The sequence below is a fragment of the Mirounga leonina genome, unplaced genomic scaffold (genome assembly GCF_011800145.1).
Source record: "Mirounga leonina isolate KUSES-001 unplaced genomic scaffold, KU_Mleo_1.0 Mir_115, whole genome shotgun sequence".
Lineage (NCBI taxonomy): Eukaryota > Metazoa > Chordata > Mammalia > Carnivora > Phocidae > Mirounga > Mirounga leonina.
This window is the reverse complement of record NW_023270268.1, coordinates 52,098,413-52,170,501: the sequence shown is the minus strand read 5'-3', so window position 1 is coordinate 52,170,501 and position 72,089 is coordinate 52,098,413. Positions and strand designations below refer to the sequence as shown.

At 39.2% G+C, this 72,089-nt stretch overlaps 1 protein-coding gene across 5 annotated transcripts; it reads right to left on the bottom strand.

The window, feature by feature from the left end:
- Positions 1 to 15,544: 15,544 nt before the first annotated feature.
- MFSD1 (major facilitator superfamily domain containing 1) lies at positions 15,545 to 43,091 on the bottom strand. Of its 5 annotated transcripts, XR_004677873.1 has the most exons (17): positions 42,828 to 43,091; positions 39,115 to 39,167; positions 38,076 to 38,188; positions 35,883 to 35,925; positions 35,502 to 35,569; positions 33,658 to 33,766; positions 28,732 to 28,834; positions 26,640 to 26,738; positions 26,220 to 26,331; positions 25,057 to 25,113; positions 24,549 to 24,705; positions 22,979 to 23,076; positions 21,747 to 21,859; positions 19,778 to 19,825; positions 18,835 to 18,892; positions 17,476 to 17,559; positions 15,545 to 17,376 (listed from the first exon to the last, which is right to left on the bottom strand). XR_004677873.1 is itself a non-coding variant. In XM_034997964.1 (16 exons), exons 1-16 carry the CDS (start codon positions 42,997 to 42,999, stop codon positions 17,373 to 17,375), a joined length of 1,407 nt encoding a protein of 468 aa, XP_034853855.1. In that variant the 5' UTR covers positions 43,000 to 43,091; the 3' UTR covers positions 15,545 to 17,372. The 5 variants fall into 5 exon arrangements, 4 of the variants coding, with proteins under 4 accessions (XP_034853855.1, XP_034853862.1, XP_034853880.1 ...); XM_034997964.1 differs by lacking the exon at positions 17,476 to 17,559; XM_034997971.1 differs by lacking the exons at positions 15,545 to 17,376; positions 17,476 to 17,559 and having other exon boundaries at positions 18,831 to 18,892.
- Positions 43,092 to 72,089: the final 28,998 nt, after the last annotated feature.

The window sequence follows — 72,089 nt, the reverse complement described above, 5'->3', positions numbered from 1 at the left end:
GCAGTAGGGAGGGGCAGAGGGAGAGGAAGAGGGAGAAGCAGACTCCCCACTGAGCAGGGAGCCCAATGTGGGGCTCAATCCCAGGACCCTGGGATCATGACCTGAGCTGAAGGCAGACGCTTAACCACCTGAGCCACCTAGTCGCCCCAAGAAAGACTTTTAAACCAGATAAAAAAAAGCACAAGCCATAAAAGAAAAATTGATCAACTATGTTAAAATTGAGAACTTCTATTCTTTAAAAAATACATATAATATATACATACATACATATATACACACATATATACATGTCATTAAGCCAGCAAAGCCACAGAGTAAAAAAAAAAAAATTTATAACATGAATAACTGAAAAGACTTCTCCAAAATATATAAATAACTCCTAAAAATCAGTAACAACAAAAACAAGACAACTCAATAGAGAAAAATGAGCAAGAAAAAACGAAGAATGACTTGACACAAACAGGGGATCAGATACAGCAAGAGACCCTCATCTCCCATGCAAAAGCAACCCTGAAGTGCATGTAAAGGAAGAGGGTAACACCTTATAGGGCAAAAGAAAAATGGGGTTTGGTGCCAAAATGCCTTTTTTTCAGTGTGTTTCCTCTTTCTGATGTTCTTCTCTACTCACAGGACATGCCTGGTCAGTGGGAGAGAAAAACTGGTGGACAAATGCCTCCTTTCTTCTGGCCCTGGGAGAACCTTCCTGGGATGCAGCTGATTCAAGAGGACAGTCTCTTGGGATTGAACACCAAGTTGCTTTTTGTGAGGGCCAACTCAATAACCCACCTTTGAGTCCTCCTATTAGTTCTCCCTCATTCACCAGGTTATTCCCCTTTGTCCCTCCCTTCTGCTCCCTGGGACTGTACTCCCTAATAAAATGGTTGCACACTAAACCTCAGCTCTGCTTTCTGGGAAACTCAAGCTAAGACAACAGCAATCTCCCACCTCCCCCATGTGCTGAGTGTCCAGAGCCCCCCACCTTAGCAACACCCTAGCAACGGGAAAGGCTCCAGTGATGGACAGCCTGTCAGCATGTTACTGATTTAAGCAGCATTTTAGGGGCAGGCTGTGAGGGGAACTTGCTGCCTGAGGGTAAGAGTGGATGGAAGGAGGGGTCCTGGGACACAAGCCCTCCACTCTGCAGATGCCTTGGGCAACTTTACCACCAGTCCTAGAGCCCCAGGCTCTGCTACCGATCTCCACTCTTGCCCCAAACCAAACCAGGTTTCTACATTTCTTGACACAGAACACAGGTGGATTAAAGTAAGTGGTGGTCCATTTAAAGATCTTTGATGCCAAATGAAAGGAAGAGGAAAAAGTTTCATAAAGATCCCCTTTCAAGCTTGTGAGCCCAAAGGCAACAATGAACTTCTACAACCATAGGACAATATAGCTACAGTGATTTTTCCTGCATCATTAATGTTAAAAATTCCAATTTCAAAGTCAGTTTGAGGGGATCACACAATTGTACAGATGGAGTAAAAAAAAATTATTTTTTTAGTAGTGATTATTTTTCTAGACAAAGTAACTTGGCTTTCAGAGCAACCACCTAGTCTGTTACGACAGTACAATGTCAGAACAGTGTTTCCCGATCACTCCCCATGTTTACACTAATTTGAAGCTGCCAATTATGTCAGATCCTTGTCAACAGAAAACAACAATGTGCAAGCTGCTATATGAATTAATTGCTGAAATTAAGTACTCACTGTCTCTAGACAGTCCTCTAAATTATTTAAAGGATCCAATTTGCTTTCCTTGAGGGGGGAAAAAAAAAGCCCTTGGACTCCAATATTTTGGGACAATTGAAATATGTAAGAGGAATCCAGGAACATAGCAGGGGTAAGCTTACAGTGTAAAAATATAGTATAAAATCCTTAAAAAGCTAATGTCAGTGCCTTTTATCTTAAGACTCAGGTACAGTTTAAAACTGGACAGAGAGTTGCTATGTAGGTCTCATTCTTGATAGGTTTTTTTAAAAAATTCTATTTATTCTGTTCTCTCTTTACCATTCTTTCCAGATCATGCTTTTTAAACTAGGGGTCTGTCATCTATAACAAAGGCACTACATAAAGTTACTTCAGGGATGAACCGTTCTTTTATTTCTGTGTCCTCTTTCTTTATTGTATGATGGGGGGGGATGGGGGGAGTAGTAAGAAAACATTTCCTGGAAATGTGGGAATGAGCTGAGTCTCTACTTTGTAAAAGAAGTCCAGACTTTGCCCAAATCATCACAGATATGACTTCCACTGAACCTCTCTGAACCTCGGTTCACTCATCTATAAAATGGGGGAAATAACGTCTGCCACAGTGCCTGTCTCATAAGACCTTTTTTAAAAATCAATCACAATAACAGGCTGCTTTTGGCTGACTGTATCTCCATTTCATTGTGTGAACCGAGCACAGTAACTGTAGACATTAAGACAAATGAGAGGTAGTTTGATTGGTGGGGTTTCCTGTATGTCCTCAGTGAATTATACCTCATCCACAGCTGCTATTCCTGGACCTGAGCCCGACCCCAGTTCCTACTTCCTCCGGGGAGGGGGGTGGGGGGGGGTGCATTGTAACCCGTTGGTCTTCATCGCCACCCACTGGTCTGCTGGCCAAATAACACCAAGTTATCTAGTGAATTTGAAACACAGGAAAAGTAATTCAAAGTAAACCACCACCTACTTTAATCCACCACCTCATTAAATGTACCTGGGGGCCTCATTTTTTTAAAGATTTTATTTATTTATTTCACAGAGAGAGATACAGCGAGAGAGGGAACACAAGCAGGGGGAGCAGGGAGACCTGAGCCGAAGGCAGTCGCTTAACCAGTTGAGCCACCCAGGCGCCCCTGGGGCCTCATTTTTAAAAAACTTGTTGAAAAATCAAATAATTACATTGTGGTATGAATAATAAATCCCTAATTCATCTTTGGAAATTAAGAAATACACATATTAATCAACAGTTTTGCAGAATAACTTGTAAAAATGAACTTTTACTGTCTGAAGGTATTCATGAGACTCCATTAAATAGCTTCATCTGTTTAAGCAAGAGAAGTCCTCAGATATATTAAATATTAAATATTAAAATCAATTCATAGACTAAACATGTATAATACAATAGTGGCATTTTAAAATGAAAATGAGCAATGCCCAGTCTTTTGGCCCAGAATCTTTTTTAAAGATTTTCTCATTCAACAACCTTTCCTCCACAATTGAAAGGTAGTAACATTTTGTTGTTACTCAAATTTATTCAAAACTTTTCCCTTTTCTGAACTCTTGAAATATGTATCTTATAAACACTTGTTAAAGGAGAGAAAACAGTTCTTTCATCTTAGGTGTGTCTTTTCCCTGGGTGGTGATAACTATTTTAGACCATTAAGATGAAAAAGACTTCCCCATCCCCTTTGGAAGATGTCCAGTGTGGTACCCAGAGATCACTACTGCTCCTGGGAGGGCTTGCTGAGGCCTCTGTTCACAGGGGGCCGGAAACAGACCCAGGCTCTTGGAGACTCACAGTGGGAAGAACCCTGGGCTCAAGGTCAGAAGCTGTCATACCCATTTAACTACACATTGGGGACACCGGCTTCATTTTTTCCCTGAGGCTCATCTTCCCACTGAGCCCATTTAAAAGAAACTAATTCCATCCCTAAATTGTGTCAGTCTTTTTGAAAGCTCTTGGGGAAATGATGACAAAGAGGGGGAACTGCATTATGCAGTACACAATTTCTAGAAGTGTGGGCTTCTCCTTAGAATCCCATTCATCATGGCAGATGCTTTCTAAGTTCTCATCAATTGTAAAACCCCAGACTGCCTCTCTTCCACTCTTTTCCTTTATTCTATGAATAGCTACATGGCCCTTCAGTTCTGCATCCCAGTGAATGGGCAGAGTTAGGAGTTCTAGGGAGGCAGGAGAAAAGCCAAAGGGTGACAGAAGCCAGAGAAGAGAGACTTCAAGGAGGAAGGGGTGGTCAACACTGCCAGGGCTCTGGAAACTGGGAAGTGTAAGATCGAGAACTGCAGGGTTTGGTTCCTGATGAGAGCGCTCTTCCTGGCCTGTAGGCCACCGTCTCACTATGTCCTCACATAAAGCCAGCTCTCTGCTGTCCTTCATTACAAAGACACTAATCCTACAGAATTAAGGTCCCACTCTTATGACTTCATCTAACCTTAATTACTTCTTCACTCCTACTGCAGTCACATTAGGGGTTAAGGGTTCAACACATGAATCTGTAGGGGACACAATTCAGACCATAGCAGAAGGTAAGAGCCATGAAGAAAAGGGACTTTCTCCAGTTATGGCGTATGAAAGGCACTCTTGCCCTCGCATCCTCCCACACAAACAAAAGAGCTCAACGGTCTCTAGGAAAAGAGGGAGGAAGGCGTGGGAAGAGAACTAAAATGTGTTGAGTCTCTCCCCTGGGGCAGGCCGGTGGGGCCTGTGTGCTTTTCTTCTAGCTAATTCTCACAGCAACCTCACCAGAGAGACTGTCCCATTTTATAGCTGAGGAGAGCATGGCTCCGAGAGACAAGGTGGTTTAGTTCAAACTGTGCTAGTGGTCCCTGGCAGCTAGATCTGAGCACTTTCCACCACACCACAAGGTGCTCTGAGGGAGCAGAAACCCACCATCCACATCAGAAACAAGCATACTAGATTAGAGGGCCTAGTGAGCCCCATATGGGTGTCTTCTCTCTCAATTTCCTCAGCAGTAAACAGGAGCTAATGAAGTTTCCTCCATAAGGTTGTTCTGAGGATTAAATAAGATCACAGTGTGAACTGGCTGGCCGAGCCTGCACTAAGCCCGGCTGGTTCCCCTCTTTGGCTTCCCTCTGAGAGCCCACACCAAGCAGAAGGGAAGGCAGCTTTGCTGGAAATAACTAAGCATTTGCCAACCCCCCACATGAAAGATTACAGGGAACAAAATGAGAGAAAACTATGTTCTTTTGACTCACCCAGCCAAAAAGCTTTGCTCTCCTTAGTCAAGTAGATTTTAAAGCCAGTTAACAAGGTGGCGAGCCCTTTGGCAAGCTGCAGCACAGAGACATCGTCCCCCAACCTCAGAACATCAGGCCCAACCTTCAAGCTTCAGGTTTCGGCTCAGGCACTGGCCTCACCACCTCCTCATCCTGTCTCAGGGACACTCCTCCTCTGGTGCATGCCCCATGTCCACTCAGTCCTGTCATTCCTGCCTCAGCAGCATTTCCGGGGACAGGTCCCTCCCCTCCATCCACCCTGCACAGCCTCACTTGGGGAACTGAGCGTCCCTACCTGCATGCACCACTACAGCTCCCTTACAGTCTGACCACTCCAGGCCCAGTGCTGGGCTGCTACTGGGTATCTTCCTCAAACACAACCTATCCCATCACCATCCTGCTGAAGAACAGCCATTCTCCTCTGGTGGCAGCCCCCATGCCGGCTCCCCTGCCATCCCAGGACATGCCAGCCCTTAAGCTCCATTCCCTTTTGTGGGCTGCCTCCCCCACCCCCACGGGAAGGCCCCTCACCCTTCTTTGCCTACCAAGCTCCTCTGTTCTTTTCCCAAGCAGCTCAAATAGCACCTCATTAAAGAGCCTTCATTCGACTTCCTTAGCAGAGAACTGCTGTATCCTGCTGGTCTTCCCAGCATTTTGTTGACCATTCTTCACATTGTTCCAATTAGCTATATTGGTTTCTGTCTTCCCCACCATACTGAAATCCTGGAGGACAAGAGCTGTATTTTATTCATGTTTGTATCCCTAGTGCCAGACCCAATAGATGCTCAATAAATGTTTGTTGACTGACAGAGTGAATGAGGTCTCTGTTCCTTTTGTTGTGAATAAACTCTGTGTTATAGCTTATAGTCAACAATTTATCCCAGTTTACCTATCTTAAACCTTTCTCTCTTGCCCTGTATTAGCTTGTCTTTCTGAATGTCAAACCCTAGAAATCAATTTCTTTTCATTCCTGTAGGCTCCATGGTGATTGGCTGACCAACCCACTGACCTCCCAGTGTGACAGAAATGTGCAGGCTCCACACACAGTTTCCTCAGCTCCACGGATCTGCCTACTGGATCTGCTTCCAAAAGGCAGAGATGGAAATATGGAAGAAGTTGCACCTGGCTTCATGGCTCAGATTTGTTTTTTGGATGGTGGCTCAGTCATTAAGCGTCTGCCTTCAGCTCAGGTCGTGATTCCAGGTCCTGGGATCGAGCCCCGCATTGGGCTTCCTGCTCGGCGGGAAGCCTGCTTCTCCCTCTCCTACTCCCCCTGCTGTATTCCCTCTCTCGCTGCGTCTCTCTCTGTCAAATAAATAAATAAAATCTTAAAAAAAAAAAAAAATCAGAGCTGACATTTATCTATCACTCAGGCCTCAGCTTGAACGTCACCTCCTCAGAAGCTCCTACCCACCCTAGTTAACATTGACCTCTCTCCCCATAACCCAGTCACTATTTCCCTATTATCTTTTTAGTACTAATTAGTATCTGACCTTGTTAATTTGTTTACTCACATAGTCTGTCTCTTCCCCCTAGAATTTAGGTTCCAATAGGACAGGGACCTCATTCTCTGACTGCTATCCCCTAAGGCCAGCCTCCGCAGCAGGGCCCAGCACACAGTGAGTGTACAATGGACAAGAGTGGAATGAATAAGTAATGAACGGATGCATGGATAAGTGAATAAAGGCCTTACTATGCAAGAGCCCTTTACATGGAATAACTCATTTAATCTTCACAACAGCCCTTGGAGGTGGGAACTACCGTTAGCCCCATTTACAGATGAGGAAATGGAAACACAGAACTTTAAGTAACTTGTCCAAGGTCACCCAGCCGGAGAATGCCCAGATCATCGTGCTGGATGGAAGCACTTTGAAACCAAGCACTGGGGTGCCTGGGTGGCTCAGTTGGTTAAGCGACTGCCTTCAGCTCAGGTCATGATCCCAGGGTCCTGGGATCAAGCCCCGCATCGGGCTCCCTGCTCTGCGGGGAGCCTGCTTCTCCCTCTCCCACTCCCCCTGCTTGTGTTCCCTCTCTCGCTGTGTCTCTCTCTGTCAAATAAATAAATAAAATCTTAAAAAAAAAAAAAAAGAAACCAAGCACTGGCCGCTGAAGCACACACTCCTAAGATGGAAGCATATGGCCCAACCCAAACATTGGTCAAGTGCCAGCCAAGTTCTCCTCGACAGCACCAGCTCATCATTTTAGGTCAGCTCACCTATATAGTTGCGCTCATGCGCACTGGGTATACAGTATGTGTTCTTTTACTATACTTCTTAACCAAGGTTCTGATTAAGCTTAGAAAAAAGCTCTGCGGGAAAAAGTGACTGCATGAATGACGATTCACCTTATTATTATTTGAACATATTGTCAGTTTATGACAGAAAAGTTTTACCACTGTCTTTAATCATAGTATGATGTTCATTCTTAAAAAAATAATAATAAGATCCACTGTAATCCAAAAAGATAACCTTAAAAACCTCTCATATTTGAACAATAATGATCTCCAAGGAGTTCTCAGATCTAAACATACATTTTTTAATAATTCATTACAATCGCCCTATGAAGAAATGGATAAGCCTTTTTAATAAAAACCAAAGTGTAACCCCTCATTACTACCCCACTCTAATTACAGGAAGTGTCTGAGTAAGCCATGTATATGTCTAAATTATAAAATTTTATTCTAAAAGTGCAGTTTATTGCTTTCAAGGGCACAAAATAATTAGAACTAGACAAAGTATTGCCTAGCAGAATTCCTTAGGATAATTAATTTAATGAACAGGCAAAGATGTTTTCTAATTAGCAGGTCAGCTGTTTCCACATTAAGTGCCTCTATAGCAGCTAAGAGAATTTAAAACTGTTTGCTCTTTTCAATATTCTCTCAGCTCTCTTGCTTATTCATTTTTGTCCCTTTCTTTGCATAGCAAACAGGGAAGAGTCAGATATCCAAAAGTCCCAATTATCACCCCTTACAAATTAATATGGTTTACATTACTGGAAAAATGGTGCACTAGGTTCCTCAATAAAAACATAATGCCATCCCATATGTCCCCTTAGCCCTTACCTCGAATGCACACCAGACTGCCAACCCTGGAGGAGGGAAGAAAACTAATCTAGAATCCTCAGGATACATCACCTTTACCTAAAAAGCAAGTGCTTTAACACCCCTGATCAAAGTTTTCCAGCCTTTAGGCTTTGTTAACTTAAGTGCTTGCAATTATTTCTCTGATCTATATAATGTTAATTTTGCTTCTGCAGAGTTTTCTGACCTACTTAACAGCATCCATTTTATAAGCATCCATTTTTAACTTAGTTCTGTATAGTTGAGATCAAAAAAGTTTAACTTAGTTGACATCACATCCTTGTTTTCAGGGACAATTATCTCAAGACAAGAATCAAACTAGACTACTCCCTTTGAAAAAAAGACCCACTTGTAAGGGTTGCTGGGACCCCCTGCCCAACATAAGTCAAGGGGATGTTCCTGACTCCTCTGTGGTCACTGAAAACTCACCCATAGAAGGGGCAAGAAGACTAGAAGAAACAAAAGTTCTTTCTGGATCTAGTCATCCAATGCCCACCACCTTGATAAAAGCTGGGATCCTCAAATATGTTATCGCCCTGGGCCCCAAGAAGCTTGCAAAATCTGCCTGGCTGTTTGGAACAGGCTAAAACAAAACTTCCGTTAGCAAATATTACCATGTTCAAAACAGCATGACTGGGGCAATAGCAGATGCCAATATCATGGCTGTAGCCACCTACAAAAATGTTAAGCACGATGCCAGCCCTTAAGGACATTACAGACTATTGGAGAAACAAAACAGAAACGTACAAACAACAATGTGAACATTAACTAAACAGCTTCAGCGGCTACAGAAGAAATCACGCCAGTTGTTGATTAACCAAAAACGAATAGTACAGGTAGTAGTACATATTAGGGAAGAACAGGGGTGAGATTACTACTACTGGCTGAGATGACCATGAAAGGCAGCAGGAGCATGAAGACTGGTGAAATTTCAATTAGCACAATTTCCCCAGTAGTGTTCGAGAAAATGGAATGTGAGAGCCAATGGGTGGTTCTTGAAGGGGAGGAGGAGGAGGAGATAATGCTGGAAAGGTGGGCCAAAGTGTGATTACAAAGGCCACCCCAGAGCCAGCAAAAGAACCACTCGAGGCACGGGGAATCTCTGAGGGCATTTAAGCAGGAGAGTGATACAATCAAAGCTGTGACCCAGAAACTTAACCTGGCAGTCCCCGTGTTTTGAATGAATTAGAGAAAAGGAACAAAACTGTCACAGCCAACTTGCATAAGGTCTCCTAATGGGGCTTCCTTCCCTTCAAAGCCAGCCTACACACCACCTCCACATTTTCTTTAAAAGAGCATTTTTCGTATATGACACTCCATGCCCTCCCTATACCCTCACTTCTATAGGACAAAGCCCAGACTTCTCATGCAGGCATACCATACCTATCACAGTCCAGTCCCAGCTGAACTTTTCAACTCCCAGCTCTCCTACCACACCATGTGGATTTCCACCGCTCACATGTTTACTACTCATACCTTCCCCAAAACCTTCTCCACACTGGTCTGACTCTCCCACTGGCTTATCACCTTGGGGTTGAGGATGGGCTCCTTTCTCATTCCAGGTCTGTTTTCTCTCCCCCACTACTCCATTTTCCAATCTATAGAACATGGCATGCTAGCAACATTCTGAACATGGGAGACACTCAGAAAGCAATGGTGATGCTGATAATGAAGAAGGCAATCCATATTCAGAAGACCACTGCAGTGATCCAAGCATACAGATAATGGGCATAAATAGAACTAAAAAGATTTTAAAACATGTAAGAAAGAATTTAGAGAAATAAAATACTTATTTAGACATGAGTGGTAAGGAGACAGAACAAAAATGACTCTGAGACTCCAAGCCTGAGAAATCAAAAGAATGATAAACTAGCACCTAGCACATAGTAGCCACTCAACAGTCAAAGGGGAAAGAAAAAGGAAGAGAGGGAGGGAGGGAGGCTGCGCATTGCAGGGGAGAGTTCAGATTCAGACAAGTTAAATGTGAGCAGTTAGGGAAGCCTCAGCTGGAAATGCAGGATGGAGGTTCAGAGACCGCTTAGGCTCAAATTCTGAGTTTAGGGGTATCTGTCCATGGAAATATTCAAAGCTGCAGATGTAAACGGTACCTTTGAGAAAGAAGGAAAGAGAAAGAACAGAGGACCTAGGAGATATGGGAACCATAAAAGTCTTGACAGGTAACACAGGGATGGGGGTGGTGTTGGATAATAGAATGCTAGAAAATCAAATGAGGGAACGGTTTCAAGAAAGAGCGTAATTAATCAAAGGTGTCACATGAAACAGACTAGTCAAAGAGAATAAACAGCTGCCTCTTAGAAAACAACTCAAATGCCACCTCTTCCAAGAAGCCTTCCCTGACCACGCATCAGAACACCCTTTCCCTTCTCTGGCCCATTATCCACACCCTAAGGAACATCTCCCCTTCTACCAAGTATGAGCAGCAATATTTAAATCCTCTTACTTCCCCTCCTAGCAAAGGATCTAGCAAAGACTTCAACATATGGGTACTCACTAAATCTTTGTAGAATAAATGAACACAGAGCAAATGATTCTCCTGTGTATGCTTTTCTGGAATTACTGCCTAAATCCAATTTATGAATGTGTGCCTATAAAATTAAATCACAAGTTGTCTGGGATTTATTTGTTCCAACATTCACCAACTCCAATTCAAAGCAATTCCAGAATACACAATACCTGCAAGCATACTCACTTTTTAGCCCATATTTTAAAGACAATAAAGGGAAATGTTTCACAGAGTTGTTTGCAACGAAGCATAACTTAACCTTATAAAGTTATGTATTCTCATTATCTTTTACTTTCTTATAAACCAGCCAAATCTCCTTAGTGTTTCAGTTTCTCAACTTTTTGTTTTGTTGAAAGTTTTTTTTTTTTTAATGTATCAAACAACTTCAAAGGTAATGGCCTTAAGAAGAAATCCAGGGGTGCCTGGGTGGCTCAGTCGTTAAGCGTCTGCCTTCGGCTCAGGTCATGATCCCGGGGTCCTGGGATCGAGCCCCGCATCGGGCTCCCTGCTCAGCAGGAAGCCTGCTTCTCCCTCTCCCACTCCCCCTGCTTGTGTTCCCTCTCTCGCTGTGTCTCTGTCAAATAAATAAATAAAATCTTAAAAAAAAAAAAGAAGAAGAAGAAGAAATCCATGATGAGAAGCAGAACTTACATTCTTGCAGGAAGCTGTAGCTGGGAATGTTTATAGTGGTTAAACCATGAACAAAAAGCAAAAAGAGCCACTTCAAGAAAATTAAAGAATTGCAGAGTCTGAGAGTGTTCCACTCTGCAAGTAGAGAAACACATTAACAACAAGACCTTTATAAAGCATTAACCTCACAATCAAAAGAACACCCGCTAGAGACTCCTTATGTTCTCTCTTCCTTTATAGCCTAGTTTCTTGCAAGAGTAGGCTACACTTCTTTAGTGTAATTTCCACCTTGGGTTCATACTCCACATCATTACAAGCTGGCTGCTCTTTCTGGGTAAATGGTGCCCCCGTCCACTCAAGCCGGAAATCTGGGAGTCATGCTCAATCCCAGCCTCTCCCCTACCTCACGTGTCACAATCACGTGGTCAGTTCGACCTCCCAAGCTTCACTAGAACTTGTCTTTTCCATCTCCCTGCCACTGCTTTGGTTCAAATTCCATCACCTCTCGTGGGCCTCACTGCTCCAACCTATTAAACATCCTCCGGACTCCAGATTTGTTCCCTCAACCTCAATTTCATTTCCTTACTTTTGCTCCTAGGGTCACCTTTCTGAAACGTAAACCCTCCCTTAATCCCCAACAGAAAAATCTTCCAAAAATCCTCATTCACCTTCAGGATTAAGATCATGTTGAACATGGGGGCACCTGGGTGTCTTAGTCAGTTAAGCCTCCAACTCTTGGTTTCGACCCAGGTCATGATCTCAGGGTCCTGGGATGGAGCCCCAGGTCAGGCTCTGTGCTCAGTGGGAAGTCTACTTCTCTGTCTCTCTTTCCTTCTCCCTCTGCCCCTCCCCCCGCTTAGGCACACACTTTCTAAAATAAATAGATAAATCTTAAAAAAAAAAAATCATGCTCTATATGGAATGAAAAGGTTTCACCAATCTGCCTCGTATCAAAACTTTGAAGCTAAACTCCCCCTACATCCCCTTCACTCCATTTTCATTAACCAGCAGGCTCACTCAGGATTAGCTCCAGGACCTCCTTCCCTCCTCACTCTCTCCCCACTCCTTCCCTGCTTAGGTGAATCATCCTACTCACTCTTTACAATACAGCTCAAAGACCATCTCCTCTGGGAATCTTTGAAGTGTTCTAGGTCCTCTGAACCCCATTAGCCAGTGCTCTAGGACAGTGCTCATCACACCGTATCACCATCACAGAACCACTGATCCTTTGTCCGTTTCCCCCATGCATCCATGCAACCCTTGAGGAAGATGGCCTATATTTTCCCCATCTCTGAATCGCCACCTCTAGTAAGGTACGTTAGGTTCAGTGATGCCAGAAACAAATGATGACACAGAAGTCTGTGCATATCTTACATCATCAAGCATCATCACATTATTATAGCATCATGCTTGGTTTTCCCAACAACTGGTTTCCTTTGAATTATAAGATGACGTCAAGCATACATCCCAATTTCAGAGATGTTTAAGGTGAAATATTATAGTCCATGAAATACAGCATATTAAGTAACATGATCATAAAAACTTTTAGTCATCAGGCTAGAAAAGCATTTTATAAGTTCAAGTGTAGAAAATAAACCAAACTTAACTCTTAAATGAAGGTACCACATGTGCATTATCTTAAAATATTACAGTATTTTTCCTATGAAATGATCATTGAGGAACTGTTTGTTCTGTATCCTAATTGTGGTAGCCTGAACACAAATCTCTACTAAAATTCACAGAACTGTAAAATAAAGCCACAGAAAATATTTCTAAACATCCACTAAATATGCCTGCCCTCTTTCCCCCACTTTCCATCCACCGAGCCTGGACTCCACCTCCATTGACCCCACCAGAACCCAAAGAGGACACTTATTTCTCCTCTGACACTTTCACTCCATCTTATCATCAGTGACCCTAAAATCTGTGATAACCTGTCTCCAGGCCCATCTGCCCACTCCCTCCATGTCCCAGCCCAGGATTCCCTTGCTAATATAGGGCCTGTTCTCCTTCCAGTCATTTCTCTCCCAACCCAATTGCTGTTCAAGCCCAGCCTCTCCCCTCATCCTCCTCCCACCTCACTCCATCAACTATCCATCTCTTGTGTACTGTACCCTGTGAAATCTGGGCTCTGTTGGGTGGGGGAGAGGGGAAAGAGACAGAGGGGCTCACCTCGTGTCTTGACACTTTTATTTACCTCTTCCCCAGGGCAGACAGGGTCTGCTTTGAAAGGTTAAAAACTAACTGAACATGCTAAGACACAGAACCCTGAAATAATCAGATTTCCCTCAGAAAACTGAACAAGCCTCAATATTGGGGGAGGAGGGGATGAGTTGGATAAACCTCGCAAGAAACTTGAGTGTCATCAGCCCACACTTTTAGCTGTTTGTGAACAACCCACTGTATCCTAGAAATTTCTGAGCATGCTCCATTTATTTGCCAGAGTGCCCAAAGGAATCTGAGCACAATCCTAGGAAAGCCATCTTCTCCAACCCATCAGCTAAATGCAAAGAATGGATCGATATTTCTCTAGACAGTGGTTCAGGCCATCCATCAATGAATATACATCTAATATGTGATAATCAACCATATCCGTATGTTTCATAAATTAAGTACATGAGTGCTAGAAGAAACTCTAGTGATATTCCATTTTGCTAATCAGGAAATGGAAGCACAGAAAGCTACAACCTAGTGTAACTTAGGAGACAAGCATGGAAGGTGATCTTCAAAGAGACGAAAAAGACATAACTCCTACAAAGTACACACTAACCCCAAATGGAATGTCCACTGATTTTTTTTTTAAGATTTTATTTATTTATTTGACAGAGAGAGACACAGAGAGGGAAGGAACACAAGCAGGGGGAGTGGGAGAGGGAGAAGAAGGCCTCCCGCCGAGCAGCGAGCCCGATGTGGGGCTTGATCCCAGGACCCTGGGATCATGACCTGAGCCGAAGGCAGATGCCCAATGACTGAGCCACCCAGGCGCCCCGGAATGTCCACTGATTTTCATTACACAATTAATTTGCAGTCAAACGTATGGGGGAAAAAAATCATTTTAGGAAGTTGAGTGAGTTAGGCAGGGTCACTGCCAAGATGTCGGACTGATAAAGATCCACCAAGGAGAAGACATGTGTACTTGAGTACATGACCTTATATATGAACACCTCATGGGACTAAGTGGTAATAACTTTGTAAACAGTTTGGTTGTCTGACCCACCTACACGATGTCAAGGACTTTTCAGGATTTCTTACAAAACATCAAAGTTTTCCCCCATTAACCTCTAGATAGCAAATCTCTTTTCGGGGCCTAAACCCAGTATCCCCCTGGTGCACTCCAAGAAGTTAGAAGCCAGGGAGTATGAGGCTCAGGTTGAGGCATTCCAGAAATCATGGAGAGCTTGCAGACAACTTGAAGCTGTTTTTGCCACCACTGGGACCAGAAAGTGTGTTATTTTATTAGCCCTTAACCCATTCTCTATTCTGTTTTGTCTCTCAAGTTTCCCTTCACATGCAATTTTTTTCCTGTCAATGCAAATTCTATTTCTAACTCAGGGACCTGTTAATTCCTACCTACATCCCCAAAGTTCTTTGGGAAACACTACCCGCTACCTTCCTCCTTTCTGAAAACCAACTACCACTTTCCTCAAAAGTAGCACTCAAACTTGTATTGAATTTTGTTCTTTGTGGGTTTTAAAAGCTTCTACTACAGTATTTATTGTTGAAAAATTAGAAAATATAAATAAGCCAAAAGAAAGTCATCACCCAGAGGCATTTACATACATATCCTTCAGACACATTTGTTTTTATAAAAATAGCAGCATTCTGGGGTTGCCCAGATGGCTCAGTCAGTTGAGCATCTGACTCTTGATTTTGCCTCAGGCCGTGATCTCAGAGTTATGGGACTGAGCCCCATACTGGGCTCCATGTTCAGTGCAGAGTCTGCTTGGGTTTCTCTCCCATGCATGCTCTCTCTCCCTCTCATAAAGAAATCTTAAAAAAAAACAAAGCAGTATTCTGAATCTTCATATAATAATGCCATCAAATTCCATGTCAATGCTCTCTAATGAAACCATTTAATGACTGTTTAATATTTCACTTTAAGCATAGGATATGATGTACTTAACAAATCTCCTATTCTTGTAAACGTGGGTGGTTTCCTATTTTAGGCTATTACAAAGCAATCTTGCAATGAAAATACTTTCTTAAAATACATTTATGTGTATATTTGTCTGATGGTTTCCTTGAGATAAATTATTAGAAATGAAATCGCTAAGCCAAAAGGCATGTGGCCCACCATCACCCCCTTTTTAGGTCTCTTTATTCATATTGCCAATTTATCCTCCAAAAAGGTTATTCCATTTTACTCTCCTTTTTATTTATGCATCATTCAAAAAAATACTTATTTTGTGCCTACTTTGTGCTAGGCACTATCCACACAATCATAATTAACGTAATAGACACAGTCCCTGCCCTCATGGAGCTTACAGTCTAAATGAAGAGAAAGACACCCACACCCACACTATCACAAATTCTTCATTATAAGCTGAGGTAAACAAAGAAGAAAAAATACAGGGCTTTTCAAGATCACAAAAATTTTAGAAGAACTTGGTATAGCCTGAAGGTCTGGAAGAGTTTCCACAGGAAGAATGCTTCTGAGCTGGGGCTAAGGTTTTCTGTTGTAAATCAGGCTGTGGAGAATCCTGGATAAAATATTCTAAGCAAAGGGAGCAGCATGGACAAAGCCCCTGAAAAGGCAAGAAACAGGACCCATCTGAAAAAATATAACAAAACAGCTCACTATGGCTGAGGCATGGAGGTGGTGGAAAGAGTAAGGCAGCGGCCGGACCACACAAGCCCTCCAGCAGCAGTAGCAACTGGCTTTCTCCACTCTCACCAACTACTAAAGCCAACATTCAATAATCTGGGCTACAACAGTCACATGGCCGTCAAAGCCGAAAGAACAACTGAATAATGACACAATAAACTGTCAATCAGAAAAATGGATATAAATAAACTTGACCTGAGTAAGGAATGTACTTTCAATCTGGTCCAGAACTTTCAAGCATACAGTGTTATGTCCTGTATTTTGAACAATACAATTAGCTAAATACAACAGTTTAACAGTTGTCTAAAATATCTGCATACTCCTGGAGAGCAAAACATGAAAAAGTCCTTGACTTTAATATGTAATATGCTAAGACTAAGTCAATTAAAAAGTTTTTAAGTTTGTCAAAAGAAATTTTATAATTGTATTTTATTTAATTTGGAAAACATAAATGTTACTTAGGTTCTACTCTGGAGAAAAAGATACTCCACTGACTTTCAAAGGCAAATTTTCTTTATTCCAACTTCAATTTTCTTACAGAAACAGTCTTCCAAATAAATAAGAGTTAAAATCAGTATTTTAATATTCTTTTAAAAATCAAAAGTTTTAGAAGACATCGAGTATTCCTTCTGCAGTGTTTTTATCCATGTAGATATGCAACTATCATAATTTAAAGGACACTTTTTAGTAATTAATTAGACTGTAAGAAAAAAGTGTACAGAAAGTTTGTACTATAAAATTAATCCCTAAGTTATCAAGGTCCTCGGTAATGGAGAGATAAAGAAGCTCAAAAGGGTCACTGCTCGGCAACTTCTCATAACTAAAGATAGCAGAATACAATCTGCTATTTGTGAAAATGAAGAAACTGCATAAAAAATATCTTTCAAATATTCCCTATAAAAACAGGGAATGCCTATTAAAATGCCATTGTTTATTCTGTATAAAATATCCCTTCTACACCTTCAAAAGTTTTTTTGCTTTAAGATTAAAAAAAAAAAAGCCAAAGATATCCTTAAGAAACACCTTCTGAAAATTATCTCAATACAAGATCCAAGTTTTCCATTATTTACTGTCCTTACTGAAATTCACCTGCATATTCGAGAGAAACTTTCTAAACTTCACTGATTAGCCTACTCCAAAGTAGAATTCTTTAGCAATACACAGTACATAAGACACAAGCTAAAATAGTCCTCACAAATATACTCTGAAATAGGTGCTTTTGAAATATAAATATATATTTCCAGACCATTATTTTTCCTGACTAAATTCTAGATTAAAATTAAAAAAAAAAAAAAGTGAGGTTTTCAAACCAATGATGTGTGCAGCCCATTCTCATGACACAGTCATTTAAGCTTCTCATCTGCAAAACACAATGCAATGAATTATCAAAAAGGGAAAAACAGGAGGCCTCATCTGGTTTACAATATAAAAACCATTAGCATTGCAAAGCATGTACTACCACATATTAAAGGTTGCACACTTTGCTGATAATCTCTTAAATCCTCTTGATTATAAAAGTAACATTAAGATCAACATAGAAGATCTGGAAAATATAGAAAAACAAAGGAAAAAGTATGCCTGTAACCTTACCATTCAAATGGAATTGTTAGTATTTGGGGTTTTTCCTTTCAGTATTTCTTCTATTATATACAAGTAAGTAAGTAAAAAATACATGTGCCTGCATACTTTTTCTTGAACAAAATTAGGATATTACATTTGCATTTTAATCTTTTGTCTACTTAACATGTGGCATGGTAAGTACCTCTGACTTGGTGCAGGGAGGAACTATTTCTGACTTTTAAAATCCTCAGACATGATTTTAACAACATATTATATATAGATATATTCAAGTTGTTTCCAATTTTTTGACGTAAGCCTGTCATAAAGATACTTAAAACTTGTAACACTTCTGATTATCTTCTCAAGATGTATTTCTAGAATTACTATGTTAAAAGGAAATTTGAAATGGCCAAGAATCACCTCCCAAAAAATGCTTTGTTCTACAAGATTTTAACCTATACAAAATTCACAAAACTTATAGTTACATGGTATATATTTACAAATAAATTTTTTAAATTGTAAAAAACTGTATATCTAAAAAATCAGAAATCATAACAGGAAATAGAAACACTATTACATTTTAGCATACACTCATGGAAAAAATAAGTTTAACTTAATACCACACTATATACTTAATTTGTTTCAAGTGAGTCAGAGAACACAGAATGTTAGTACCAGGAGAAGATGAAAAATTATCTCAAATAGTTAAGAAAATGAAAAGATCAGAGAATGGAAGGGTAAGCCCAGCACAGAAGCTTAGGACAAAGACCTTTCCTCTAATAAATTACAAATACTACAGGTCTCGCTTTCTCTCAGAAAGCAATTTAAAACCCAATTATTTTCCCCCTTCACTTTAACCCTTGATATACATCCTATTTAAATTTTCTAAACAAGAATTTTGTTATGGTGTTCCAAGATAATCGCTAGCTCTCGAATCTCAAGGAGATTAATTTCTTTTTTTTTTTTTTAAAGATTTTATTTATTCATTTGACAGGGAGAGACACAGCGAGAGAGGAAACACAAGCAGGGGGAACGGGAGAGAGAGAAGCAGGCTTCCCACGGAGCAGGGAGCCCGATGCGGGGCTCGATCCCGGGACGCCGGGACCATGACCTGAGCCGAAAGCAGGCGCTTAATGACTGAGCCACCCAGGCGCCCCAAGAAGATTAATTTCTTAAAAGTCCAAACCTAATACTTTGAAATAAAATGCTAATGTTAGAGATTTGCAAAAGAAGATAACTTTTCTCTTTTAATACTTACTCAGCATGAGAAAGTTTTATTTCTTCCCTTTGTCTTGCAGAATAATTTAGGTTCCCCCCTAAAACACAAATAAGCATAGAACCTTTTCTACACAACTATTAAAAGTAAAATTCACACACACACACACACACACTTGCACTGGTATACCTTAAAGTAACAGAAAAAGCTATGGAAGATGAGAAAGAAATAGTTTATCTCCTGGGACCATCCCAAGGGAAAAAACTGGTTTTTAAGAATCTTTATATGATACAAATACAAATAATCAGTCCTTAATGTGAGCATTTTTTAAGTTTGGACTTATGTACTGCTTTACATCTTATTAACTGGGACACTGTATTAATATTTAATAATAGTGAAAATTAAGAGAAATTAAAGGAAATGACCTAAAATCACTTAAACAGCAGGTATATACATTTTACTAAGTACATAACAACCTTTAGGGGCAAGCTACTTAGAAAAATTAATAAGGCTAACATCAAAATCTTATACAGAAGAAAGAAAAAAGTACAAATACACTAGCAAAAGAAAAAAATCTGTAACACCTCATTCTGTATCAAACACTTTCAACCTTAAAATGCAAACTATAACTATAAATCTGTTTACTTATTTTTTAAAACATGAGACAATAACACAGTAATGGCTTTAGGTTATTATAAAAATGCCATACTTCTTTATGCTAACATAAAAAGAACATCTAAAATTTTATATTACAAAACTTAAGTTGAACTGGCCAGAAAGAACACGACAACAATTTTAATAAATCTGAAGTTCCAAAATACATAATTGTATGTTACATAATGAAATGTGTTTCCATCACTATGGAACTGAATGTCATCATTACACGAACTAAAGCACTGGCCTCTAAAGAAGAATGCAGACAATCCAGGGGCCCCACAAGATGATCCAGAGTGGTTTAAGAAGAAAATGTCTGAATTCTACTTACCTCGGGCACGATTCACCACATAAAGTAAGACCACAGATAAAAGTGACACTGGAAGTGAAAAAAACACAGGGTCCTTAAAAAACATGTACTTCTTCCCAATGATTCCTATGTAATCATAATTACGAAGTAAAACTTAGATAAATCTTTATTGATTGGCATTTAAAAATAAAAACACTACTCACATTATTTTCCAAAAAGCACTAAAAATTATTTACACAGCACTCTTTTTGCATGGGCTACATGAGCCCAGGGATAGCAGGACAGAAACAAAGAAGCTGAGACAGAAGAAGGGGCTGATGCACCCACAGATCATCCCTGCTGCTCTTTACTCTCCCGTTTAAGTGTTAGCCCTCTTGGTACTTCCAAAAACTCCTGCCAGCCCCCTGACTGTTTATCTTTTTACAGAGAACCAAAGAGAAATAATCCTTTGAGGATTTTAAGTCTGAAAACACCATTGTTCATTTTACAAATTAACCCAACATTAGACTATGGTCATCGTGACTCCCAGAAGCCCAGAGCCAGTGAAAAACTCAGAAAGTCAAGGCTTCCTTAACAAGTAAGGCAAACTAAATTTACTTTAAGTTAATATGGCAACAAAAACATTTTTAAATGGCATAGTGTTTGGTTTAAGAACCAAATATATATGGAATTGTGGATTGAAATTAAACCACATGTTGCACCATCAAAAACAAAAACACTTTCATGACCTAGTATTTTGAATCTACATGACCCACTTTTTAAAAACAAATAATATATTTTTAAAATTTGATGTGCTTGCTTCTAAAATTATGAGATAATAAAATGCATTCAGGCATCTCATAACAATTATCTACAAATACCACATTTCAAGTATAAATTGTCTTTTATCCCTGTAAATGTAAATGATTAAATCATCACTGGAGTTTGCCATTTTAAACACAAGTTAAAGCATAAAAGACATGTTATATAAGATTTTTTTTCAGGTGAACACAACTATCTATATGGTGAAGCCTACTGGAGGAAAAATGCTAATTTATTTTTGTAGTTTTCAACAATTTCCTAATACTTCCTATTTTTAACCAGTAAACCATTACAGGTAAACATTAAATAACAGGACCAAGAATAAAAGTAATTTAAAGTTGCCTAATGAATAAACCATGAGCACTCACACCTGAATCATACCAATGTCCACACTTCACATGAGGGACACACTCACCACCCTTTAAAATGGTTTCACTTTGGGTGCCTGGGTGGCTCAGTTGGTTAAGCGACTGCTTTCGGCTCAGGTCATGATCCTGGAGTCCCGGGATCGAGTCCCGCATCGGGCTCCCTGCTCGGCAGGGAATCTGCTTCTCCCTCTGACCCTCCCCCCTCTCATGTACTCTCTCTCATTCTCTCTCTCTCAAATAAATAAATAAAATCTTTAAAAATAAAAAAAAAATAAAATGGTTTCACTTTATAAAGAGGATGTTTTCTAAAAACCATAAATATTTAAAATAGAATATGAAGCAGATTCTACTACTACTTCTATTTTTTTTATTTTTATTTTTTAAAGATTTTATTTATTTATTTGAGAGAGAGAGAGAGAGAGAAACAGCATGAGAGGGGATAGGGTCAGAGGGAGAAGCAGGCTCCCCGCTGAGCCGGGAGCCCAATGTGGGACTCGATCCCAGGACTCCGGGATCATGACCTGAGCCGAAGGCAGTCGCTTAACCAACTGAGCCACCCAGGCGCCCCTCTACTACTACTTTTAAAAATAGGAATCTCCTAAAAAAAATGCCTGTAAATCCTCAGAGAACCAGAAAGCCACCAGGTGGGAAACTCTGATGCACAGACTACGAAATAGTCAAATCTGAGAGATACATCTTAGGGATTTGGTTTAAAAGAGGAAAAAAGGGAACAATAACAACAAACCTAAACCTAAAAGTATAAATGAAAACAGTTTGTTACACATTCCAAAAAACTGAATGTAGCCACATCACATACTTACAAGAAACACAGGCAATGAAGAAAACTTCTAAAAACAAATAGCCCCGAGTATCCAATATCATGCCAGCAATGATGGAAATGATCGCCAACCCAAGATTCTGAATGGACTGCATGCTACAATTCAAGAAATACAAAAACACATTTCAATTTCAGAAGTCTTTTTTTTTTTTTTAAGATTTTATTCATTTATTTGACAGAGAGAGACACAGAGAGAGAGGGAACACAAGCAGGGGGAGTGGGAGAGGGAGAAGCAGGCTTCCTGCCGAGCAGGGAGCCCAATGTGGGCTCGATTCCAGGACCCTGGGATCACGACCTGAGCTGAAGGCAGACGCTTAATGACTGAGTCATCCAGGCGCCCCTCAATTTCTAAAGTCTTCACACAATTATGTAATCATAATTACGAAGTAAAACTTAGATAAATCTTTATTGATTGGCATTTAAAAATAAAAACACTACTCACATTATTTTCAAAAAGCACTAAAAATTATTTACACACCACTCTTTTTGCATGGGCTACATGAGCCCAGGGATAGCAGGACCAGAAACAAAGAAGCTGAGACAGAAGAAGGGGCTGATGCACCCACAGATCATCCCTATTGCTCTTTACTCTCCCGTTTAAGTGTTAGTCCTCTTGGTACTTCCAAAAACTCCTGCCAGCCCCCCTGTTTATCTTTTTACAGTTACTGCTCACAGTAACAATTCACTTTAAATATCAGTATCTATAAACGACATACTATTAGCGTTAAAAGGTGTTTTTAACTAGGGACGACCTGAATAGGTATTTTCATTCCATAACTGTTTCTGCTACTAGATGTTATGCTCAAAGGTAAGGGAGCCTCTCTTATTAAGTGCAATATAAGCTCAACATTTTTCTGTGGAATGAAAGTAAGAGCTAAGTGAATACCAACCATGGGTGCAGTTTCCCCCTTTCGCCCTTCGGGCCAGACACCAGAACCCAACTTCTCACTAAGAAGCCCTCAGATAAACAGGCAGTCAATGGCAAGGTCAGAAATCACTTCTTCAGGGTTAGCTTAACACCAGCTCTCTTCCTGGAGGCTTGGGAGCATTTCTGTCGCCACAATAATATCACAAATAGGTTAACTGATTTTCTGGTGGTTTCCAGGCTCAGAGCTGTCCCAGAAGCCTGAAGATGACTAGATTCAGGAGACCTGGAGTTTTATATGATAATTAAATTGCTAGAGCAGAGAGAGACATGATGGTGTAAACACTTACAAGCCATATGCAGTTCCCAGTTGATGTTCAGGAACCACGAACGCCACCATTGGCCACAATGCACAGGCAAGCAATGAATAGGAGAGTCCCAGCAGACACTGCAGAAAGTGACGCAGAAAAGGGGCAAAGTCTTAACATTAACCAAAAGGGATTTTCCTTTGATGCAGACTAGCCAGAGTGGCGTAATAGCAAATATATGAACATTCATGCAAATTTTATTGCAATTATGCTAAAACTCACGTTTGACACAAAAAAGTCCTGACCTTAACGGTATCCCTCTCGCGACAAAATACACACTGTCTTAACCATTTTATATTATATGCACATGTAACTGACTGGGCCCAGGGTACAATCAAAGACTAAACAAGAAAATAAAGCTATTTTGCAAAAGTTACTACCAATGTTTCAGGCAAGCTAATTTTCCAATATTTATTAACTACAAATTAAGTAATCAAGGCAACATCACGCCAACAATGTGACCTAGGGTCATCAACACCTAACTGGAGGGCAGCGCAAAAACTATCACCTAATGCTGACTTTTTCTTTAGTTAAAAAAGAAACTTTATGATTTAAGTTTAAATAAGATCATCTGCACGTATCATATTGGCAAAGACTGAAATAGGCCCAATGCCCAACATGGCTAGGATACTAAAAACACACATTTGTGTATTATTGGTAAAACTATAAATGGGTAAGAACTTCTTAGAGAAGTTTCACAATGTCTGTTAAGATGTAAAATGTGCAAAGCCTCTGCTATAGCATTTATACTTCCAGGAATCAGTCCTACAGAAATCTCACTAAGTGTAGAACAAACATCTATGCCCAAGATATTCTTTTGGTAATAGGTAAGAAATGCAGCACTTAAGCCTGTGGTCTTTAAAATAACATTCTAGGTGCACTTGGGTGGCTCAGATGGTTAAGTGTCTGCCTTGGGCTAAGGTCATGATCTCCTGGGATCGAGCCCCATGTCAGGCTCCCTGCTCGGCAGGGAGTCTGCTTCTCCCCCTTTCTCTGCCTCTCCCCACTGCTCCTGCTCTCTCTCTCTCTCTCTCTCTGTATCTCTCTGTCTCAAATGAATAAATAAAAAATTCTAAAATAAATAAATAAAAATAAAATGACATTCTAAAGAACAAAAACCTGATGAATTCATTATCACTTTTTAACCTTCTAAGGGTCAAAGACAAAAGAATGCAAAATCATGAATCCTGGGCTGATAGACTTTTTTTTTTTTTTTTGCCACCCATGATGGAAGAATTTTTTAAAGAAGTAGAGGCAAATAAATGGAACTAATAAGCATATGGCTATTATAAGACTACTTTATTTCAAATTCAATTTCAGCAATGAGATTACTGTATTAAATAAGCCAAATACAATTAAAGATACCTTATTCATTAATAATTAACATTTATTTACTTTAAAAATCGTTCTTTTGTAGAAACTGCAATCAAGACATTGTTTTTCCCACTGGCACGAGCTCTGCTATCAGAAGAGCGGAGTGTGGCTCCTGATGTGCACTTTACAGAGTCCTCCCTGAAGCCCTGTGCTCTGCAAGCATCCACAGTGACATTACCATAGCAATCCAAGGGTTCCACAGCGTGAAGGCCAGCATGACATGGGCAGCAAGAGTGGTCACCACAGCACAAAGAACCCAGATGATGTTCTTTCCTGTTTTATCCACCAGGAGCCCAAATATCGGGGACATGGGAGCTGATATAACATATACAACACTGCCCAGAGAATATAAAAGATATTTAATGAAATGTATCACAGCTACCAAAAAAAAAAAAAAAAAATCCAAAAAGTCCCTAAAACCATTAGGCAAAGCAAATCCTAGCTCATTTAATGTAGCATTCTTCTAAAATGGTCATCAGTAAACAGAAATTTAAAGATTAAAGAGTAGTCCAGGTTTCTTCAGTTTTCCATTAATGCAAAGATGGTCTCCCAGGATCAAGCACCAATATAATCTTGGTTTCACACTATGGATGTTAAGTCACACGTCTTTTTTGTCTCAGAACATTGGGTTATAATTAAAGACCCACACTATGCACAAATAAGCACTCAGAGAATTAATGAAATACCTGTTAATAGCACTTGCTGCCTGGGAAGAAAATCCAAATTTTTCTATAAAGAAAACTCTAAAATAAAGAGAGGGAGAGAAAGAAATAAGCACGTTAGAGAGAACTCTGTTTTCAATAATTAAAGGCAAAATAAAACTAAATAAAAATAACTCTTAAATTTAGTCAACTTTTCCTTCTTGATACTGTTTTCCCACCTTATTTAACTGTCACCTTTAAACAACTGGCGCTAAAGCTTTAGGGTTTATGTAAATATTTCACTAAATAAAATACACTGATGTTGATTTTTTTCATTTTATTATTTCTTAAAAGATTTTATTTATTTATTTATTTGAGAGAGAGAGAGGGACACAGAGAGCAAGAGCAGAGGGGAAGGACAGAGGGAATGGGAGAGGCAGACTCCCGCTAAGCATGGAGCCTGATGCAGGGCTCGATGCCAGGACCCTGGGATCATGACCTGAGCTGAAGACAGAAGCTTAACTGACTGAGCCACCCAAGTACCCTGATTTTTTCCATTTTAAATAAACAGCAAACAGTACGCATAACTTTTCAGAAAACCAAATGAATTACTACATGACGTTAAGAGTGCTTCTTTTCCTTGGGACTGGGTAAGTTCTTTGCAAGATAATGCCTAGAGTTCATTTCAAATTACTGTAAACAGTCTGAATTTAAAGGTTCTGATAACAAAGACACACCCCTATAAACACACTCACACACTTCAAGCAGCTGTCAGTGGAAAGGGAGAGGTTAGTGATAACACAAAAAAGAATTTGATTTTGAACCCTAGCATAATTATAGTCCTAGCAAATGGAAATGTGCCCAGGCAAAATGAGCCAAAGCAGTTTCCATTCTCAAGAATAGGCTTCCAAACGAAAGAATAAAGAGGAATTAAAAAAGAATACTAATCCAATTCAAAGCATTAAAATAAATCCATATTATGAATAAAAAACTGTTAGGTATTTCATCAAAAAAATAATGAAAGTATTAAGCCAAATACTAAACCTTAAGCTAAGAAAATCAGTTATATACCAGGATGTAAAATAATTCCTGTGAAAATATAAATTATAACCAGAAAAGCAAGATTTATAGCTAAAAAAATTACATTTGTGTGATTAAATTCTCATTATAATTTAGTCAAGAAAAATGGGATGCACGAGAATACTCACTTCCCGAGTCCGATAAAAGGGAACACTGCCACATAGTAACAGACGCAGATGATAAATATCAGCCACAGGGGTAAGGAAAAGTCCTTTACATCAGTTAACTTAATAACTTCACCTTGAAAAGAAAGGGAAGAAGCGATCAGCATAATTTTGCATACCTAGGTCAAGATTATTTTTCTTTTATCATGTGATTAAACTTTGCATTCAGTGTACAAAGTACTTTTCTCAATAAATTACTGGAACATAGCTTCTGGGAAAACTTAAAATTTAGACAAGTAGAAACAGACTGGAAAATAAAAGATAAAAAAACATGTATTAAGCCTCACTGGGCTTACAACACTACATTAAGAACTTATATCATTGAAATTACCTTCAAAGGTCTGCAATTTCCCAAAGCCCCACTTTATTTGAATTTAGACCTACCTGTTTTTCCTTGTGCTTTATGAAGGATTCTCTCTGCTCTCTGATCCAAGTAAGCGAGAACCAAGGCACAGATTAGTGAAAGAATACATGTTATACCCCCTATAATAAAAAAGAGAGAGAGAGATTTTTTTTTTAAGATTTTATTTATTTATTTGAGAGAGAGAGAGCACATGAGAGGGGGGAGGGTCAGAGGGAGAAGCAGACTCCCTGCCGAGCAGGGAGCCCAATGCGGGCCTCGATTCTGGGACTCCAGGATCATGGACCTGAGCCGAAGGCAGTCGCTTAACCAACTGAGCCACCCAGGTGCCCGAGAGAGAGATTTTTAAAAGAGAACGACTGAAGGTTCCCAAGAGGCAGTACCTTACACTAACAGCAGAAAACTTAGCAAATGAAATGGTTGGCATCTAGACACATTTAAGAAAATCCTACAATTACTAAATCAGGACAGAAGGAAAGAAACAGCATGTGATAAGTACTCAACAAACAACAGTCACTCTTACTATACTATTTCCCAGTAGAAGGTTGGAGACTAGAGGGAAAAGACTAGAACATACTAGTCTAGTCTTGTAATGCAAATACAGACTTTAAGAAAGTGGATGACCCGCTAGCAAATCTGTACTAATTTCTTAACTAAGTCTAAGCACTGATTATTGACAGATGCTAGAGGGAAAAAAATTATAAAAGCGAAGTCTGATTCTGTGATCATCAAATCTTCCTCTTGATTCCTTCCCGAAGTCTGTAACCCTTGCTCCTACCCTTTAGCAGCCCAAAGAGCCCCACCCTCCCACAGCACAGCCCAGCCAGGCTCTCCTTCCTTTGTGTAATCAGCATTACTCACTAATGCTGATCTCGTATCATTAAAGCAAATCAGGATAAAGAGTAAATAAAGTTTACACTTCTCAAGATTTTTAAAAGAAGCTCAGTAAAAACATGAATCTTTAATTTCATAATGTGGCCTAGCTGAAAATTGCTAAAATAAAAGTCAGCAGATGTGGGTTCTACTTCTGCCACAAGCTGAATGATGTTGAACACAGAACTTAACCTCTCAGGGCTTCAACTTCTCCATCTGTAAAATTAGAGGCTTTGACTTGATGGCACAGATCTTTTCTGGTGCTAAAATTCTTTAAAATTCCCAAATTCTCCATTGTGGAGAGGACTGGAAGGAATACTGAAGAGCATCTAAGAGTAAGAAAAAGAGGTTTTAAATAAGGCAAGGGATTTGAGAGGTCAGGGAGGAAAGGAGAAAGCTCTAGATACAGGTTACCTGTTCAAGATTTCTTCTCCACTGCCCCCTACCAAACTATACCAAGGAATTATAAGGAATAAAAGATGGCACAGAATGTTCAACTCACCATCCCACAGGTCTTTGTAGGGCTCTGCAAGTGGTCCTTTTACCCACTATGGGGGCTCAGTTACAAAAATCCACTGCTCAGAGAAAAGCACAGGTGGGAACTCCAGAAGGCCTCATATGTTTCTCAGTGATCCACCCAGCAACCAGCACAACCAAGTCTTACCTAACAGAACTTAGGGCCAGAAGGGACCTATATACTTTTAGTCAAACACCTGAAATTTTACAGAAAACTAAGACACAGAGGTTAACTTCCTTATCCGAGATGACAGAACTAGTTAGAGCCAGGACTAGAACCCAGACTCCTGACTCCCAACTTAGTGGATTTCCTACAACATCATATCACCTCTAACTTCTGTAACATCTTAGCTCCATAGGTATACTAATTGAATTTGATCAAAAGGAAATAATTATCCCTCTGCTATAAACTAGTAACACCTTACATGTATAAAGTCTCGGTTTTCAGAATTTTCAAACACAATCTCTTATTTGCTTATCATGACAACGCTGAAGTAGACAAGGTGGGACAAAATCCTCCATTTTAAGGAAATGGAAATAGTAACACAAACCGGGTAAAAGATTCACTATTTCTAGTTAGCTTGTCCAAGAACTTGTGAACTGTTCAGGCAAAACTATAACCAAAGTGGTCTAACCCTGATTCCAGTGTTCCTTCCTCTCTGCCACAATACTTCCTATGACATGCTTTCAGAAGATACAAAACAAGGGACATCAGGATCCACTAACCAATCATAAGTGTGACCCCAAGGGTTGTGTGACCAGCAGAACCCAACGAAGCTTCAACCTTAGAATACAGCCATCCCATGAGATTCATGTTTACCGTACTTCCCTGAAAGAGAAGGAAAAAACATTTCATTTATATATACTCTGCCTTATTCAATAAAGGATGTGAGGTGGCTAGTAGAAACAGGTATAACAGGATCCAGATTAAACAAGAGATACATTTTTTTAAAAAACACTCTCGGAAAAAACTAACAAACTAAGATAAAGCCACAGATAAGATTACTGCACCCACACACACACAAAAATCCTAATTTATAGAAAATGCTAGTATTGAAAACAGCACAGTACATTTAGAACTTTCTAGCAACAAAAGCAAAAACAAAACGAGTGACAAAATTCACAGCATACCTAAGAATAAAATAAACTTTCACTCAGAAAAAGCACAGCCTTTGCTTATACTTACATCTTAAAAAAAAATTCATCCTATCCATAAGAAGACAATAAAAGTTACAGAAGATAATATCCTCATTCACTTATTCATTCAGCAATTATTGAGCCCTCATTGAACCAGTCGCTGTTCTAGGTACTGGGAATATAACAAAGAACAAAACAGAAAAATCTCCAGCTTTCATAAAGCCTACATTTCAATGGAGTAGAAGAAAAGAAGAAATATTAAATTGTGGTAAGTACTTTTAAAAATAAGAAAAAAAAAAGCAGGGAAGGAGAACATAAAGGGGTGGAGGTCTCACTGAGATTGTGCCTTTGAGTGAAAACATGAAGGAGGCTAGCCACGAGGTGATCTGGGGGAAGGACAGAGCCCTGAGGCAGAAGGAACAGCTGGTGCCCAGGCCCTGAGAGTGCATACGGCGGCGTGCTCAAGGAACAGCAGGGACGGCAGAGTCTGGAACGGTGTAAAGGAAGAAGCCAGAACATGAGATGCGACCCCTGGAGAGGAAATGGCGGGGAAGCAGGCTACAGGTAATAATATGGACTTCTGGCTTTTATTCTTTGTGAGATGGGAAGCGAAGAAGCATATGGAAGTGGCAGGACTCCATACATTTTAACAGATTTGCTCTCGCTGCTATATTCAAAAGAGACTGTAAGCGGGGATAAAGGCAGAAGCGAGGACATGCATGAGGGGGCTACTGCAAAAATCCAGAACAGAGATGATGGGTCTTGGATGAAAGTGGCTAGCAGGGGGCATGGTGAGAAGTGGTCATATTTTTTAATTTATTTATTTGACAGAGAAAGAGAGAGAGCACAAGCAGGGGGAGCAGCAGGCAGAGGGAAAGGGAGAAGCAGGCTCCCCACTGAGCAGGGAGCCTGATGCAGGGCTCGATCCCAGGACCCCGGGATCATGACCTGAGCCGAAGGCCGATGGCCAACGACTGAGCCACCCAGGCACCCCTAGAATATGGATATATTTTGATGATAAAGGTAACAGGACTTGAAATGGAAAACACATGTTGTGGCGGGGGGAGGAGTAATTTAAGATGACACCTAAGGTTTTGCCTGAGCAAATGGAAGAAAAGAGTTGCCTATAACTGAGGATGAGAAAACTATAGCATAAGCTGGTTTGGGGGGCCATAGGTAGAAAATCAAGAGCTGGCTTTTGGCCATGTCAGGTCTGATGTGCCTACTAGACATCCAAGTGGAAATGTCAAGTAGGAAGCTGCATTATAGGGATGTGGAATTCAGGAGAAAGACCTGGACAAGTGATACAAATTCAGGAGCAAAGATATACTATTTAAAACTTCAAAACTAGATAAGATCACCAAGGAGGTAAGTGTCAAAAGAAAAGAGAAGATGTTCAATAACCATGCTCTAGGACACCCCCACATTTACAAGTTCAAAAGACTGAGATGGAACTAGCAAAATAGGCCAAAGGAGTAAACAGAAGGGCAAGAGGGAAACTTCTATAAGACTGTAGTGTCCTGGAACCCAAGAGAAGTAATCAAGGTAGGGGGAATGTCAACTGTGCTAAATACTATTACTGACAGGTCAGACACTAAAGACTGACAAATGAACACGTCCTCAACAATATTCTCACAGCAAACATAAGAGCACATTTCACACAGCTATTTCTTACAAAATGTTAACCTATGGCTTTACTCAAATGAGCAATAAGGTATAAATGGAGACCTACTGATAACTTTCCTCACTATCATTGAAAATAAAAGCTTCTCAAAGACAGGGATGTTGCCTTAAAAATCCTTTAATTCTAAAATGCCTAACATGACATGACTTAGCAAGTCCTCAATAAATATTCATTGAAATAATGAGTTTAAAAGTAACAAATTACAAATGACAATCAAAAGGGTGCTGGACTTCCAATCCCCAGGAAGATATAAATAATAAGTGAGAAGTCCACTGCCTAAAGGTGTAATGGTAACAGGTCAACTGTCCAAAATAGACAAACTCACAGCTCAGGCTACAGAAAAATCATGTAGAGGTAAAGCCAGAATCTCTGTTGACCATTCTGAATATGCACAGGGACAAGGAAAGTGCAAAAACACTGAAACTCCATCTACCCCAGCAGCTCTGTAATGGAATCCTTTGGTCTCATGTGTCTTACAAAGACCCTAAGCACAGAAATCAGGTCAAGGCTGAGCCGCCCTGGCTGAAGAAGAGGTGGCTGCTTGAGGTCCAGCTCACTCTACCTCCTCCTCAGGTCCTCCCATCACCCCAGTAACCTCCACCCTGCATCCTCGAAGCTGCTGAGATTCCTTTCTAAAAACTTAGGGCTTTCAAGGGCTTTCAGAACGCAGCTCAATGGATTAGAGCTAATTTGTGACCACACAGAAAAGAATCCACCAGTAGCTACAATGACGTCAACAAGATTACATCTTATTTCCTTCTTCGGTAAGTTATTAGACAATGAGACCCACAAACTGCCACAGACATATCTTGATTTGCACAAGATACATAATGAGGTACTCAGAATACCCTTGTGGATAAAATTTAGACAATATGCAAAACCATATTAGCTAAGAATTACAAATTAAAGTCATATTTAAGTGTTTCCAATCAAAAATTATTTTTTAAGCAATAATAGTCTCTACTATCAAAGCTATAATAAAAATGATCCTTTCATATCCCACAGATGGGGATGTAAACATCGCTGAGAGGATAATATGAGACTACTGTCGTAAGAAACCCTAACAAATCCTCTTGACTCAATTCCATTCCTGGCGATCTAGCTTCAGGAAACAATCAGAGATGCAGACAAGTTTTATAGTGTCACACAATAGCGCTATCTATAATGGTTGAAAAATTAGAAAGAACCTACGTGTATAAAAATCACAAAAGTGTCATATAGATTACAATTATACATTATATATTTTATATAATGAAATATTACTTTAAAAACTTTTTGTACTGGATTTCTTCTTCCCTAAGAATATGTTACAAGCATTTTCAGGCCATTAACTAGTCTTTGGAACCTTGATTTTCAATGGCAAGGATTTTTTTTAAAAAAACCTCTATTCGGGGGGCGCCTGGGTGGCTCAGTCATTAAGCGTCTGCCTTCAGCTCAGGTCACGATCTCAAGGTCCTGGGATCGAGCCCCGCATCGGGCTCCCTGCTCCACTGGAAGCCTGTTTCTCCCTCTCCCACTCCCCCTGCTTGTGTTCCCTCTCTCACTGCCTCTCTCTGTCAAATAAATAAATAAAATCTTTAAAAAAAAAAAACCTCTATTCGGGGTGCCTGGGTGGCTCAGTTGTTAAGCATCTGCCTTTGGCTCAGGTCATGATCCCAGGGCCCTGGGATCGAGCCCCATATCGGGCTCCCTGCTCAGCGGGAAGCCTGCTTCTCCCTCTGCCATTCCCCCTGCTTGTGTTCCCTCTCTCGCTGTCTCTCTCTCTGTCAAAATAAATAAATAAAATATTTTTAAAAATAAATAAATAGGGGCGCCTGGGTGGCTCAGATGGTTAAGCGTCTGCCTTCGGCTCAGGTCATGATCCCAGGGTCCTGGGATCGAGCCCCGCATCGAGCTCCCTGCTTGGCAGGGAGCCTGCTTCTCCCTCTCCCTCTACTGTTCCCCCTGCTTGTGCTCTCTCACTCTCTGTATCAAATAAATTAAAAAAATCTTTAAAAAATAAATAAATAAATAAATAGTAAAAAAATAAAAAACCTCTATTCATAGTTTATGAGGAAAAAAAATCTAACAGGGTTTGGGATGGCCAAACACCTCACAGGTTGCATTAATAAAAGTATAATGTTGTTACCCTGAGTACCCTCTATCAGACCAAACCTGAAATACCACAAACACTTCCAGGTTCCAAATGCTGGGAAAAAGTACTGAGCACCTGCAGTAAGCCCAGAAAGGTGGGAGCACACTGACCAGGGAACTGAAACCCATGTCGTATGGCTTAGACAACCACAGGAAATGAGCATGTCTGATGAAGAACTTAAAAGCTGTCTTGATAAGCAAAGTGCTGGCACATGAAAGAGGAAACAAATGTTAACTCCCACAAGTGGGAGCAATGAGAAAAAGCTACTTGTGGAGGCAGATTTCATCTCTATGTGAGGCTGCACTTCATAAAGCTAGCTGAAGTACAGGAGCTGTCCTATCACACGCACGGTGAGCTTCCGATCACTAGAAATGTGCAAGCAGAGTCTGGAAGGCTTTCATACCAGGGATGGGCAAAGAAATCAGATGAAAAAGCCTGTAAGATCCCTCCCAATGCTCAGATTCTTTGAACTAATGAATGCTCAATTAGTCTTTTTAGACTGTTTCCTAACTGAAATAAGGTTAAAAATGCCTTAAAGTAATAAGGTAAATGATATACTATGGTCAACAGATATACATAAAAAATCAATACCTAATACAGCAAACAAAAACACACTTCATCCCATTATTTTTAAGAGATAATTACAAGATTAAATCTCTTACTTCCTGTTTGGCTTCATTAGGTTTGTCATACTTACAATTCTAGCCATGCTAAGTTGGAGTCCAAATACCAAGTTTAATTCTTTGCCTTTAAACCAACTCACAGCATATGTATTCTGGGCAACTGCTAAGGACTCCCCACCAATCCTAAAAATGAGAAAAAGAAGAAAAATTACTGCTTTTACAGAAATACCACAGTTAAAAATTTGACACCCCTCCTATCAAAAGGTGGGATCTATGTCCCACCCCCCGACTCTAGGTGGGATTGAGACTGCTTCAATCAATGTAATCTTGTGGAAGTGGTGCTGTGTAATCAAAGCTGAAATCTGCCTTTTCACTCAAACATTCACACTTGAAGCCTTGAGCCATCTTGTAAGAAGTCCAACTACCCTCAGTACACCATGCTAGGAGAAAGCCAAGCCACACAGAGAGGCCACATTTAGGCACTCCATCCAGCAGCGCTAGTCTTCAAGTTGTCCCAACCCCAGAACGAGACCTATGAGTCAACAAGCTCTCAGATGATTTCCGCACCCAACCTTCCATGAATCTTTTGAGTTGAGGCTCCAGACATCTGGTGCACAGACAAGCCATCCATGCTGTACCCTTTTCAGATTCCTGACCCAAAAACTCCACAAGCACACTGTAACAGCTGCATGACACTGCTAAGTTTTGGGGATTGTGGTAAATAACCATGACCTATAATAAAAGGAATCTGGGTTAAATCACCACCTATGCTATATAAAATGTTCATGTGGGAAGAATGGTTCATACTTTGTGGAAACACAAAATTCACATTTTTCAGCCCAATACCTTTCATATTCCACATTTTCCTACTTCCTGGATTTTAACTTTCATTCTGTAAGTTCTACATATTGACCATTCCTCCTCTGGCCTTCAGTCAGGAGATTCTCCTCCATATCCTAACACTGAGCCCTCCTCACTCTGTCCTAATCCAAAAATACTCCCCTTCTACTAATCCAAACCCTATACTGATGTCAAGACCATTTCTGGTCTTTTCTGACCACCCCTCCAACCCTGGATCCCTTTCATATTGTTATATACATTTTGTTTCCTTCTCTCTCACTTAGAGCATTTTTTAGGGTGTATCATATATGTCTACATGTCCCTAGTACTTATAAAAAAGCTTAAATAAGTTATGTCATCTGCATTTCTCAGGGCAGGAAGCCCAAGGCTGGACTCAGAATGGACTTACTGAACAGACACTGAAATTCATGAAGAATCATCAGTCTATTGGTATTTTGCTCATTCAAGCCTCTTTAATTTTTTTTTTTTTTTTTAAGGTTTTACTTATTTGTGAGAGAGAATGAGAGACAGAGAGCATGAGAGGGAGGAGGGTCAGAGGGAGAAGCAGACTCCCTGCTGAGCAGGGAGCCCAATGTGGGACTCGATCCCGGGACTCCAGGATCATGACCTGAGCGGAAGGCAGTCGCTTAACCAACTGAGCCACCCAGGCGCCCTCATTCAAGCCTCTTTAACAGGGTTCAAAAGGACCTGTACATTATCCACTAAGTAATAGCAAAATGTCCATAAATCACCAACCTAGAAATGGTTGGTCTACACTTTTCTAAATGAGGTTTAAATCAACCTTCAGTACAACAACAACAACAAAAAACACCCAGGAAAAATATTTTTGGAGAACTACTTAATATTCAAACCCCAAATGGAGTTAACTATGACCACTCAAAATTGTTGCTTACTTTAAAGGAAAAGTAAGACAATAAACAGTCTTGTGTATATAGCTAGATTTCAAGGATTTGAGGTTAATTCTCCAGAAGAGACAGCAATATATTTTTGTGAATCTTTAATAAATTGATAGGTAAACAATAATATACTAGGATGAATGAAATTATGTATAACTTACCCAAACACAAACCTTCCAAATTCCATCAGCCAAAAAGCATTAAATATTCCACCCAAAGCAAAAATCACCTACAATGTAGAATATAAATGTAGAATCAATGAAAAAGTAAACTTAAAAAGTATTCAAGAGAAATAAGTAACTTACAAGGAATCATAACTTCTATAATAGTTTTAACATTCCTTCTTAGTAAATCTGTGAAATTTAAATATTAATGTTCATCTATCTCAAGGCTTAAAATGGACTATACATTATGCTACCTGGGCATTTGTGGACCCTGCTTAATTAAGTCAGGCATTCAATAAACACATTTTTGCTGGTGGAATCAGACAAGAATTCAAAAGTCGCTGTTACATAATCAATGAATGTTTTGGACTTTCTTACCTGTCCAATGCAAACAAAGCAGCTAAAAATAATGGTGCCCCATCTGTGAGAGACAGAGAGAGAGAGAGAATGAATTAAGACTATGTCACCAAATCCTTCAGTAATTCTTTAGTCTTCTTTGACCCCTAGACCTCAGTCTTTGACCCCTAGACTTCGGTCTTTGACCCCTAGACCTCGGTCTTTGACCCCTATATATTCCCTCCAAGGAAAGAAAAATGAAGTGCCAGTGTGCCTCTAAAGGCAGCAGCTTTCCCAGGCTAAACGTTAATCTGTAGAAGTCCTCACTTCTGAGGGGATTCCAGAGGCTTCAGTAATGGCATATTTTAGCTTAAACCATTATCATCTCTTAAACAAACAAAACTTGTTAAATAATCTTCAAGAAGTTCCCAGGGTTCCCACTCAAAAACTGACATTCTTGGGACGCCTGGGTGGCTCAGTCAGTTAAGCGTCCAACTCTTGGTTTCAGCTCATCATGATCTCAGTGTGGTGAGACGGAGACTGACATCAGGCTTCGAGCTCGGTGGGGAGTCTGCTGGAGGTGCTCTCTCTCTCCTTCTGCCCCTCCCCCGCATGCGCATGGACACTCTATAAAATTACTATTAAGAGTTTAGAATTTATTCCAAGATTAAATAATTTTAAGTGGTTATAATTCCCGATAACTAAAAACTTTTTATTTTATTGATTTTGGGGTGTTTTTTTTTTTTACTATAGTTGATACAGTGTTATAATACTTTCAAGTACACAACATAGTTATTTGACAAGTTTATACGCTATGCTATGTTCACCACAAGTGTAGCTGCCATCTGTCATCATACAACACTATTACAATTTCATTACCTATATTCCCTGTGCTGCGCCTTGTATTCCCGTGAGTCATTCATTCCATAACTGGAAGCCTATATTTCCCACTCCCCTTCAACCATTTTGCCCATCCCCATATCCCCTTTCCTCTAGCAACCATCAGTTTATTCTGTATATTTATAGGTCAGATTCTGTTTTTTGCTTATTCTTTTGTTTTGTTTTTAGATTCCACATATGAGTGAAATCATATTGTATTTGTCTTTGTCTGGACTTATTTCACTTAGCATAATAACTATTTTTAAAAAGACAAATATCAACCAAGTTATCTGCCTACTCACACATTCTATACTTCAAATATCTGATTAATGTTTCCCCAGAGTAATAAAACGCCAGTATTAAGAGTCCTTAAAGATTCTATGAGTAAACCATACTTCTGAAACTCAAATCCCTCTCAAGATCCTTATGAAATGGCCATCCCTCATTCTACTGAAATGTTCTCTAGCAACTAGAAAACTTCCTGTGGTCCCAAGGCAAATCATGGCCCCTCATCAAACTGACCAAGCAAAGTCTTCACCATACTAAGTAGAATCTTCCCCACTGAAGTTTCAAGCTAATTCCATCCCTTCAGACCAAGCAAAATAAATTTAATTCCTCTTTTATACTTAACCCTTCAAAATTTTTAAGTCCCCGAGTCTAAACACTTTCAGTTTCTTCAATCCTTTTCCATCAGACATGGCTGGAAGATGCTTCATCATTTTTCCCTCTGCCTTCTGAAAATATTCCCAGACTGCATCCCTCTTTAAGTCTCCACTAACAATACATACACGACCATAAGGATAAAAAATGACAAAGCTTATAATGTTATTCGTCCCTCAGCATCTCACAGAAGTGGCCACAAAAAGTTCAATGCCCAAGGGTAGAAAGAGAAAATCTCACTGGGGCTGAGAGAGATAAATACTATATATGTGCCAAATACTATACATCTATCTCTTTCAATCCTTGTAAGGCAAGAATTATTACCATACTTTACCAACAAAGAAACTAAAGCTCAGGAAGCTAGGAACAGCTCAGAATAGGATGTTCAGTAAGTGGCAGCAATGGGATTCAGACCCTGGTTTGCCTGATCCCAAGTGAGGACATTATTTACACTTTTAGATAACTGAGTTACCATATTGCATGAATAGCATTTACTAGTCCCAACCTTAACTGAAATACCAACCAAGTTTCAAAAGCCAATTCCAGGAATATATAAAAACCATAAAAAAAAAAACCTAATGTAGATTATTACAGTCAATACAGAGTTTTATTCAGTTCTTTATAGAAATACCTTAATCTGGTTCTGTGCTTTCCTAATAATATTTTACCCATAGGTGAGATGTTTTTCAAGCTTACCGTATTCCAAATACTCGGTCTATCAAAAAGCCACCAAAAAAACACAAAACTACATTGGGCCAAGAATACCAGGCATACAGCAGCATGAATTTCGTCGTATTCACCTGCATATCCTATATGGGAGGAAAATAAAACTATTTTTTTCCAAACAGTTAAGTTTAGCAACAAATCAAAACGTTCTTTTTGTGTAGGACAGGAGTTTCTTAATCATTTGTGGTCACTAAATGCTTTGAGAATTTCATGACAGCTATGGCCCCTGCCCCAGAAAAATGGTCACACCTGGGATCCCTGGGAACTTCCTGGGTCCACATGCCTTTCAGAGGCTTCATGGAGTCCAGGATCAATTAGAGCCCCCATTACTGGAACCATCTCCCTCTGCACCTACCTGTATCTTCTACATTCTTATTCCCATTATACCATGTGCATTGGTGTTCCCCCCACATGGCAAAAGATAATCTTAGCCCATCCCTACGTCCCCCCCCACTAAATCCTACCTTCTTTCCCTTTCATTCTAGAATGTGAAGGGCCAATCTGTTTCTTCCTGTCCAAAGGTAAAAACCTTAAAAAGCAAAAACTATCTAAATACACAAGAAACTATAAATATCAAATGTATTTTTACAAAACCAGACTAAAAATACTGACATGGAGAATCCTCAGCAGTCAGCATTCACATTTAAAAAATAGAAGAACAATAAAAAAGACATATTTAAAAAAGCAAAAAGCTATCCTACAGAATCATTTGTCATTCAGATGATGACACAACTGGAAAGTGAATTGCAAACAAAAATTTGCTAATACTTTTTGGTAATTCTGTGGAAATAGCAATTATTTAAAGTGTAAAACACTAGTCACAAGTGCTATAAATGAATTCTTTGTGGTCACTCATTCCAACTCAAGAACACTCCTTACTACATATAGATTTTACTACAGATGTTAAAATGGATTCAATGGACAATATTTCAGACTAAGCAATCTGAGACCTGATGATGCCTCCCTCAACAGCTATCCCTACTCCAGAGAAAGTAAAAAATCAACTTACCCTTTTAACCTGAGTCTGAAGGGCAGCAGGATTATCATAGCAAAAATAGCTGCCTAGGATAAGGAAGAGCAAACATTTTATAAGTGATAATACTGCCCATAAGAAGTTTCAGGTTACAAATATTATTCAATTGGTGATTTTCAATGTTTATAGGAGGCGCTCCAGGACTGACACCCATGGACCACCTCCCTTCCACTAATATTTTCTAAGTTGTAGCCAAATAATGCAGAGAAAACATGCCAAATGATTTACAAATTACTTTTGTGCATATACAGCAAATACTGGGAACCTAGATTAAGAATAAACATTGTTAAAATGTCTATCCTGCCCAGAGCAATTTACACTTTCAATGCAATCCCTATTAAAATACCATTGGCATTTTTCAAATAGCTGGAACGAACAATCCGAAAATCTGTATGAAACCAGAAAAGACCCCAACCACCAAGGGAATGATGAAAAAGAAAAACAAAGCTGGGGGCATCACATTGTCTGATTTCAAGCTATATTACAAAGCTGTGATCACCAAGACAGCATGGTATTGGCACAAAAACAGACACAAAGACCAATGGAACAGAATAGAGACTCCAGAAATGCACCCTCAAGTCTATGGTCAACTAATCTTTCACAAATCAGGAAAAAATATCCAATGGAAAAAAGACAGTCTCTTCAATAAATGGTGCTGAGAAAATTGGACAGCTACATATAGAAGAATGAAACTGGACCATTCCCTTACACCATACACAAAGATAAACTCAAAATGGATGAAAAACCTCAATGTGAGACAGGAATCCATCAAAATCCTAGAGGAGAACATAGGCAGTAACCTCTTCGACCTCAGCCACAGCAACTTCTTTCAAGACACGTCTCCAAAGGCAAGAGAAACAAAAGCAAAAATGAACTTTTGGGACTTCATCAAGATAAAAAGCTTCTGCACAGCAAAAGAAACAGTAAACAAAACTAAGAGGCAGCCCACAGAATGGGAGAAGATATTTGCAAATGACATTACAGATAAAGGGCTGATACCCAAAATCTATAAAGAACTTTTCAAACTCAACACTCAAAAAACAAATAAGCCAGTCAAAAATGGGCAGAAGACATGCAAATGGCTAACAGACATATGAAAAAATGCTCAACATCATTAGCCATCATGGAAATACAAATCAAAACCACAATGAGATACCACCTTACACCAATCAGAATGGAAACAACAAATGTTGGCAAGGATGTGGAGAAAGGGCAACCCTCTTACACTACTGGTGGGAATGCAAGCTGGTACAGCCACTCTGGAAAACAGTATGGAGGTTCCTCAAGATGTTAAAAATAGAGCTACCCGATGATCCAGCAATTGCACTACTAGGTATTTACCCCAAAGATACAGATGTAGTGAGAAGAAGGGCCACATGCACCCCAATGTTCATAGCAGCAAAGTCCACAATAGCCAAACTGTGGAAGGAGCTGAGATGTCTTCAACAGATGAATGGATAAAGAAGATGTGGTACATTTATACAATGGCATATTATTCAGCCATCAGAAAGGATGAATACCCACCATTTGCATCGACATGGGTAGAACTGGAGGGGATTATGTTAAGTGAAGTCAGTCAAGCAGAGAAAGACAATTATCATATGGTTTCACTCACATGTGGAACATAAGATATAACACGGAGGACCATTGGGGAAGGGAGGGAAATCTGAAGGGGGAGAAATGAGAGAGGGAGACGAACCATGAGAGACTATGGACCCCAGGAAACAAACTGAGGGTTTCAGAGGGGAGCGCAGTGGGGGGTGAGGGTAACAGGGTGATGGGTATTAAGGAGGGCACATGTTGTGATGTGCACTGGGTGTTATACATAACTAATGAATCACTGAACACTACATCAAACACTAATGATGTACTATACAGTGGCTAACTGAACATAATAAAAATTAAATAAAGAAGTTAATCAACAACTAATTGTCATTTCACTTTCATTATGCTTCATAGGTCTTTTTTTTTTTTTTTTTAGCATTTTCATGCAGCTATATTTTCCTTATTTGAAGCTACCAAAACACACACACACTAAAGATTTCACAAACATCCCCAGCAGTTTCCTAATAACGTAACCTGAGGTCACCACTTACCATGAGAGCACAGGAACAGAGTTTAACTACTCTGAATGAATATTTGAAACAATAATCTAGCTCTACAAACAGAATACCCAAGATCAAATACTGTAGTGAATACAGCATCAGGACTGAAAAAACAGTTCTAAAAGATTAAAACATGATGATAATGTCTGTTGGGGGTAAGAAAGAAATGTAGAGAGGTTTGACATTCATGCACTCATATTTTTTTTAAGATTTTATTTATTTGACAGAGAGAGACAATGAGAGAGGGAACACAAACAAGGCGAGTGTGAGAGGGTGAAGCAGGCTTCCCGATGAGCAGGGAGCCCAATGCGGAGCTCCATCCCAGGACCCCGGGATCATGACCTGAGCCGAAGGCAGATGCTTAACTGACTGAGCCACCCAGGCGCCCCATGCACTGACATTTAAAGTAATTTAACTGACAGGGACGCCTATCAGTTATATTTATGCCATGCATAAAGCTATTGGATAGGCATCATCTTTCCACAAAGTGTGGGGGAAGGAGTGAACAAAGAGTTGCAAAGAAACTAAGCCCAAAGCATCCTTCATGCCTGTTTACATATTCCAGCAGCAGCATAAAGTTATCCACCATAATGTTCCTAAACTTGTTGATTACACAGGTTCTAGCGAGCGCCCTGAAAAACACATTGTGACCTCCATACCATACCAAACTGACATTAAAATGCTGCTGAATACATCAGTTGCAGGAATACAAGCAGATGTTTTAGAAATTACCTCAAGAAACTATTTCATGCTTGCGGAGTCATCAGATTTCGTAACAAACCAAATACCGCCAAGACTACCACGAGTCCAGTATGGTTACTTCACTAGTGGCAGAGCGGAAGAGTAAGAGAACACATCTACTCACTGAAGCTATCAGCAAGACACATTGATGTATTTACCCAAAGACGATGAGAAACATAAGAGACTGCTAACGTATTAGTCATTCAAGGCGGGGGGGGGGGGGGGGAGATAGTGCTTAGAGGTGGGTAGTTCAATCTTTCTGAATTCCTTCTTAACAATATATCGACAGGAGCTTTAAGAAATAGGAATTCCGGGGCGCCTGGGTGGCTCAGTCGGTTAAGCGACTGCCTTCAGCTCAGGTCATGATCCTGGAGCACGGGATCGAGTCCCGCATCGGGCTCCCTGCTCGGCGGGGAGTCTGCTTCTCCCTCTGACCCTCCCCCCTCTCATGTGCTTGCTCTCTCTCATTCTCTCTCTATCAAATAAAAAAAAAAAGAAAAAAAAAAAAAGAAATAGGAATTCCTTTACCTCTATGGCCCCAGGGGGCGAGCTGCTAGCCTCCGGGACTTCTTGGAGGGCAAAAGAGAGGGACAAAACTCGCCCAGCTCAGTCCCCTGACCTCCACCTCCAAGACGCCGACGGGCTAGCAACGTCCACAGGCTTCAATGGAGTCCCGAAAGGGGGGAAAAAAAGGAAGCTCAGGAGCTTAAATCAGAAGCTGCACGGAGGCCGCGGGGCAGCTCTGAGCTCAGTGCGGATCTCGGAGATCCCAGAGAAAATCAGAAATTTCTGGATTATCAGCCCCACCCTACCCCACCCCACCCCATCAGGCCAGATGCTCACCGAAGCCCAGGAAGCACATCAGCAAAAGCACCAGAAGCCGGTGCGCCAGGCGACTAGGGTCGCAAAGGGCCGGCAGCGCTCCGGGCACAGCCGAGACGGCAGGGGCACCTCTGCCAGCCTCATCGGGGCCGCCTTCCAGCAGTGCCCGCGCTTCCTCGTCTTCCTCTTCCATTGGGTCGGGGGAAGACCGTGACGCGAGAATGTTGACTTGGAGAGAAAAGCGTGTTGCCGGAGCCCGGGGAAGAATGTGCTCACGTGGCCGCTGTAGCTCACGTGACGCCCCGACGGATCACGCAGAGCCGAGCTCACGTGGGTGGCCCTGATCACGTGGCAAGCAGGACCGGCCGGGTAGGTAAGGAGGAGGCGGAGTTTCGCCATTCGTTCTGTTTGGGGGCGCTTTTAAGCTTCCCTCCTTCGGCCTTCCACCGCGGAGAGCGCTGTCCTTTTGTTTCCTGCCCCGCCCTCGTTGCAGACTCGCGCAGCTCCAGCGGGAGAAGTGCGGGCCTCGCGTCCGGTTCGACGCCGGGCTCCTCCTGCGTGATCCGATGTGGGCTGGAGACAGGAAAAGACGGGCCGCCCTTCCCGCAGCGTTGCTCTCCTCGGCCTCTTTGCTCCTAATACTAACACATTTGCTTGAACACCTAATGATGTGTCAAGTGACGTGCCAGGTACTGGGAACACAAATGTAATGAGACGAGCTCTCGGACCTCAAAGAGTTTACGGCTTAGTTGGAGACATTGACAAAAACTTGTACTTTAAAAAAATTATGATGAATGTGGTGAGAACTGTGACTTAAAAAAGCACTGAATTTTATTGAAAAGCCAGGGCAGGGCATTTGGGAAACGGAGAACAGATGCACAGTTTTGATAGCGTTGCAGTGAAGTAGCCATAGAGGGGGGTGGGAAATGCTGAAGGTACTTGAGGTTGGTATCTAAGCAAGAATTAGTACAAATGAGCTGGTCGTGCTACCTGTTTCAGGGGATGAGTTACTGGGAGAAGGGGAGGGGTGGGTAGGAGGGATAATAAAGATGCAAGCATGAAACAGAACTGGACTCTGTGTGTGTGTGTGTGTGTGTTGATTTGGGATTGCAAGAGAAGAAACTCAAGAGTAGGAACACTAAAGCTGTTCCATGAAGATCCGTGCAAGGATTTTTAGCAGAATAGCAAAAATACAAGATTTGTGTTTTTAAAAATTCAATCTGGCAACACCACTCGATCCCCGCCTTTCTGCGTGTCTCCAAGCTTTACGAAAAGAATTTTGAGGGTGACAATCCTAGAGGTCTAATTACAGTGATGATTACTAGGTATTAGGAAGATCAGAGGTGGCAGGAGCCTACAATGGGGAAATAGGGATGGAGCAAAGGAGACAATAAGTATTTAGGAGGTGAAATGGGGATGACTTTGTGAATAATAGCATATAAGGTCTGAACGAAAAGGACTCGAGAATGTCTCCCAGATATCTAGCATAGGCCTCAAATAGAGGTCTAGGAAGAATAAAGGAAGAGAGGAGAGTGGGGGAGAGTGTCAGAGGAGATAAATTAGTTTGGAACTTGTTGCCTTTGAGATGTCTGCACATGAGGTCTCCACTTTCCACCTCCCATTCTCTCTTCGGTTCCCAGAGAGTAGCCCTGGGTCTAATGAAACTGTTTTGCCAAGATGACTAACAACTCCCATTTTCCCAATTACAGTGATCACTTCTCTGTCCTCATCTTACTCGACTTCTCAGCATCAGTTGATGCAGTTGACAGTCTCCTCCTTCATGGTCCCCTTGACAGTACGTTTGCCTTGTTTTCCTCCTAGTCTACTAGGCTGTCACTTGTCTCATTTGTCAGCTCCTCTTCTTTGACTTGAATTCTAAATGTTCAAGTGCTCCAAGACCCAGTCCTGGGCTCTCTTTCACTCATCCAGTCCCATAGCTTGAAAGATCATCACACTCTCTGTGCTGCCCACTAGTAGCCATCACTGTGCTATTGAGCACTTGAAGCGTGGCTACTAATTGAGATGTACTGTATGTGTAAAGTACACACCAGATTTCAGAAACTTAGTATGAAAAAAGAAAATACTGTGTTAATTTTTATACTGATCACATGTTAAAATGATGACATACAGATATTGGGGCAAGCAAGATATTACAATTAATTTTACCTGCTTTATTAATGTGGCTGCTAGCAAATTTTAAAACTGTGTATGTGGCTTACATACATACATACTTGTATAAATGTCTACAGAGAGAGAGAGAAAAATGTGGTAAAATGTTAACATTTAGGGGATCTGGGTTCCAGGTATATGGAAAATCTTTGTACTAGTCTTTCAACTTTTCTATGAGTCCTGTTACTGTATGGCCTATTGCTAATCAAGCAAATTGACTTACTTTATAATTACCAAGTGATGAAAAAATAGGAATGAGGGCATAGGTATAGACTTCATCATCTGGGACACAAGGCGCTTGGATTGACCAGCCATTTTCATTGGTGTGGGGATGGCTGCAGCCTCTTAAGCAAAGTTAGCCCCATACACAGAAAAGAGGGTAGAGTTCTCTTGAAAACCTTAAGGTCTAGATTCAGCCTTCACATGCCTTTACTTACTACCACTCCTCCAGAGGGCTGTGTGGGTCACACATAGGGTCACACATAGGTTATCCCCATCCTATGCAGAAGCCAAGCTGAAAACCTCATAGTCCTTTTCAGTGCCTTCTTTCCCTCTCTGGTCCACATCCACCCCACCTCTCCCCACCAGCCCTGCCAGTTTCTAATGTGGGACAAGAGTGAGGAGTGTCTGGTTCTTCTTGGGATCCCAGAAGCAGTAATAAGTGAGCTTGATCTCCAAGAATGGAGAAGATTGAGGGGGAATGGTGTGGGGAGGAAGGGGTTAAGGTATTTAAGGCAAAACAAAAACAAAAAAACTACCATATACAAAAACTTAGAAAGGGATACAAAATTGCATTAACTGCCCTATCAGCTTCATCCAACTCTATGTGGAAGATGTGCAAAGGAAAGCTTTGGAAGTCTGGTAAAAATAACTAGATTGATTTAAATCATGGGGTTAAGTAGTGGCAGATAAGATTGCCCTTATATTTTAGAACTGAATTGGCAAAACTGGTGGCCCAGATAATGGGAAGAAGGCATCCATCAGGAGGTCTGGGGAGTTTTGGCTAATTCATCTACTAATCATTCTTTAACTGCCTCCTTTAGTTTTTTCATTTTTTTGTTTTTTGGTGTATTTTTTGGCATTACCATCGTGACCTGAGAATCTATGTCTCCCACACATTTTGCCTGGTACCTTGCCTTTGACGTCTCCAGTGTGGAGAAAGCTCTTCCCTCACCTCTCAACTCTGGGACTCAGGTAATGATATTTTTTATTCCTTAACATTTCTCTCAGCAATATGTTTGCAAGGAAGACCACTCCGAATATCTGCTCCCTTTGCCCAGAATATAAAATTCACTCTTTTATAAAGAACTATAGCATGACATAAAGTTAAAATGATGTCTTCATTAAGCATGATTTAAAAGTTGAAGTAGAAGTGATTTTTCTTTTTTTTTAAGATTTTATTTATTTGGGAGAAAGAGAGAGAGAGTGGGAGTGAGCATGAGCAGGGGTGAAGGGGGGCTAGAGGGAGAAGCAAACTCCCTGTTGAGCAGGAAGCCCAAGGACATGGGGCTCGATCCCAGGACCCTGGAATCATGACCTGAGCCGAAGGCAGACACTTAACCAACTGAGCCACCCAGGTGCTCCAGAAGTTATTTTTCAGTAAGAAAAGATACTTAGTATATGACTTGGACTCATTGCACATTTCTGCACCTTAATTTTTCCATCAGTAAAAATCATATTTGTGACTGCATACTTTATTGGGATGCCAAGGTGATTGTGGGATTTTTAAGCATATTAATGTTCTTCATATGGAAAAAAATATGAATGACAGTGAGCAAGAAGTACTAGTCTTAATGTGTTTTAGATACAAAATTTTGCATCTAAAATAATTAAAGCCAAAGAGTGGTCTTTATGGATCTGACCCTCTAAGGCCAAACTTTTTTTATAAAGATCTAAAAGAATGTTTGCATGCTCAATAAATAATGCTTTTTATTGTATAGAAAAATACCTAAGACGCATTTAGATTTATTTTATTCACCTCCAATGGAATAATTCTGTGTTTTCCTCATTTGTTTGTGGCAAATTTGAGTCCTGAAGGAGCAGAATAAATAATTCACTGGGGTTTCAATACAAATTAGTGAGTAAACAAAAATTAGACCATAATTTGCTGTATGACCTACTTGGAAGGACTGGTTAAAAGAAGGAAAGAGATTGCAAAAGATATTGTGTTAATATATATGACTATTCCACTGAATGAAAAAACTTATTAAAATTACAAAAATTACAGACCTGTTGGAAATATATGAGGTAATATGACAAAACAATAATAAAGAGATACACAATTAAGAATTAGAAGATGAAGAGGAAAAGATAAGAAAAAATTAACAACACCAAAACCAACCCCTTGGAAAAACAGCATGAGAAAGTAAATATAAGCATGCCCCTAAGGAAGTACAAGAGATTTATTACTGGGAAAAGTAGGAACTGGGAAAGAGAGAGCTCTTTCACCTCAGAGGTCAGAGCCACTGACCTCAGATCCCAGTTAGACACTTAGAACCAAAACATGCATGAGTGTAAAGTGTAAGAGTAAATATGTGTGTTTCTATTCATACACAGACCCCCAGATTGGCACAGCCTTATTACCTGTTTTGAAAATTAATTAAAGAGAAGCGACCTTCCCCCAAAGATAGGAAATTGGTGAGTATGTCAGGAGGAAAAGGAGGAAGGCTGGTATATTCGGAACAAAGATAGGTACCATGCCCAAGATGAAATGCCGTCCCAAATGCCCCTAAATTTCTAATGCCAATGACTACATTTATGCCCTACAGACTTCAATTTTTAATAAAGAGCTGTCTCTCTTACTATGATAATTTTTAATATATGTATGCATCCCTCTTTCAATCTATTTCTATATTCTCTTTATGTGTCCATCTATGCATTCATCCATATGCCTACCTCTACCTATACATTTATCTATTTATCTAATATGGTTATGGAATTCTGTTTTATAGATTAATTGCAAAAATAAACTCACCATATTTTTCCTCCCTCATAACAGGTGAAGGGGCTCAGGAAAGAATATGTAATATTGAATTTTCTAATTGGAAAAATTTAAAGGAAAATATATATGTATACATACATATATACATATTAAGCAACAAAAGTTGTGCACATACTTGTGAATTACATGTTGAGGAAGAGCAAGACAAAGAATGAGAAAAAGAAAAAATTAAGCTATTGGAGGAACAGACATAGGAAGTATATATGGACACATCTTACGCAGGTTGTGGGTTTACCATCCCAGCTCATTCTTTTCACCCAGTTTTTGATAATTTAAATGTTTCCTTTGCCCCTGGCACAGTGTGAAGCTCTGTCAGTAGGTGGCACAGGAGAGAGGTCTCAGGCTGGAAGAATCTAGCCTGCAGTTGGCGTGTGCTCGCTCCAGCGCTTGGCCTTGCGTAGGCCTCTCCAGTTCCCAGTTCCTGCAGTGCAGGTGAAAAAATCAAGGAACCCACAGCTTAATAGAACAAATAAATCTGTTATACTTATTACTATAACAAAGCTATACAACAAAGATGCCTCTGAAATTTAAGAAGAAAAAGAAAAGGATGCAAAAAAATTAAAATAACCAGTCTGTCGGAAGAACAACAACAGAAAGGGAAATGTGAGCATACTACTACAGAAGCAGGGCAGATTTTATAATATGGGAAGTAATAAGGTCTTCTCTATGCTAAGCTTGAAATTTAAATCAACACACACCTATGTCAAACAGATCATAGTAAAATCTTGAAGTGAACAAACTTACCAGACTCTGGTCCGCCTGCTGTCATCTATTTGAGCATGATTTGTCTGTGTATACTGCAACATGGCAGAGTCAATGTGTGATTCAATTCATATATCTAAACCTAAACACAATTTATTCACTGTTTCAGATCCCTATGTATATATGTCTCTATCTACGTGTCTGTCTATTGCAAGACGTGACCTGCCACACACACAGTGCATTAGTGAATATGTCAGGAGGGCTGGCCCGGGGAAGGCAAAGACAGGTGTACCTGTCTTAAAATGCCTTCCTCATCCATCTCTACCATTCCTGATTCACCACAAATTTCTAGTACTAAAAATTTAAATTATCTCCTGGATTAGGTCAAAAAACAGCATTGATGCAGATGTCAATTGTTAAAAGTTGTTTCTGTCTGCCTAACAACATATCCTGAAAAATCCTCCTTATCAGTTCCTACAGATCTTACTTATTCTTTTTTTTATATCTGCATAATACTATATCATATATACGTACTGTAGTTTATTCAACCACTTTCCTATACTTGGGCATTTATTAAGCTTTCAATATTTTGCAATTACAAATCATGTTGCAATGAATAATCTGCATATGTATTTTTATATTGCTGGAAGTGTGTTCAGGCTAACGTGCAATTGCTGAGTCAAAGGATAAGTGCATATATGGTTTTGTTAGATATTCCAAATTTCCGCTTAGAGGGGTGTAACATTTTGTGTTGTGAAAATACCTGTTTTCCCACAGCCTTACCAAGAGACTGTATTGTCAAGCTTCTGAATTTTGGCCTATTTGGGTTGGCATAGGCAGCACAGAGTGATAAAAATAACATGAAGAAATATTTACAATAGTGGATATAAATTTTTCAAGGCAGAAATCATTTGCTTTTGGATTGGCATATTCACCTATTGAGAGCATCAGTCTCCAGATGCTCTTTCTTTATTACTATCAGAAGTAAGCTCTCTCTCACACAAACGCTAAAGCTGTTTGGCCAGTGGGTGGCACTCTCGTGCTACTTTAAAGGGTAGATTCCAGACTAGCCCTCTCAGGTCACATATCTTAGGACAATAACTCTTTAAAAATCCACTGCCTGTGTTCACTAGGTAAACTAGGCAAGAGTTTCCAAGGGATAATTCTTTTTTAAAAAAACCCAAGACTAATATGCTTAGCAGGAAAGAGTTTTCTGAAGGTCTAAAGAAAAACAATGTAGCATGTTCTGATTTAAACAGCATGTGGTAGTTTTGATCTGATAACGAAAATTAGCTAAATTAAGAACCAAATTCATGGGCAATGAGAACTAAACCGTGATCATGTGGCTCTTTAATATATGTAAATATTAACAGATCTGCATTTTTGTCCTTGATGAAATGACCTACACAGGTCCAGAAAAACTGGAGGGCGGCCTTACCTGCACTCTACAGACACCCCTCTCCCTTACTCCAGTCTCCAAACAGAAATGCAGATGTCTTTGCTTAGCTCTTGCAGTCCATTTCCTAATGTTACCTTCACAAAACTGATCTTGACATGAATTCCTAGAGCATTTTTGCATTGAGGAAAAATTGACAAAGATGATCTTAAGGACCAGAGAATCCTTACACTGATTACTTTGTGGGTTAAAGGGAGACGGAAATCTTAGCAAACCTAGAGTATTAAACTATAGGTCTTGAATATTCATTACTTACTTCAAAAAGCAGGTAATTTTCAAATCAAAGAGAAAGAAGGTTGAGTTCACAGATTAGAGCTGTGTTGTTTATCTTCAGTATCAGGCATATTCATTATCAAAATTAATTAAATGTCATATAGATTATATTTTAAAATATTTTATCAGCAGAGTCCTAGCAGAAAAATGAGAGCATAGGAGTAGGATACATCAAAATGGGATATATCAAAAAAAGGTCCTAAGAGCTTTAATAAAGACCACAAAAGATTAGTTGAGAATAGCCAAACTCCCATTCTAGAATAAGCACAATCAATATTCAGTAAACATTACCATGATCAATAAAACTGGCAACATGATACACACTGAGTTCTGATACCAACGGTTAAATCACTCCTTACGACAACCTTTAGCCAAATGTGGCTAAGAAATCATCTCCATTCTGAATTTCTTTCTCTGCACTGTGGAAGTTCCCCCTGCCACACATTGTCACCTGCTGGCTCAGTCCTATTTGGGTCTTACAGACTTTGTTCTAGTTGCCAGACAGTCCTGAGTTCTTGCTTATGCTCTTGTTCCAAGGTCACCTGAAGTGCCGTCTTCATAAAGGAATTCCCAGGAATGTCTTCTTCCTTTCACCATGCTTGCTCAATGTCTGTTGCTAATCATGTATGACCACAGGAGTGGCTCATCTCATTGTGTGTGTGTGAGGCCCTGTGGCTTCTGTGTGTCTCTAATTTGAGCATTCTAAGTTTTCTGGCCATAGCCTCTCTGTTTTCCTCACAAGCAGTTATAGAAGGAGGGGTTTTCAAATCTGCTCTATAAATATTGAGCTTTTTTTTCTAAAGGGAAGATTAAACTATATGAGTAATAGAAGATGACAGTGAGCTTATAAGAGTTACCATTTTATTACCTTCCATTTCTTGAACAAGAATTTCATTAAGTCTACCTAGCAACCTTGAATATAGGAGTTGAACTGGTAAATCACTCACAACTGTGAGAGGAATAGTATTTTACCTAGAACTTTTGAAATTTTTCAGAAGCTGAAATTGAAAATCAGCTAAGTGTTCCTGAAGAATCTATTACCTTTCTAGTCTGCCTGTGCATTTCAATGAGCAGGTTGAAGCAATCTGGGCATTCCATTTTTTTTCTAATAAATATGCATCTGCCAACTATTTATACATACATAATAAAATTGACTGCTTCCTGTGTCCCAGGCAGTTTTAAGCACTTAGCTGGTATTATCTGACATAATCTTCACAACAACCCTATGAGATAGGTACTCTGAATATCCACATCTTATAAATGATGAATTTCTAGTATTCATCAGAGAAATGCAAATTAAAACACAATGAAATAACATTTTACACCTGTCAGAATGCCGGAAATTAAAAACACAAGAAATAACAAATATTGGTGAAGATGTGGGTAAAAAGGAACCCTCATGCACTGTTGGTGGGAATGCAAACTGGTGCAGCCACCATGGAAAACAGCATGGAGTTGTCTCAAAAAAATAAAAATAAGATTATTATATGATCTAGTAATTCCATTACAGGGTATTTACCCAAAGAAAATGAAAACACTAGAATTTAAATAAAATTAAATTAAAAAAGAAAAAACACTAATTCAAAAAAACACATGCACCCCTATGTTTTTGCAGCATTATTTACAATAGCCAAATTATGTAAGCAATCCAAGTGTCCATCTACAAATAAATGGAGAAATAAGATGTGTTATACAATACAATATTCAGCCATAAAAAAGAATGAAATCTTGCCATTTGCAACAACATGGATGGACCTAGAGAGTACAATGCTAAGTGAACTAAAGAAATATCACATGATTTCACTCATATGTGGGGATTGAAGAAACAAAGCAAATGAACAAAATTTTTTTAAAAGACAGAAAAAAACCAGACTCTTAAATACAGAGAAGAAGCTGGTGGTTGTCGGAGGAGAGGTGGATGGAGGGATGGATGAAATAGACAAAGGAGTACACTTGCTGTAGATTGAGAGTATACTTATCTTGATGAACACTAAGAAATATATAGAATTGTTGAAAAATTATATATAAGTGTTAATTATTCTTGAATTTAAAAAAATTTTTAAATGGTGAAATTCTAGCTATGTAAGTAGGAAAAGGTAGAATGAGGAAACTGTAAGTAAGCCAGAGGGTCTGGGGAATATAGGCACTCTACCAAGAGCAGGCAGAGTAAATCATCCCCAGTGGACCTACACAATGCCCAGATAGAGTATCCCTCAGTAATGTAGCCTGATGACGGAGCCTATGTCCTGAGGAGAGAGAGCCAGAGGCTCAGATTGGGTGCCCATTCTGTGGGACAGGAAGCTATTGACCCTCCTAATTAGACTGGGCTAGTAAAGAGGTAAAACAAAAGAAACAATAGACCCTGGCAGGGCTTCCTGTGACCAGGACTTGAGAGCAGAGAGAGAACAAAGACCTTATTTCCATCTTGTATGGATAGGGCAAACTCCCCCTTGCGCTCTCACTGCACTGGGCCAGACTGCAGCTTTTAAAGGACTCTCCTGGGAGGCAAGGGCTCCCTGGTGGGAATAAGTTGCAAGTAATTCACCCTAAGGAAGGCAATGGGTAGCATGTGAAATGGCTGGACAATAGTTCTGTGTTCATGTTTGATTTTATGCCTTTTAGAGGCTATGGGAGAAGTGCCCCCACCATATCCTCCACAGGCATTTATAATTTCCATACAAGCAAGCCCAACTTCCAACTGCAGCTCCTTGCTTCAGGGCTAGCTATGGCCACCAGAGCCCACTGGGCCTGTGCACAGGGTGGGCTGAAAGTTCCAGACAATGAATACCAACTCTATAGTGGGGTGATAAATACCACATCCCTCTTGCCACTTGAGCAGATAACTCTGAAGTGCATGTTCCCCAGGAGAATTTTGCCCTGATTGCCCACTCTGGTAACTTAATAATACATCCTCTTAAGGGCCATCATTCCTTCCCTTCTTAGTGTCTTCTGGGCTCACCTCCTGTGTTGGGGGGGGTCTCCAAGACTCCCCTCCCCCAGGTTCAGTGATTCACTAGCAGGATTCACACAACTCCGTATAAAGTCATACTCATGGTTATGATTTATTACAGCTAAGGGACAAAAAGCAAAAAGAAAAGATGCGTGGGATGAAGCCCTAAAGAAACCAGGAACAAGCTTCCAAACTGTTTTCCTCCAGTAAATCACACAGGATGTGGTTTCTTCGTACAGCAACAAGTTTTGACAGCATGTTTGAAAAGCTGTCTACTAGGGGAGCTCATTAGAGACTCAGTCCCCGAAGTCTTTAACGACAGTCGATCTTATAGACACCATCTGCTCGGCGTGTGCCCAAATCCCAGACCCCCAAAAGGAAGGTAGGTGTTTAGCGCAAACCACATTGTTTGCATGAGGTTTAGGCACAGTGAGCCATTCATATGAGTGTTTTGGGAACCCTCTCAAAATCCGAGTTCCCTGAAGCCAGCCAAGGGCCAACCTTGCAACAGTCCTCAGGATAGCATTAGGCCTGGTGTGTTCATGCTTTTAGCCACATAAAAAATACCCCAAATAAATTTCTTGCCCTCAGATCTTTTTGTCAGGGTTCACTTAACCCAGACTAATCCTGGAGTATGCTCCTCCTCTGAGATTACTGGCTAGTAATCATGTCAGAAACTCAATATATTTGATTTTGGAACTTATTAATGTTTCACTCTTTTTCAAAATGCTTTGGATTCATATACAGTATATTACACACACCAAAAAGAACTGAGAATGTGGTAGAGTGGCTAGCTGGGAGTCAGGGATCTGGACTTCAGTCCTTTTATACCTCACATAAGGATTGGCTAACATCAACAGATTTCAGTTTGTTTCTACCAATAATCCCTTGTAAATTCCTGTTTTCATTCATTTGGGCTATTATAATAAAATGCCATAGACTGAATAGCTTAGAAATAACATAAATTTATTTCTTAGAATTCTGGAAGCTGGGAAGTCTAAGATCAAGATACCAGCAGATTCGGTATTTGGTGGGAGTCCACTTCCTGGTTCTTTTCACCGTGTCCTTAACATGAAAGAAGGGGCAAGGGAGCCCTCTTGGTTATCTTTTGTAAAAGTACTATTCCCATTTATGGGAGTTCTGCCCTCATGACCTGAGCACCTCGCAAAGGCCCTCTACCTCCTACCATCATCACATTGGGGATTAGATTTCAACATATGAATTTTAGGGGAAAAGCAAATATTCAATCTATAGCAATTCCCTACCACCATAAACCCCCCATTTCTTTGATTTTTTTCTAGAAACTTTAATCACCTTTATTGCGGTATAATTTACATTCAGTAAAATTTATCCCTTGTAATTGTGCAAATCAATGATACATGATAAATTTATACCACTATATAATCACCACCCCAATCTAGACAAAATAGATGTCACCCCAAAAAGTTCCTTCATGGCCCATTACATTCAATCTTTTCCTCTCCCCTAACCCAAATACTAGACATTTATTGATCTGGTTTTTCCTTCATTGTAGTTTGCCTTTTCTAGATTTTCATGTGATAGGAATCATAGAATGTAGTCTTGTCTATCTTCTTTCACTTGGCATAAGCCACTTGAAATTCATCCATATTGTTGTGAGCACCAGTAGTTTATTCCTTTTTGTTGCTGAGCACTATTCCTTTGAATGAATATAGAATGGTCTGTTTATCCATTCACCTGTTGATGAACACTTGAGTTTCTTCCTGTTTGGGCTGTTATGAATAAAATTGCTAAGGACATTCATGGAAAAAACTTTGTAAAACATGTTTTTATTTTTCTTGAGTAAATACTGATGAGCAGTATTGCTGAGTTGTGTGGTAAGTGTATGTTTAATTTTTTAAGAACTGCAGGACTTCTATGCAACCCAGCTATGCCTTATGCATTCCCAAAAGAAATGTGTGAGAAATACAGTTGTTCCATATCCTTATGGATGCAGTATATTGTCAGATGTTTTTCTTTTAGTTTTAGCCATTCCAATGGATGTGTCCTAATAGCTCATGGTAGTTTTACCTTATATTTCCCTGATGACTATCCATGTTGATTGAACAACTTTTCATGTGTTTTTTTGACATGCATATAATATAACTTCTTTGGTGAAGTGTCTGTTCAAATCTTTTCCCCATTTTTAAATATTGAGTTGTGTTCCCAATATTGTAAGCGTTCTTTATTCATTTAAGATACAAGTCTTTCATCAGATTATATTTTGTAAATAATGTTTCCCAATCTGTAGCTTGCATTTTTATTTTCTTAATGAAGTCCTTTTAAAATAGCTTTATTGGGGCACCTGGGTGTCTCAGTCATTAAGCGTCTGCCTTCGGCTCAGGTCATGATCCCAGGGTCCTGAGATCAAGCCCCATATCAGGCTCCCCACTTGGCAGGAAGCCTGCTTCTCCCTCTCCCACTCCCCCTGCTTGTGTCCCCTCTCTCGCTATGTCTCTCTCTGTCAAATAAATAAATAAAACCTTTTAAAAAATAAATAAAATAAAATAGCTTTAATGAAATATAACTCACATATCCTACCATTCACCATTTAAAGTATACAAGTCAATGAATTTTAGTGTATTTATAGAGTTGTGCAACCATCAGTGCAATCTAATTTTAGAACATATCAACACTCCAAAAGTACACCTTGTACTCATTAGCATTCACTCTCTATATCCTCTTACTGAGCCCTCATTACCCACCCAGGCCTCTGTAACCACTAAACTATTTCCTGTATCTCTGGATTTGCCTATTTGGAACAGTTCATACAAATGGAATCATATAATATGGATATGTTGTGATTAGCTCCTTTGATTTTGTAAAATGTTTTCAAGTTTCATCCATGTTAGAGCACATATAAGTACTTCATTTCTTTTAACTGCCAAATAATAGTCCATTGTGTGAACGTACTACATTTTCTTTATCCATTCATCAGTTGATGGACATTTGGATTGTTTCCACTTTTTGGCTGTAATGAATAAAGCCTGCTGTGAACATTCTTATATAAATGAGTTTTTGTGGATGTATGTTTTCACTTACCACTAATAATGTATAAGGGTTCTAATTTCTCCACATCCTTGCCAATACTTGTTATTATCTTGTCTTTTTTATTTTAGCCATCTTAGTGGGTGTGAAGTCATACTTCTTTGCTTTACATTTCCTAATGGCAAATGAAAGTGAGCATTTTTCATGTGCTAATTAGCCTTTGTGAATCTTCTTTGGAGAAATGTCTTTTCTTATCTTTTCCCATTTTTTAAAGGGGGGGGGTTGTTGGGGAGGGGTAGAGGAAGAGGAAGAGAGAGAATCTTAAGCAAGCTCCATGCCCAGCATAGAGTCCAACAGGGAGCTCGTTCTTACAACCCTGAGGTCATGACCTGAGCCAAAATCAAGAGTCGGATGCTTAACTGACTGAGCCACCCAGGCGCCCCTCCTTTTCCCATTTTTAATTGGATTGTCTTAATATATATATGATTATATATAAAAGTTCTTTATCTATTCTGGACATAAAACCCTTATCAGATATATAATCTGCAAATATTTTCTCCCATTCTGTAGGTTTTACTTATATTGTTTGTAGAACAAAAGTTTTAAATTTTGATGAAATTCAATTTATAAACTTTTTCTTTTTCCCTTAAAGTTTTTTTTAAATTTTATTATGTTATGTTAATCACCATACATTACATCATTAGTTTTTGATGTAGTGTTCCATGATTCATTGTTTGCATATAACACCCAGTGCTCCATTCAATACGTGCCCTCTTCAATACCCATCACCAGGCTAACCCCTCCCTCCCACCCCCCTCCCCTCTAGTACCCTCAGTTTGTTTCTCAGAGTCCATAGTCTCTCATGGTTCATCTCCCCCTCTGATTCCCCCCCCCTTCATTTTTCCCTTCCTACAATCTTTTTTTTTTTTTAACATATAATGTATTATTTGTTTCAGAGGTACAGGTCTGTGATTCAGCAGTTTCACACAATTCACAGTACTCACCATAGCCATACCCTCCCCAATGTCTATCACCCAGCCACCCCATCCCTCCCACCCCCTACCACTCCACCAACCCTCAGTTTGTTTCCTGAGATTAAGAATTCCTCATATCAGTGAGATCATATGATACATGTCTTTCTCTGATTGACTTATTTCGCTCAGCATAACACCCTCCAGTTCCATCCATGTCGTTGCAAATGGCAAGATTTCGTTCCTTTTGATGGCTTCATAATATTCCATTATATATATATACCACTTCTTCTTTATCCATTCATCTGTCGATGGACATCTTGGCTCTTTCCACAGTTTGGCTATTGTGGACATTGCTGCTATAAACACTGGGGTGCACATACCCCTTTGGCTCCCTACATTTGTATCTTTGGGGTAAACACCCAGTAGTGCGATTGTTGGATCGTAGGGTAGCTCTGTTTTCAACTTTTTGAGGAACCTCCATACTGTTTTCCAGAGTGGCTGCACCAGCTTGCATTCCCACCAACAGTGTAGGAGGGTTCCCCTTTCTCCGCATCCTCGCCAACATCTGTCATTTCCTGACTTGTTAATTTTAGCCATTCTGACTGGTGTGAGCTGAGATCTCACTGAGGTTTTGATTTGGATTTCCCCGATGCCAAGTGACGTTGAGCACTTTTTCATGTGTCCGTTGGCCGTTTGGATGTCTTCTTTGGAAAAATGTCTGTTCATGTCTTCTGCCCATTTCTTGATTGGATCATTTGCTCTTTGGGTGTTGAGTCTGATAAGTTCTTTATAGATTTTGGATACTAGCCCTTTATCTGATATGTCATTTGCAAATATCTTCTCCCATTCTGTTGGTTGTCTTTTGGTTTTGTTGACTGTTTCTTTTGCTGTGCAAAAGCTTTTTATCTTGGGGTGCCTGGGTGACTCAGTCATTAAGCGTCTGCCTTTGGCTCAGGTCACGATCCCAGGGTCCTGGGATTGGGCCCCGCATCGGGCTCCCTGCTCAGCGGGAAGCCTGCTTCTCCCTCTCCCACTCCCCCTGCTTGTGTTCCCTCTCTTGCTGTGTCTTTCTCTGTCAAATAAATAAATAAAATCTTAAAAAAAAAAAAAAAGCTTTTTATCTTGATGAAGTCCCAATAGTTCATTTTTGCTCTTGCTTCCCTTGCCTTCAGCAATGTTTCTAGGAAGAAGTTGCTGCAGCTGAGGTTGAAGAGGTTGCTGCCCGTGTTCTCCTTTAGGATTTTGATGGACTTCTGTCTCACATATAGGTCTTTCAATCATTTTGAGTCTATGTTTGTGTGTGGTATAAGGAAATGGTCCAGTTTCATTCTTCTACATGCGGTTGTCCAATTTCCCAATAGCATTTGTTGAAGAGACTGTCTTTTTTCCATTAGACATTCTTTCCTGCTTTGTCGAAGATTAGTTGACCATAGAGTTGAGGGTCCATTTCTGGGCTCTCGATTCTGTTCCATTGATCTATGTGTCTGTTTTTGTAACAGTACCATACTGTCTTGATGATGACAGCTTTGTAATAGAGCTTGAAGTCCGGAATTGTGAGCTTTGCTTTTCTTTTTCAACATTCCTCTGGCTATTCATGGTCTTTTCTGGTTGCATACAAGTTTTAGGATTATTTGTTCCATTTCTTTGAAAAAAGTGTAGGGTATTTTGATAGGGATTGCATTAAATGTGTAGATTGCTCTAGGTAGCATTGACATCTTCACAATATTTGTTCTTCCAATCCCTGAGCATGCAATGTTTCTCCATTTCTTTGTGTCTTCTTCAATTTCTCTCATGAGTATTTTATAGTTTTCTGAGTACAGATTCTTTGCCTCTGGTTAGATTTATTCCTAGGTATCTTATGGTTTGATACTTTATGTGGAAAACCCAAAAGACTCCACCCCCAAACTGCTAGAACTCATACAGGAATTCAGTAAAGTGGCAGGATATAAAATCAATGCACGGAAATCAGTGGCATCCCTATACACCAACAACAAGACAGAAGAAAGAAATTAAGGAGTCGATCCCATTTACAATTGCACCCAAAACCCTTAAAGTTTTGTCATATGTAAGAAACCATTACCTAATGCTAGGTCACAAAGATTTACTCCGGTTTTCTTCTATGAGTTATAATTTTACTCTTTAAATTTGTATGTTTGATCTATTTTGAGTTATCTTTTGTGTGTGGTACAAGAAAGGAGCATATTTTTTTTTGGATGTGTATATGTAGTTTATTTAGTACCATTTGTTGTTGTTTTTTTTTTTAAGATTTTTAAAAAATTTATTTGACAGAGACACAGCAAGAGAAGGAACACAAGCAGGGAGAGTGGGAGAGGGAGAAGGAGGCTTCCCGCGGAGCAGGGAGCCCGATGCAGGGCTCAATCCCAGGACCCTGGGATCATGACCTGAGCCGAAGGCAGAAGCTTAACCACTGAGCCACCCAGGCGCCCCTATTTAGTACCATTTGTTAACGGCTACTTTTTTTCCATTGAATTGTCTTGGTATCCCTGTCAAAAATCAATTGATCGTAAATGTAAAGTTTTATTTTTGGACTCTAAATTCTATTCCAATGATATGCATTTCTATCCTTATGCTAATACTATACTGTCTTTATAGTAAATTTTGAAATCAAGAAGTGTGAGTCCTCCAATTTGGTTCTTTTTCAGAATGTTTTAGCTATCTAGGTCTTTTGCATTTCTGTATGAATTTTAATATTAGCTTGTCAGTTTCTCTAAAGAAAAAAAAAATAGCCAACTGGGATTTTTAGTAGTGGTTTCACTGAATCTGTAGATCAATTTGGGGAATATTGCCATCTAAACAACATTGTCTTCTTTGGAGGGGGGGGTTGTATTTTATTTACATAGCATATGCCAAATGGAAACAAAGGAAGCAACTCAGAAAGGTCCAAGGTAATCAGCCATGTATTATTGTCTTCTGATCCATGATTATGGGATGTCTTTCTATTTATTTAGATTGTATTTAATTTTTTCAACAATGTTTTACACTTTTTATTATACAAATCTTGTACTCTTGTTAAATGTATTTCTTACTAATCTGTTCTTTTTGATGATACTGTAAATGGAACTGTTTTCTTAATTTCATTTTCAGATTGTTTCTAATATATACAAGTATAATTTTTATATATAGGAATGATCCTTTTTTTTTTTTTAAGATTTTATTTATTTTTTTGACAGAGAGAGACATAGCGAGAGCAGGAACACAAGCAGGGGGAGCGGGAGAGGGAGAAGCAGGCTTCCCGCCTAGCAGGGAGCCCGATAAGGGGCTCGATCCCAGGACCCTGGGACCATGACCTGAGCTGAAGGCAGATGCTTAACGACTGAGCCACCCAGGCGCCCTAGAAATGATCCTTTATCCTGCAGCCTTGCTGAATTCATTTGCTAGTTCTAGTGTGTATTACTGGATTCCTTAGGATTTACTATGTACCAGATCATGTCATCTGCAAATAGAGATCATTTTACCTATTCCTTTCTAATCTGAATACCTTTTCTTTTTCATGCCTAATTGCCCTGGCTAGAACCTCCATAAATTTCCCTATAGGCACTACTTTAGCTATATCATATAAATTTTCTTTTGCTTAACATTTCAGTTATTTTTTTATTAAGTGTTTTAATTCCAGTAGAGTTAACATATAGTGTTATATTATTTTCAGGTCTACAATATAATGATTCAACAGTTCTATACATTTCTCAGTGCTCATCACAATAAATATACTCTTTAATCCCCTTCACCTATCTAACCCATCCTCCCACCCACCTCCCCTCTGGTCACCATCAGTTTGTTCCCTATAGCTAAGAGTCTGTTCCTTGGTTTATCTCTCTATCTCACTTTTTTCCCCTTTGCTCATTTGTTTCTTAAATTTCATGTATGAGTGAAATCGTGTGGTATTTGTCTTTCTCTGACTGATTCATTTCATTTAGCATTATACTCTCTAGCTCCATCCATGTTGTTGCAAATGGCATAGTTTCATTCTTTTTATGACTGAATATTCCATTTATACACACACACTCTTCTTTATACTATCATCAATCAGTGGACACATGGGCTGCTTCCATAGTCTGGCTATTGTAAATAATGCTGCAATAAACACAGGGGTGCATGTGTCCCTTTGAATTAGTGTTTTTGTATTTTTTGGGTAAATATCAGTAGTGTGATTACTGGATCATAGAGTAGTTCTATTTTTAACTTTGAGGAACATCCATACTGTTTTCCACAGTGGCTGCACCAATTTACATTCCCACCAAGAGTGCACAGGGTTCCTTTTCCTTTACACACTCACCAACACTTGTTTCTTGTGTTTTTTATTTTAACCATTCTGACAGGTGTGAGGTGATGTCTCATTGTAGCTTTGATTTGCATTTCCCTGATGATGAGTGATGTTGAGCATCTTTTCATGTGTCTGTTGGTCAGCTGGATGTCTTCTTTGGAGAAATATCTGCTCATGTCTTCTGTCCATTTTAAATTGAATCATTTGGTTTTTAGTGTTGAGTTTTATAAGTTCTTTATATATTTTGGATACTAAGCCTTTATTTTATATGTCACTTACAAAGATCTTCTCCCATTCAGTAGGTTGTCTTTTAGTTTTGTTGATTGTTTCCTTCACTGTGCAGGACCTTTTTATTTTTATGTAGTCCCAATAGTTTATTTTTGCTTTTGTTTCCCTTGCCTCAGGGGAGATGTCTAGAGAACTGTTGCTATAACCAATGTCAGAGAAATTGCCCACTGTGCTCTCTTCTAGGAGTTTTATAGTTTCAGGTCTCACATTTAGGTCTTTAATCCATTTCGAGTTTATTTTTGTGTATGGTGTAAGAAAGTGGTCCCATTTCCTTCTTTTGCATGTAGCTGGCCAGTTTTCCAACACCATTTCTTGAAGAGGCTGTCTTTTTTCCATTAGATATTCTTTCCTCCTTTGTCAAAGATTAATTGACTGTATACTTGTGGGTTTATTTCTAGATTTTCTATTCTGTTCCATTGATCTAAGTGTCTGTTTTTGTGACAGTACCATACTGTTTTGATTACTACAGCTTTGGTTTTTTTTAACTTAGAAAGTTTGTAATCATTTAATCTTTCAGCAAATGCCACCATTCCCAAAAATCAGATTCTTAAATTATTAGTGTTAAAGAAAGAAGTTCATATTTAAAATCACATTATTTATAAAATTCAATCCTTTGTGAGCAATAATTATGTTATGTAGATATCAAATAAAAAAAACAGGTTTTGCAACCTCTAATCTTTTCAAGTAAACTTTAAAATAAAAAGAATGACATGAATAAAATTCATGAGATACAGAATATCTCATGTATGCTAAAAAGTTAAATATTTTAATATTTTGTTTTAAGCATGTGGTCAAAAAGCACAATTTTAAGTAATCTTTTTGAACAGAACAGTAATGCTTAATTTGGAAATTTCAGTCACCAAAATTTTTAGAAAAATTGTTATTAAATTATTATTATTTTTTTAAAGATTTTATTTATTTGACAGAGAGAGTCACAGAGGGAACACAAGCAGAGGGGGTGGGAGAGGGAGAAGCAGGCTCTCCGTGGAGCACGGAGCCTGATGCGGGGCTCGATCCCAGGACCCTGGGATCATGACCTGAGCTGAAGGCAGACGCTTAACGACTGAGCCACCCAGGCGCCCCTTAAATTATTTTTTTAAATAACATATATATGTCTTTGGTGGGATATTATGCCCTTCATAATTTGCTACAGAACATAATGAAATACATTTTTTCTATTAAAAAAAGATAATTTCAATCTTTTTGGTTCACAGTGCCTTCTTTTTCATCAAGATAGAGTTATTATTGAGAAAACAATGTTAACTTATCAACAAAAAGGTATTTTCTTTGATTGAGTGAAGAAAACATGTAATATGTACCACAGTAGTCTGAAAACCTATAGGGTCAGAACACTCCAAGCCTAAGTAATTGAGAGACCTATATTGAAAAAAATAATCACACCTGGATTTGTATTTCTTTGGACAGCAGGTAGTTGAGTCTTGTGTTTTGGGGGTGTTTTGTTTTGTTTTGTTTTAGCATTTAAGTACACACCAATATCTTTCAGCATGTAATTTGCATATGAACTCTATGGAAGATAATAGAATTGTTGATGTTAAATTTACACCATGTAATAACTATTTTATTTATGGAAGTGATTCCTACAGCTTTGTAATATAACTTGAAGTCTGGAATTATGATACCTCCAGTTTTGTTTTTCTTTTTCAAGATTGCTTTGGCTATTTGGGGTCTTTTGTGGTTCCATACAAATTTTAGGATTGTCTGTTCTAGTTCTGTGAAAAATGCTGTTGGTATTTTGATAGCAATTGCATTAAATGTGTAGATTGCCTTGGGCAGTATAGACATTTTAATGATATTTGTTCTTCCAACCCATGAGCATGGGATGTCTTTCTATTTCTTTACATTGTCTTGAATTTCTTTCATCAGTGTTTAATAGTTTTCAGAGTACAGGTCTTTCACCTCTTTGGTTAGGTTTATTCCTAAGTATTTTATTGTTTTGGGTGCACTTGTAAATCAGATTGTTTTCTTAATTTCACTTTCTGCTACTTCATTATTATTAGTGTATAGGAATGCAACAGATTTTTTTTTTTTAAGATTTTTTTTATTCTTAAGTAATCTCTACACCCAACGTGGGACTTGAACTCATAACCCCGAGATCAAGAGTCACATGCTCCTCTGACTGAGCCAGCCAGGGGCCCCTCAATGCAACAGATTTCTGTATGTTGATTTTGTATCCTGCAACTTTAATGAATTCATTTATCAGTTGTAGTAGTTTTTTGGTGGAGTCTTTAGGGTTTTCTATATATAGTATCATGTCAACTGCAAATAGTGAAAGTTTTACTTCTTCCTTACCAATTTAGATGCCTTTTATTTCCTTTTGTTGTCTGATAGCTGTAGCTAGAACTTCTAGTACCATGTTGAATAAAAGTGGCGAGAGTGGACATCCTTGTCCTGTTCCTGACCTTCGGGGAAAAGCTCTCAGTTTTTCCCCATTGAGTATGATGTTCCCTGTGGGTTTTCATACAAGGCCTTTATTATGTTGAGATATGTTCCCTCTAAACCTACTTTGTTGAGGTTTTTATCATGAATGGATGTTGTACTTTGTCAACTGCTTTTTCTGCATCTATTGAAATGATCATATGGTTTTTGTCCTTTCTCTTGTTGATGTGATATATCACATTAACTGATTTCATAAAAGTTTTAGTATGTTGTATTTTGTTTTCATTTATTTCAAAGTGCTTTCTAATTTCCCTTGTGATTTCTTCTTTGACCTACTAGTTATTTAGGTGTATGTTGTTTAATTTCCACATATTTGTGAATTCCCCAGCTTCCCATCTATTATCACTTTCTAATTTACTCCATTGTGGTTGAAAACATGCTTTGTTTGATTTAAATCTTTTTAAATTTACTGACAGTTTCTTTATAGCTTACTATATAGTCTGTCCTGGGGAATGTTCCATACGCACTTAAGAAGAAAGTATATTCTGGGTGCCTGGGTGGCTCAGTCGTTAAGCGTCTGCCTTCAGCTCAGGTCATGATCCCAGGGTCCTGGGATCGAGTCCCACATTGGGCTCCCTCCTCGAGGGGAAGCCTGCTTCTCCCTCCCCCACCCCCCCGCTTGTGTTCCTGCTCTCGCTATCTCTGTCTCTGTCAAATAAATAAATAAAATCTTAAAAAAAAAAGAAAGTATATTCTGCTGTTGTTGAGTGGAGTGTTTTAGAGGTATCTGTTAGATCTAATTGATTTATAGTGTTATTCAAGTCTTTTATGTCATTCTTGATTTTCTGCCTAGTTCTTCTATCCATTATTGAAAGTAGGGCATTAAAGTCTCCAACTATAATTATTAAATTGTTTATTTCTCCCTTCATCACATGGCCTTTCCAGAAGTCTCATCATCTGTCTTTTGAAGAATATATATACTTTTAATTTTGATAAAGGCCATTTAACCTATTTTTTCTTTAATGTTTTCTGCTTTTTTGTATCTTACCTAGGACATCTTTTCCTTACTCAAGATTACAAAAACTTCCTCTTGTTCTTTGTTTTTATAGGTTTTACCATTTTAGCCTCCATATTTAGATCAATGTAGGTTATTTCTAGTTAACTTTTGTATATGCGTTTGAGGTAAGAGTCAAAGTTAATTTTTTTCTTTTTATACATCCAGTTGCTCCAGTATTTTATTGGAAATACAATCCTTTCCCCATTGAATTACCCTAGTACATGTATTTAAAAAATTAATTAAATAAATATGTATGGGTCTACATCTGGATTCTCTATTGTATCCCATTTATTTATATGTCTATCCTTATGCTAAAACCATTCTGTCTTGACTAATGTAACTTTGTTATATATCTTAAAATTAAGAATATAAATTCTACAACTTTATTCTCCTTTTTCAAAACCATTTTGGCTATTCTGCATCCTTTGATATTCCATACATTTTATTTTTCTATTTTTATTCTTTTAGATTCTAAAAGAATTTCTTTTTACTTTTTTTTTTTAATTTAAATTTTTTTAGTTAACATACAGTGCAATATTGGTTTCTGGAGTAGAATTCAGTGATTCATCACTTACATACAACACCCAGTGCTCATCAGAACAGTGCCCATCACCCATCTAGCCCATGCCCCCACCCACATCCTCAACCCTCAGTTTGTTCTCTATCATTAACAGTCACCTATGGCTTGTTTCCCTCTATCCCCTTTTTTCTTTTCCCCCTTCCCATATGTTCATCTGTTTTCTTTCTGACTTATTTCACTTAGTATAATACACTCTAGCTCCATCCATATCATTGCAAATGGCAAGATTTCATTCTTTTTGATGGCTGAATAGTATTATACCACCACCTCTTCTTTATCCATTCATCAGTTGATATAGCAGCATTATCAACAATAGCCAGACTGTGGAGAGAGCACAAATGTCCACATACATTTTAGAATCAGCTCATTAAATTATACAAAGGAGGCCTATGGTGTAAGAATACCATTAAATTCAAACCAAAATTACAGATAGGAGGGATATAAAATCATTAACCTGGAATCAATCCTTCACCCTTTCTGTAAATTTCTGTATAAAGATGTGACTAAAACTGCAGAATCATAGTATTTTGGTGTAATGGGGCCGGGGGTGGGGGGGAGAATCTGAAGCCCTTGTTTGGGACTCAGTTCCGCCACATTCATCATTTAAAATCCCTGAGTCTTGATTTCTCCTGGACAGAATTAATAATTTTATCCATTCTTTTCTGGTTGTATAAACTACCCCCAAATTTAGTAGTTTAAGCAATAACCAATTTATACCATAATTTGTATATAGTATATACAGTATATAGTACATATATATACTATGTATATAAAATATATATATACTATATACTACCAATTTTTTTTAAGATTTTATTTATTTATTTGAGTGAGAGAATGAGATAGAGAGAGCATGAGAGGGGGGAGGGTCAGAGGGAGAAGCAGACTCCCTGCGGAGCAGGGAGCCCGATGCGGGACTCGATCCCGGGACTCCAGGATCATGACCTGAGCCGAAGGCAGTCGCTTAACCAACTGCGCCACCCAGGCGCCCCTATACTACCAATTTATAAGGGAAATACCTTATAACTGGGGAAGCCTTGTGAAAACATAAGAGATGATTACTACTGATGTTCCAGCCTAATTTAATTTTTTTCTAATTCTAGCCTATTAAATTAGAAAGGAGTAAAATAGTGTCTAACAATGCACTAATGGCAGAGATCTGAGCTATTGTATTCCTGGCCAATGTCTAACCATCAATATCCCATGTACACTCTAAGGTGTGAAATCACTCAACAGATAAACAAAAGGGCATAAATGTCCCTCCCTTCTCTCCAGATAAGGCAAACTGTGGCAAGTCAGTCCCCCCTGGGAAGAAGAATATGAAAAAGATGTCAAGGCGAGATGATAGAAGGGAAATAGAGGCAAGGAAATGTAGCTCATTCATTCCTTCCCCCCAAAGAACTATGGCTCCCAAGCTTTCCAGATCTTGTCAAATATTTCTAGATGGCTCACGATGATCCAGGTTCTAGCCTGTCCCTACCACTAACTTCTACATCACCTTGCACAAGTCAACTTCACCTCTTTGGGCTTCAATTTCCTTATTTTTTTCCAAGCTTAATTATTGTGTGGCTTACATATAAAAATTATATATATTTAAGGAATATAATATGATATTTTGCATTATATATACATGGTGAAATTATTACAATATCAAGCTAATTAATATATCTGTCACTTCACATAGTTTTCATTTTGTGTGTGTGTAGTGAGAACACTTGAGATCTACTCTTTTAACAAATCTCAAGTATACAATACATTATTATTAACTATAATCACTATAGTGATTATATCACTATATAAATAGTGTTAATCATGGGTGGGTGATGGGCACTGTTCTAGTGCGCTAGATGGTGATGGGCACTGTTCTGATGAGCACTGGGTGTTGTATGTAAGTGATGAATCACTGAATTCTACTCCAGAAACCAATATTGCACTGTATGTTAACTAACAAACTATAATCACTATAATCACTGTATCTTAGGTCTTCAGAACTTATTCATCTTATAACTGAAAGTTTATACCCTTTGGTCAATATCTCCCATTTTCTCCCACCCCCACACCAGCCTCTGATAACCACCTTTCTACTCTGTTACTATGAGTTCCACTTTTTCTTAATTCCGCATATAGGTGAGATCGTGTGATATTTATCTTCCTGTATCTAGCTTATTTCACTTAGCATAATATCCTCCAGGCTCATCCATGTAGTTGCAAATGGCAGGATTTTCTTTTTTAAGGCTGAATAATATCCCATTGTATACATTTATATATATTTACTGCATTTACCTATCTATTCATCTGTCAATAGATACTTAGGTTGTTTCCATATCTTGACTACTGTGAACAATGCTGCAATATAAAAGAGGAAATTTAACTAAGTCTATATGATTCCTTCCACTTCTAAAATTTTATGACCCAAAGGCAGGAGTGATAAGTCCCTATTAGTAAAGCAGTTTGCAAACCCATCCCTAATATATGTATACCTACTTAGTTTCAAAATGTACATATGTACACAGTACAAGTATCTTATAGTAATGAACACACATATGAAAAATTTAAAGGATGAGATTTTAAAATGAAATAAACAATAGTTTAAATGTCTGATTAATTGGATACTTCATGCATCATCAGTATCTCAAGTCACAATATAGACTTTGTCAATAAGGATAATGAATGTGAATCCATTTTTCAGGTAGTATTAGTATTCTTTTTTTTTTTTTTTAAAGATTTTTATTTATTTATTTGAGAGAGAGAATGAGAGAAACAGAGAGCACATGAGAGGGGGGAGGTCAGAGGGAGAAGCAGGCTCCCTGCTGAGCAGGGAGCCCGATCCTGGACTCCATCCTGGGACTCCAGGATCATGACCTGAGCCGAAGGCAGTCGCTTAACCAACTGAGCCACCCAGGCGCCCAGTATTAGTATTCTGAATCTTAAAGATTTGTGTATTGGTTTTTGTTGTTGGGTTTTCTTTTTTCTCATGCTAGGAGAAAGAGGCATGTCTGCCTGGCCATTTCCATGTTCATTGTCTCGCTATATTATTTAGCTGAGAGTCAACAAATAACCTTTGTCTTTTACCCACCTGTGTTCTAAGACATAGTAGTCAGAGAGATAGAGATCAGAATGATAAGTAGTACACTAAATGGGCCTATGTACTGAAAAGAGTTAACATAACAGGCCTAAGCTGCTATCCTTGAGAACACCTACTTGCAAGGTTGGCCCTTGACTGGTATCTGGGAACTTAGATTTCAGGAGGGTTCCCACCCATTAACTGATAAATGTGGCTCACTGTGCCAAACTGTGCAAATAATGTAGTTTAAGCTGAACATCTGCTTTCCTTCTGGGAGTCTGGACTTTGGGTATATGCTAGATAAAGAGTGTTAAGTGATCAGCCCTCAAGAAAAATTCTGGGCATTGACTCTCTGATGTACTTCCCTGGTTGGCCACATTATAAAGGTATTGTCACAACTCAATGTTGGGGGAATTCAGAGTGTCCTGTGTGACTGTACTGGGAGGGGAGTTTTAGAAGGTAGTGCCTGGTTTCCTCAAGACTTCACCAAATGCTCCTTTTCCCTTTGCTGATTGCACTGTGTATCCTTTCTCTGTAATAAATCAAAACCATGACTCTGACATGCTGAGTCCTATGGATCCTCCTAGAGAATAATTTAACCTGGGGTGGTCTTGGGGACCTTGTGACATGGCCTGCTAACAGTTCTTGACATAAACTTAACCCAAATTATAGACCTCCCTTTGTTGAGTTATTTGAAAAGAAAGAGCCTTTGTCAAACTTTAATTTATCTGTGAAAACAAAAATAAGGCCACATGCAGTATCTTAAGAACAATATCCAAATAAGGCAATACAGATCTGGGCTATTATAATACCCATGCAAGTTTTGTTTTTCCATGACTTTTGAGCTTACTGTGTACACATGATGAACTCAATAAATGCTTACAAACTAAATAACATACAGTCTACAAATGTAAAATGAAAATGGAATATTTTCCAAATTTTTCATAATTTTTCCAAATGTGTAATTAAAACAGCTCTTAAATTAGCATTAGGGAAATTGGATGCTTTTTAATTATGCTGCCAACCATCCTTTAGATGAACTAGATGCAATTTGGCCAGACCCGCTCTAACACTGTCTAAAAATAAACATCTCTCACTCATTAATATGGACTCAGTTATAAATAATGTTCCCTTTTATGAAATTACTTTGTATTTAGACTCTCTTAGTTTGGTATATATTGCAGTAGTTCTTAATTGAATTATGCCACCCTAGTTGTAACCATGCTGGTGAAATAAGCATGAGATAATCCACATAAGATTAAACAGAACTCATAGGAATTATGTTGAATTTTTTTTTAAAAAGCCAATATCAAAAGGTTACAAACTGTATGATTCCATTTATACAGCATTCTTGAAATAACAAAATTATAGAGATGAAGAAAAGATTAGAGGTTGCCAGAGTTGGGACCTGGGGGAAGGAGGTGGGTATAAAAGATAAACAGAATATGATTAATCAGTAATGTAGAAAGATGAAATCCTATATGCCACTTATTTTTAAAATATTTATCATTACACATTTGATCTTTTTCATTTCCAACCATATATAGTTTTCACCTTGGTGATGACCTTGCTGGGTGGGAAACATAATATCTTTAATTCATGAGTTAAATCTAAGATGATGTTCAAATGGACTGCAGGTAACTGTTTATGTCAATAATAAATACAGTAGATTACTTTTAAAACCCATACTTTGGACTTTTTATTACAGATGCAATTGCTGACTTACCATAAATCAATGTGCTTAAAGTGCCATATGATATCAAATGTTTAGCTTAACAGCATAAAATTGAGCTGAAACTGTAAAACATGTTTTATAGGTGCTATAAAATCCTGAGGCTGGAGGTCCTGCTTTTTTGCATTACTCTGATCCATCAAGTCCACTGAAAATTCCAGATAGCCAATACACTTGGGAATTGCAAATTGGCTTTCAGAGTTTTACTCACTTTGGTTATTATGACCTCCAGAGACAGCATGTTCTGTTTCCTAATATGAGGAGAGAAGCATAGGAAGGCTAGTGTAGGACCCACAGACTTAAAACATTATATCCTTTAAGGTGCTCTTCAGTTATTCCATCTTGCTGATCCTGGCCTCACCCCCACCCCTCCACCCAAGCCCCTTGTGGGCACCTCTTTAGCATCTGAAAAGAGGCTAATTGATATAGCGAGAAGGTATTCATTGCTTGTCTTAAAATGTTTGTTTCTGCCAGTAGTGGATGCACATTCATTCAGCAAATTGAGTTATTCCTCCATTTTACGCATTGTTCTGTGGTTAAGCAACAGAGAAGAGGTAGAGTCAGTGAGGAGGTGAAGATGGAGAGATGTGAATGGATATGAGGAACCTTTAAGGTATAGAGGCAATCAGACTTGGTGATGAAAGCAGGTGAAAAAGAGAGAGAAGTCAGAGATGATGTCCATGTTCTTGGCTTGGCCACTGGGTGGATGGTGGTGCTGTTACCTGAGAGAAGCGTGCAGAGAAAGGAGTTAGGGCAGTGAGGAAGGGAGGATACACTGAGTTTGAGATACTCATAGGTAATCTGGTGACAGTTTCCAATAGCAATTGGCTATATGGATCAAGATGAAAATACAAATTAAAAGGAACCAGCTGTAGTAAACACCACTGATGGTGTTTTCTGTTGTTGTAAATGTAGTCCCTTCCATTATAAAACCATGTATCTCATGGATCACTTCAAAGAATTACCTGATTCAGCCCTCCATCTTTATCCATCCAGCCATTAATTTTTTTTAAAAGGTTTTATTTATTTATTTGAGAGAGAGACTGAGAGAGAGAGAGCATGAGAGGGGGGAGGGTCGGGAGGGTCAGAGGGAGAAGCAGACTCCCCACTGAGCAGGGAGCCCGATGCGGGACTCCATCCAGGGACTCCAGGATCATGACCTGAGCCGAAGGCAGTCGCCTAACCAACTGAGCCACCCAGGTGCCCTCAGCCATTAATTTTTAAGCTTAAACCATGTATTGCTCACCTTTTAGAACTTAGAAAGCCTGCTTTTCCTCTTCAATCTATGGAATCCAGAACTGAAGGTCATGCCTTAGTATGTTGTCAGAGATCAGCACTGAAGAAATGAGAAC

Coding starts and splice junctions, on each gene's coding strand:
- MFSD1 (XM_034997964.1), bottom strand. CDS start 42,999: ATGGAAGAGGAAGACGAGGAAGCGCGGGCACTGCTGGAAGGCGGCCCC. Junction 33,767..35,501: donor TTTGGAAGGTTTGTGTTTGG/GTAAGTTATACA, acceptor TCTCATTTTTAG/GATTGGTGGGGAGTCCTTAG. Junction 26,332..26,639: donor TAAAGCACAAGGAAAAACAG/GTAGGTCTAAAT, acceptor TTTCTTTTCAAG/GTGAAGTTATTAAGTTAACT.